Source organism: Chiroxiphia lanceolata, chromosome Z (genome assembly GCF_009829145.1).
Source record: "Chiroxiphia lanceolata isolate bChiLan1 chromosome Z, bChiLan1.pri, whole genome shotgun sequence".
Classification (NCBI taxonomy): Eukaryota; Metazoa; Chordata; class Aves; order Passeriformes; family Pipridae; genus Chiroxiphia; species Chiroxiphia lanceolata.
Window position 1 is genome coordinate 66,603,661 of NC_045671.1, and position 72,089 is coordinate 66,675,749.

The 72,089-nt window shown below is 41.5% G+C and overlaps 2 protein-coding genes and 1 long non-coding RNA gene across 9 annotated transcripts; 2 read left to right on the forward strand and 1 right to left on the reverse strand.

Annotated features, from left to right (window-relative positions):
• The first annotated feature begins 7,745 nt into the window (after positions 1 to 7,745).
• On the forward strand, positions 7,746 to 11,580 carry LOC116780575 (cyclin-dependent kinase 4 inhibitor B-like). The gene is made up of 2 exons (XM_032675759.1): positions 7,746 to 8,020; positions 10,231 to 11,580. Exons 1-2 carry the CDS (start codon positions 7,883 to 7,885, stop codon positions 10,525 to 10,527), a joined length of 435 nt encoding a protein of 144 aa, XP_032531650.1. The 5' UTR covers positions 7,746 to 7,882; the 3' UTR covers positions 10,528 to 11,580.
• An 8,021-nt stretch (positions 11,581 to 19,601) lies between these two features.
• Positions 19,602 to 47,854, reverse strand: MTAP (methylthioadenosine phosphorylase). Of its 7 annotated transcripts, none has more exons than XM_032676376.1 (10): positions 47,798 to 47,846; positions 46,490 to 46,577; positions 42,603 to 42,689; positions 37,111 to 37,169; positions 36,831 to 36,983; positions 34,685 to 34,852; positions 30,382 to 30,484; positions 26,390 to 26,629; positions 25,756 to 25,878; positions 19,602 to 20,574 (listed from the first exon to the last, which is right to left on the reverse strand). In XM_032676376.1, the coding sequence occupies exons 5-10, from the start codon at positions 36,944 to 36,946 to the stop codon at positions 20,536 to 20,538; spliced, it is 789 nt and encodes a 262-aa protein (XP_032532267.1). In that variant the 5' UTR covers positions 36,947 to 36,983; positions 37,111 to 37,169; positions 42,603 to 42,689; positions 46,490 to 46,577; positions 47,798 to 47,846; the 3' UTR covers positions 19,602 to 20,535. The 7 variants fall into 7 exon arrangements, with proteins under 7 accessions (XP_032532267.1, XP_032532265.1, XP_032532266.1 ...); XM_032676374.1 differs by having other exon boundaries at positions 36,831 to 37,037; XM_032676375.1 differs by lacking the exon at positions 47,798 to 47,846 and adding an exon at positions 47,160 to 47,481 and having other exon boundaries at positions 36,831 to 37,037.
• A 91-nt stretch (positions 47,855 to 47,945) lies between these two features.
• LOC116780588 lies at positions 47,946 to 53,806 on the forward strand. The gene is made up of 3 exons (XR_004354524.1): positions 47,946 to 48,205; positions 52,318 to 52,445; positions 53,155 to 53,806. It is a non-coding gene; the product is annotated as an uncharacterized LOC116780588 (long non-coding RNA).
• The last annotated feature ends 18,283 nt before the right edge of the window (positions 53,807 to 72,089 follow it).

Genomic DNA, 72,089 nt, shown 5'->3' on the forward strand with positions numbered 1-72,089 from the left:
GACATAGCTGTAAACAAACCAAGCACAACACTGGGGATGCAGCAGTTAGGTGCCTGTATCCCGTGCCTGTGGGAACCAGAGTGGAGCTGGGACCAGATATAGAGACAGGACAAGGCTAGATCCTGACCATCCTCTTTATAGAACAATAAGGTTCTATTAAACTGCACTTCCAACTTCAATTAGACCAGTATTTCTGTTTTAAATGGTCTTTTTCTCCAATAACCAGATTAATTTAAATTTTTTAGTATTTCCATGAAATTACAGCAGCAACAACTAAACAGTGATATTATATTATTATTGTTACTAATATTGTTCTTTAAGTTGGCAGAAAAATAACAGAATTCTCTAGGCTGACTGCACCAAACGAGCAGAATATGCCCTCAAAAGCCAACAGGGTTAAATACCTGGATGCTATAAATCTACTTCATGCCATAGGTTCGAAGGCTCTGCCCGGGAGAGGCCCACTGTGAGGGATACTCATTCCTTGAAAGGATGGAGGTCCCCGGCATGATCCGACCCGGCTGCGGGAGCTTCCACAGGCACCTTTTCTTCTGGCAGCAGCGCCGGCACCAGGGCTTTTCCTCTCGGAAAATGAGAATAGTAGCTGTTAACAGCAAATAGCAGCAGCAATACACATATCGAGAAAGCCCTCAAAGCACTACGTTTAACGTGGCAGACTAGTGCGTTTTTTATTTTTAATATCGCCGCTGTAATCAAATACGTGTGCGCGCACACTCCCCACCCGCTGCAGCAGGGTTTGTACCCTGTGCACGACGAGATGCTCCCCGGCCCCTGATCGGCCATGCATTCAGCGTTGGTGGGTATTTGGTTTCTATTGCCAAAACCGTAGATTCATCCTCTCGCCGCCGCTCCGGCACCTGCATCACGCAGCCAGGCAGGCAATTTATTTCTCTCAATTTTGCCTTGCCTGTCGGGGAATAGTAGCCGTGGTAGAGAGAAGTGAAGGACGGGGTGGGGGCGGGGTGGGGAGAAGAAAGAAAAGAAGAAAAGTGTCTCGCGAAGAGGTGCTTTCATTTCGAAATGGCTGATTTCACTCACCCACTTCCCAGGCTCGAAATCGGACTCGGTCCAGAAGAAACCATTACCGGATTTTCTTTATTAGCAGTGTTGTTAGCGTTACTCCATGCCGAGGCAGAAGAAGGAAACTTCTGTTGACATCTTATTACTGTTTGTCCGGCCGAGAGAAGGAGGTGTTTGTTGGAGGGGGGGGGGGTGTTGCACACGCCTATGTTCACCATCCCTTCCAGGGACTGCCGCTCTGCCTCCCCTCCCGGCGCCTTCCCCGCGGCTCCCCACAGTCCCGGAGCCGTCCCGAGCCTTCGCCCAGCCGCCTCTAGCCGTGTCCAGCCGAACCGGGCCCGGCCGCCACTGAGAAGGTCGAAGACCACCCAACAGGAGTGACGCTCTCCCTGCCCATCACCGTTCTCCACGCCTGGCACTGAGGTACCCTGCACCCGGGAGGGGGGATGTTCAGGCAGATGGGCTCCCAGGGTGGGGGGCGGGCCAGGCGGGTAGCGATAACTCCCAGAGAGCCTCTGCCGGGCGGCGGAGCTGGCTCGGCACCGGCTGTCGAGGGGCTCGGCAGCCCTCCGGTGTTTCCTGGGAGCTGGCCTGGGAAGGGAGCGCCGGGAGGTTGATCGGGGCTTCTGGGCGAACCCCCTGCTGCTCCCCCGCCTCTCCCCCGCCCCGCTCCAGAACTTCGCCAGTGAAAAGGAAAGCAAGGCGGTCCTACCCCGCGGAGCACGGCCGGGGAGAAAGTCTAGGGGCTGGCGGGGCAATCGTTCATTACCCGTTTCGTTGACCGGCGGGGGGAAAGCGAGATTTTATTTTTTTTCCCAGTTATTTTTCCTTCCCCTCGCTCCGCTACGCAACGGTCCCGCGTCGCGTTCAAATGGCCATGTGACAAGGAAATAGCTGCTCGCCCGGGCCAATACTGGCCCGCGCATTTAAAGCGGCAGGGATCCGCTAGCCGGCCCCCGGGGGCCTGGCTCGGCGCTCCGAGCCGCCGCTGGCCCCCTTCCCGTCGGGCTTTTTCCGAGGCGAGAGGGATCCGAAAGCAATCAAACAGCATGAAAAAAAACCCAAACAAATAACACCCGTCCCCAAACAGAGAGGGAGGCCGTTTGTTTGGAGGGGCAGACCGGAGGGAGGGCAAGGACATGTCGTCAAGGCTTTATTTGAAAGCAGGCGAGCGCCCTGCGATTGGCCGGTCTCCACGCCCGTTTGGTGGCGGTGCTCCCCGGGGCCAGGCAGTGGGAGGGGAGACGAGGCAGCGGTCTCCCCCGTCCCCATCCCCCGCCGCCACTCTTCCTTCGCCCGCTTTCGAGGCGGGAGCCATCATCATGGGAGGAGTTTAAGAGCGGGGTGTAGGGGAGGGGTGGGAAGGGGAGGGAGGTAAAGCGAAATGGGGACTCGAAATTAGGCAAACGGAAGAGACAAAAAAAAAAAACGAAAAAAGAGAAAGAAAAAAAAAAAAAAAAAGAAATAAAGTCCTCTCCAATGAATGGAGGGTGAGAGGGCCGATTCACCGGTGGGGCCCCGCCGGGGAGGTATTTGTTATGTGAGGCGCAGGCGGCTTCCCCGCATCCATGACTCCCCGGATAAGGTGCACCATCCACTTTCGGCGCGCTCGCAGCCGGCCCCGGGCCCGGGCTCTGGGCCGGTTCATCCTCCGCCGCATTTTCGGAGCGCTGGGGCGGCGTTGGCCGCCACGCCTCGCCCTGTTGCTGGTCCTGCGGCGGAGGCGCCGCGGGAGCCCCCGGCCCAGGTAGGACCCGGGAGCGCGGCTGTTCGGGGGGCGGCGGGTGGTCCCCGGTGGGCGCGGGCGGCCCGACGGGGCGACAGGAGCAGGAGGCGGCAGCCCGGCCCCGGTGGCAGTGCCGCGGAGCCCCCTCCGTGCCATATGCTCAGATTCCACGGTGATCACGTTAGTTTTGTACAGGCGGGGGTTTTCTGTCCGTGTATTATTATTTTTAACTTTTCCCTTCCCCCCCCCCCCCCCAACGCAGTTGAAAATGTCAGGTTCTTGAAAAGTTACTGTAACTTATTTCTGCCTTTTCCCTCACTTCCTGAGAAGTTTTCTCTATAGGTAATTAAGAAAATATAAACCCACCATCCCTTATCAACTTTTGTAGACAGTTCCTTGCAAATAAGGAACATAGCTACTGCTCTGAAGAGAGAAAATGGCCACTGTTTTCCGAGCGTGCATTACTTTCCACTCTTACAAATGACAGTGAAATACAGTGGCCTACTTTGCCTTCCCTTGCTGTTACAAAAATATGGGAAATAAGGGTCAGAGCGGCCAAGCAGCATCAGAAAAATTAACTAAAATACTCACATATTGAGACCTTGAGAGACATCCGAGGCTCAGGCATTTTTAGAGACTTTTTCCCTATTGTAGAATGCAAAATCGGATTGTTGTGGACCTACAGGGTGTACTTTAAGCGTTAGTCATCACACATAATTAGACATACAATGAAACTAAAGTAAATATTAATTTTGATGTGTATTTGGGGATTGTTCTGCAAAGTCATCACTGAGGCTTGTTGGAGAGCCCACAACCTCCTCTAACCCAGAGCACAGACTAGAGAAGAACAAAGGTAGAAGAGAAGAATAATAGAAATATTTTCTGCAAAATATCTACAAAAATAGAGATAATTTATTTTATATATATGTAAATAAATGTATAAAAAAATTAAACCTTTCAAACTATAGGACTCAGGTTGTGGAGATAAAATAATTAAGTTTCCCAGCTTCAAACTCTAGTTAGATCTCTCCCAGTGCTTTTCAGATAGCAAGTGTGGGTACATACACAGACACACAAACAGACACACACATACAAAATATATATACACGTATTTATATATATATAAATCAGAAACTATATCCAGTTTTTCTTGTTGCTTTCAAAAGCCTCATTTCTTGCTTTTGTAGTAGGCCTCATTTCTTCTTCTTACACTAAATGGGTGAAAAAGAAACTATAAACTCTGGCTGACATGAAATGCACGAATCTCAAATAAAAACATAAGTATGAAGGTGCTGATTATTTCAAAGTAAATTTGCTGTAGCAAGGACAGAATTCTCTCATGGATCCAGAAGTGTGACTATTACTTTTTCTCTCTATTTCCATGCTTGCTGTAAATACAGCTACTTTATTTTCCCCTTCCCCCAAGCTTCTAATCAGGGAGATCGAGTTTGTCTAAAATGATACTTAGATCTAGACTACAAATCTTATTTTGAAGGGCCTGGGACGGGGTAAGACAAATACATGTGCTTAATCTAAAAAAAAAAAAAAAAAGCTACGAAAAATACAATACTTGGGGATATTTTGACAGCTATTTAGGGCAGCACATAACGAAGTTGTGGCTGCCCCATCTCTGGAAGTGTCCGAGGTTAGACTGGATGGGTCGTTGAAAAATCTGATGTAGAGGAAGGGAGGGGGTGTGAGGGGAGCTGTAGGGGGAAAGTGTGTGTGTGGGTGGAATTAGATTCTCTCTCCCTCCCAAGCCTAACCATTCCATGACTATGATATTGACTCTGTGAACTATCTATTATTGGAGGTTGTTTGAGTTTGGGGGGGGGGGGCGGGCTGTTTTTGGCTTTGTTTTTTGGGGTTATTTTTTGATCATTTTCGATGATCTCCATGTTCGATGGAAACCCTCATAGCACGACTTCTGAAGGACTAAAATTAAAGTGATAGATATTCCTGTTTTTACCCAATGTGTGTAATCAGGATAATTATCTTCACAAATACACTGACATTTTAAGATGAAGAGTAAATCAATAGTGTTAAACTATTTCTGTGCATCGGTATTACTTCATTTTTAGCATAACTCCAAATAACTCTTTCCCTTACCTTCCTTTAAGTATAAAACAGATTATTTTCATGCAACCTCTCCATTTTAACACCTACTCCAGCCTCTCCTGAACATTTTTTACCTATTTACAAGCTAGGAAATTGCAATTTAATGTTCTTTACAGTTTGACTCTTTGTAGTATTTAATTAACCACTGAACTTATTACCAAAATGTTTGTTAGATGATAACTCATGTACATGTTTTTAATTACTTTTTATTTCTGTTAAAAGCCTTAAACAGGGCATAAGATGGCTGCCTATGTTAACTGAAAACTACCTTTTCCGTCCTGCATGCTATTAGTAAAACACCTCAGAACAATTTGCAAGATTGGTGTACTATAGTATTAAAATGGATCTCTTGTCAGTGAAAAGATCTGTGTGGCTGAACAGTGATTCTAAAAATAAATAAGAGCAGAAATGTAGGACAGGGACTCCGCTTAATGTGATTTTTTTTTTTCTCCCCATGAAAATATCTTTGCAGTAAGGGTTGTTGGGGAGAGAAGTTGGATTTTTCTCCCTTCTCCCAAGATGCAAGTGAAATACAGTGGTCTTTTTCAAAACTCACTAGCTCAGGCTCTGTTATTATTTCCCTAATTTCAGATATGACCATGTGTTGTTATGTTTTGATTAATTTGAGGTTCTTTGTTGGTACTAGAATTGTGAGAAAATATAAGATTTGCTTTTTGGAGGGGAAAAATCGCATGACTTCAATCATGTAATTTAAAATGTTCTAGTAGTTTGTTAAGTGACTTGAAGAGTCAGTAATGTTAGCACGGGACAGTGTTTTGGGGTTTTTTATGCCATGCTTCAATTTCGTAGCTTTTAGCATTACCTGGGGGGGGCAGATGGGGATACAGACAGGCCTCTGACTCCTCTAATAACGTCTTCACTTGCAAAATAAGCGTGTGTGTATTTTTTCCTATCCTTATCTATTCGCAAAAAACAGGTATTCATATATTTATACACACAGATGCATAAAATCCAGTATCGATACTGTTTCACAGAAAGCAAGATTAGCCAGTGATAACCTGCAATCCTGCCACACTTCAATATTGTTTTGAAATTTTAAGACACCATACAGACATAACCAACGAGGTTTTCTCCTTGGATTTATCTCTACATGGCTATCATTCATGTCGGAGAGGGCAAGAAGGACCAGAGGGGACTTTGCCTGTTGGGTGGGGAATCCTCTTTTTTTCTTAGACTTTACAGACTTTTAAAAAAATCCACTTTTAAATTTTTTTGTTGATTTTTTTTTTAATTATTATTTGGATTTAATCGCCTGCGTGTCCCGGGGGTCACTCCGCACTGTGCACTGAAGAGAAACCACGGTGTGGGGGAGCGTGCCCCAGTGACTGCCCAGCAAGGGTCTCACCCCACACAAGTCCCCTTGAAATACTGCAGCCTCATCTTGCAATGCCACTTGCCCCAGAAACTTTGTGACAGAGGCTTAGAAGGCCGCCAAAAATGAAGAAATTTCAGTGAACGTCTGACTTATCAATTCAGGGCTAAATTTTTGTTTATTTCTCCTCATCCAAGGATGTCTCTGCCTTTCGGCTACCGGTACATCTAGACATAAAATCGCCGGGTTTCCTCTTCAGCTACGCAGGGCTGTTTGTGTGCCCGAGCGGTGGCGGGGGGGGGGGGGTTAACGCCGAAGGGCACAGAGATGTATCTGCACGGCAGACACTGATTCTGTGGCATCACACTGGTCTTCAGCAATTAAAAAAAGATTAGGGAACTGACATTGGAAGGGGCGGGGCGGGGGAGGGGAAGGGGGGAAAAAAAGAAAAAAAAAACCTAAAAGACGTCCTTATTCCCCTTGCCTTTTACCCACGTCTCTCCGGAACTTCGAGGTAACAGAATAAAAGCTTCACACCGCGGATCGTGGGCGCCGATCCCCCGCTCCCCTCCGACGCGGGACAGGAGGGGTTGCTTGGAGCGGGGGTATGTGTCACGGACGTCCTCAGGGCCTGCAACGGGGAGATGGAAAGGCAAGGGGAGGGACCAGGTGCTTGGATTTTGAGGACTCTCATAGCGGAAAGGCCAGGCTCTGCCTAGCCTCCGTCTGTCTAGAGCCGCACCTTACCCCGGAGGGCTACCGCTGCGGTTTTCCTGCCCGCGGGAGTCTTCGGCAGGGCCGAGCTTAAGCGGTCCTCTTCTGCCCGGTGCCATGAGGTGGATCGCAGACTTCCTGCCGGCACGGCTCCCTTCCTCATTCGGTCCGCCTGCTCCCGGCCGGCGCGGGTAGCAGGGAGGGACCCCCGACCCACTTCTCGGAGGGGCTCGGGCAGGGCAGGGCAGGGCCCCCTTTCGGACGCACAACCCAAATCCATCCCTAGTACAAAAGCCCCTTTCTGTCCCGGAAAGGCTCTGGTCCGTCGTTCCCTCTTCGTGTCGTCGTACCCCCGAGTTAGATATTCGTGGGGCGCGTCCCACCTGCCCGCGTCGAGGCAGTGCCACCATCCCGGCCAGCCGGGAGAAGCCATTTGCCCCCCTCGCCTCCCTTCGCAACCGACTCCATTATGGGGAGGGTGTGGGGCCGCAGTCCCATCCCCTTCTTTCTCCTGTACGGACGGAATCCCCCGCGGGAGCCGCCCCGCACTCCAGGTGCGGGTGAAACCGGGCTCCCCTGCCGACGTGCTGTACTGGCCCCGGCTCTCGGCTTTGCGGACCAGGCTGCCGGTATCCCGCGGTCCTTCGCCACACGCCTCCCCGTGCCCCCCCCCCACACGGGCGAGGTTGGTGGATTTCAGGGCAGCCGGCAGGAGCGCTGGGAAGCGGGAGCGAGCGGACGCCGCAGCGGAGGCCCGGTCGTGGGTGTGCACGGCGCGGGAGGCGGGCCCGGAGCCGCGCCCGCGGCCCGGGGGCCCCTGCCTGGGAGTGCGAGGGGGGCAGTCGCTGCTCTTGGGAAAGGAGGAGCTGCGTCGTCGCCACGGGCGAGGTCGCAGCCAGCAGAGCCAGAAAGCCAGGGGCGGCCGTGCGGCTCGGGTCGGCGGGGGGGCGATGGAGGGGTCCCCCCGGGGAGACGGCGACCGGCTGTGCACCGCCGCCGCCCGCGGGGACCGCGAGGAGGTGCGGAGGCTGCTGGACGCAGGCGTGGATCCCAACGCGACCAACTGCTTTGGGAGAACCCCGCTCCAGGTATGGAGCATGGGGGGAGGGGGGGGGACGGACAGGGGAGCAGCCAGATTGCGGGGGTAAGCTGTGCTCCCCCACGCCAGCGAGGAGGGGCGGATATTTTGGATTTCGAATGAATTTTTATTGTTATGATCGGAACCGTACTCCAGACGCAGCTGGGTACAAACGGGTGCTTTTCTTAACCCCTGCCATCCTGAAAATACAAGATGGATTTTAGAGGGGAACCGCTGGCAGTAAAACGAATTATGCGAGGGGGTACTTAAAAGGAGAAGTGAGACTGCAAAATCCTCTTCCAGTTGGGTTTGGGGAGCTGACTGCACTTTGAGCAACTTTTCTTGGTTTTTTGAAATATAGCCTGAATGGGTCTTTTTTTCCCCAAGGAAATCGAAGTCCCTTACTAATATATTCATGAGCAGCATCAGCAGAGAAGGCTCTGTATCAATTGTACTGATAGAAATTTTAACTTGAAACTAGATATATATTAGTAGTCGCCACTTTTTTTTTTTTTAGCAGTAGTAATTTTAATATTCTCTATTCATCAATAGTGGTAGTATTCACTGATAGATATTGAAAGTACCCGTGTGTAGAGTTGCTTTCCAGGCATTTTAAGAGCTAAAATGTGTTCTATTAATCGACATACTTAAGTTAAAAGTTTTTACTGTTTATTGAACGATTAATGTACTGTGATTTAAGATAGAGTTGTATATCTCATGAAAAGAATTCTCGAGTTGTCATTTGAAGCGATATATTTAATGATTCATCAGCTAAGCTGAACAGCCATTTTGGTCTTTGCACTTTACATGGAAAAGGAAATGTTTTTCTAAAGCAAGTTACTGAGAAAGGCTCTGAGAAAATTATTCGTTTTATTTCTGTTGTATGTTCAAATTCCTGAGGGAAAGAATCTCCAAATTCTTAAAAATTTTCTCTTTCTTTCCCTCATTTCAGAGTGAGACTGGGTTCTGTTTCCCTTTTCAACACTTGCAAAATGTCTGACACTCTGATATGTGGACACTCTTTTTCTTTCTGAAAAAAATTAAATCAGAAATTTATAAATGATGACATTTATAAGCATTTTCAGACTTTGATTATAAATAAACACAATTATTTGAAGTGCATAAACAAAGTATTGAGAAAGAAAATAATGTGAAAAACCTTTTGTATTAAGATCTTTTCCATAATGTTAAGTTGCAATTTATGGAGTTTAAAATTCCACTGAAAATGACCAGGACAATGATGGAAGTAAACACCCAAATGCAAATTTATTTTATTTGTTGGTTGATTGTTTGATTTTGTTCAATCGTGAATGATCAGAACTTGCAAAAAGTTTTTGCTAATGGCCGAAAAGCAAGATGTCTTTAGGAACTTGCCATCAGGAAAGTTTTGTGCATTATTTATGAGCACTTAGCAACTTCCCTCACATTTCTGAAAAGAAGCCAAAACTGAGAGAGAGAATGAAAAACAAAGAAAAACCATTTCGATCCAAACCTCAGGAGGAGAAAAATTGGAAAATTCCACACTGGATGCCGAAAGGAACCACACACAGCTGCCTAGCCTGGCTTGCTGCGCTGGTCGTTGATAAATCAATAAGGCATTCTAAGTGGCAGAAGCCTTAATGCAGGGCTGCTCAGGGCTGTCACAAAATACAGGGTGTGTATACATAATATAGAAATATATACATATATATACACACATATATACAGACTATTTATGTGTATAAATATATTTAATGAATTTTTAATATATGCATATGTATAAATTTACTTGTAGTACCTATATATACACTATTTGTTATATAATAGGTGGCACATAGACGATACATATATTCGTGTGTATATATATGTGCACACATACATAGCCGAGTCTGCATGTACGTATATATAATTTTACACACACCACAAGTACTATTTATACCATGGTATATATAAATGGCATAATATGTGAAAAAGAACATACACATATGCAGAACCTAGTCTGGAAACCACACGCATCGTAGCTAGTATTTTTATTTTTATTTATATAATCACAGATTGTCTCGAGTTCAAGGGACCCGTATGGATCATCGCATACGGCTGTCAGTATTTATGCAGGTCACGACTACAAGTAGCCGACATAGGAGAACTATGCCCAAAAGAGACGCCAGTCCCGCCGCCGCCCAACCGCCGGCTCGACGCTGCGCCGGCGTCCACAGGCGCTGACACTGTCTCTCCCCGCAGGTGATGATGCTGGGCAGCCCGCGGGTGGCCGAGCTGCTGCTGCAGCGCGGAGCAGACCCCAACCGCCCCGACCCGAGCACCGGCTGCCTCCCGGCGCACGACGCGGCCCGTGCCGGCTTCCTGGAGACGCTGGCGGCGCTGCACCGGGCCGGGGCGCGCCTCGACCAGCCCGACGGCCGCGGCCGCCTCCCGCTCGACGTGGCGGCGGGGGGCCCGCACGGAGCGGTGGGCCGCTATCTGCGCCACCCGCCGCCCCTCCCGGGAGCCGGGAGGTCCGCCGAGGGGGCTGCGCGCTGACCCGCCCTCGGCCGCCCCCGCCGGCGCCCTGTCCCCTCGCCGCCTGCGCCCATCTCCGCCGCGAGTATCCCCGCCGTCGAGTCACCCAGAGAGCGATCGCGGTTGGAGGCGCTGCCGGTGTCCGACTGCTGGGAAGACTCTTCCTCTGTCCCGCTGCCCAGGGCTCCTCCCGCACGCCCCGGGCACCCCGTGTCCTGCTTCTGCGAGAAGACACGTGCTGCTCAATTTCCTGAGAAAAAAAGGAAAGAACCAAAACACTGCCAAGGCTAGCGCTCCCGCTCTCCCTCTCAGGCTCCCCGACGGGCAGAGCACAAGCAGCAAACGATCCTCCTATGCTTCCGGGGAGTGAGGGGGCGATGGAAAAATCCGCCGTTTCCCCTCTCCATTTTTTTGTTACGATGAAGCTGCTTGGAGAAGTGAGAATGCTATGTTTCCCTTACCGGCTTGCTCACCGCCCTGCAAGGCTTTGCATTGTAGAGATACCTTGAAGTTCTTTTATGTTGTAGTGCTCTGAAATAGCGAACACTTCAGCCATCTCGTTTACAAATGTTTTCAATCTGTAAATCTTCTCCCCTCATCAGCCCACTTAACTTAGAATTTTAATATTAGTGTATAACATTGATTGAATGTTAAAGTATTTAACACTGATAGACGTCACAATTTGAGAGCTACTACAAATATTTTGTACAGTTGCATTTGGGGAAGCCATCCATGTGAAAAAACAATTAGTGATCGCTTCGTTACTGTGTGTTTTTGCATTTGGAGGTACCCCATTCATTCAGAAGATTTGGGCAACGAGCTCCTTAATTTGAAGACAGCTTTCTGGGTCTCTAAACTAGATATTTGGAAAAAACAACAAATGACCGAGTTTGGTTATAAATCTGGATCTTTTCACGCTTTTCGTTTTCTGTTTTTCCTACGGAATTTCCACTGCCTACCCAATGTTTGTACCACTTGTGTGCAACAAAATACCTGTTATTATTCAATATCAAAACATGAGATTGGCTTCAAAAACTTTATTCATAGTGTTCAGCTATTAAATGGTTCTGCATGCAGCACTACTCAGTGTCGGGCGGTGTTTTTTATTTCGACTTCGTTCATTGCTTTCTTTTTTGGGGGGGTCTGTGCATAAATACGCATGGATACACACAGCACACTCATGCAGGTCAAATACACAGGGCTTTTCGCAGATGTGTATTACTTAAGCACATACACATGCAAGTTAAAACCATCAAAATCGTTTGTTTCCTTATTTAAAACGACACTTAGAAAGCAAAAGGAAAGTTCAACTGAACTTTGTACCTTTGCGTGGCTTACTCTATTTTTAAGAGTAGGAGGTTTTTTTCTTTTCCTGCCAAAAGAAGAATTGGCAGGTGCTTACTGTGGAATGCACTGTTGGTGCATACTATGTCCAAGAGCTTTTTTTCAATCCCTGCAGGAAAGTTGGTGTCGGCATGCCGGTGTCTTGGAGCCTCCACTTTGTTCAGGGCACAGGTCCAGAATAAGAACTAGACTCATTTCTTTAAAATAACAGCAGGGGTGGGGAGCCACTCTCCTCTCAAAAAGCAGGTTGTTTCCTAGCTCTTTGGGGGCCAAATGGAGAGTGAGCCCTGTCCCAGAGGGTGTTTGACGACCAGGAAAGGCGTCAGCAAACCGGTTTGGGGCAGGGCAGGTGGGAAAAACTGGACTCAATGATTCTTGTGGGTCCCTTCCAACTCAGAATATTCTGTGATTCTGTGAATGTTTTTCATTTTCCGCCCTGATGCTCCAGGCTTTCATGTGGGCAAAGTGGACCGGAAAAATTGGACTAAATGATCCTTGTGGATCCCTTCCAACTCAGAATATTCTGTGATTCTGTGAATGTTTTTCATTTTCTGCCCTGACACTCCAGGCTCTCATGTGGGCAGGAGCCCAGCTCAGCCTTTCGAGATGGGGCCTGAGGGCAGGTGACTGTCCTCCCTGCCAAGCTGTTGGCAGAGCATAGGTAGAGCATCCATCCATCCATCCATCATCCATCCCCACCTCTGGGCTCCCTGCCCACTCCCTGCCTCCCTGCCCACTCCCTGCTGCCTGCTCTCCTGCCCGCAGGCTGTCCATCCCGTAGGAGGGAGGGCCAGAGCCCTAGGGAGTCCCTTCAGAAACATGACAGGGAGAGAGCCATTCACACTGGGATGTCCAACAGGGTTTCCACGCAGCCTCTCCCCACTTGGGAAAGCCATGCCGAAAGAGTGCAACCTCCCCAGGTGTTTTGGCTTCAGAGCTGCCAAAGCCCAAAACCTCCTTGGGAAGTCACCTGAAGAGAAGAGAACCGAAAGCTCTTGGTATGGAGTTATGTATGCATGGTGATTTCAGATGTGGTGGCGTCACTTTTTGGGCAAGGAGCCAGCAGCACTATGTTTCATAAAAAGCACATTCCAATTGTCTGTGAATGCCAGCATCTAAATAATTTGACAGGATATTGTCCAGTTGCTGTCCTCTGTCAAATTTTTTATATTCAATAAAAATACCTTCAGGTGTAATGACACAAAGAGTTTACTATTACACATTATGAAAAACTACTCTTTGAGAACATGACTCCAAAGGTTTACAACAGGCAACATCCCCTTTGAATTCACCTAAGTTTATTGTGTCTAAAGGCCCACAGGCTTTATATATTGTGATCAAAGTTTTTGAAAGCTTCAGAGAAGAGAAAAACAAAAACTATTTTAGAAAGGAAAGTCATCACCCAACCTTGCCTGGAATACAGGTGTGGAAATACATTAATTTCACTGCCTACTTGCATAGGAAACAAGCCTCACATATTGTGAGTCTCAGGAGGAAAATGGAAATGCTCAGAGCTCTTACAGGAAAAAGTGAGGAATTTGAAGATGTAACAGGCAAGGCACAGTACTAGGTGCTGGAGAGAGAACCTCTGAAGACATCTGTGTCTTAGAAGAGCCCTGGTGGGGCATCACTCACAGCAGCAGAGATAATACACCTAGTGGTTCTACCTTTTTTTTTTTTTTTTCTTAATCAGGTGTCAGTCAATCCTAAACTGACAGCCACTGAAGTAACTCAACACTTTTCTCCCCCAAAAACTCACAGGAAAAAAGGTAAGAATACTTTGAGATACTGTATGAACAGAAGTTATGACGGAACACTTCTTTTCTTTGTGAAAATGTTCCCAGAGGACAAATTTCTCTACATTCCTGTTTCTTAATAAGTATCTTCATGCTTTTGGTAGAAATACTTGATAACAAAGTGTTTCTGTGCTGGAGAGAGCCCAAGAAGGCATAGTGAAATGAGAGGCAGTCCTAAGGAGTTGAAAACCAAGAATCTTGCAACTAGAGGCTTCAGGATGCCTCACAGAAAGGTACATGGATGACTGCCACTAGACCCATCATTACTCTTGTTATCAAGTGTAAGCTCAGGGTTGATGGTGGGCTCTGAGAAGCCCTGTTTGCACCTACTGCTTCAGGCACAAATGACCAGGGGGACAAGACATTTAGAGTTCAGCTCACACCACCAGCAGAGGTCATGGTATTAGAAATAACCTACTTCCTACCACTGAACTGGGCAGCTCATGTAGTCACTCCTTTCACGAAGCAGCCTCCTACATGAGATTTCTCAACAAAGACATTCCTACTTGAGGACATGAGAGCAGTAATTTAGAACATCAGAGTTTGATCACCCAGGTGGGGAAAGTCCCAGGATCAGCATTTTTTTCTCTCCAAAGTGCTGGTTGTTGACAGCATGGGGTGGGTAAAAAGGTACGAAAACAGGCATGCTGAGAGCTTGGAGCATGGGGAAGACGCACAGGGTGTCCAGAACAAGAGCAAAAAGAGGCAGGTTCAGCTGAGCGAAGAGGTGTCTGGAGAAAGAGGAGACAAAGCCTTGGGAAGGGTGCCTACACCTGAAAGGATATGCCATGGATATTTACCCCTACCCCACTCCATGCTGACCTGGGTCAATGCTTTTATTTGGCTTCTTAAACAAAGCTCATCACTGCAGACATCCAATCCACATGGCTGACGAGCAGTGGCACTTACAATCAGACATGGACCCTGCTTGGTGGAAATCATGGAGAGAGGGTATTCCTTGCCTAGTGAGAACAAGCACTTGAACACTGCTGGCTTTACATTTTTTTTCTTACATCTGTTTTCTTCTTAGATGCCGAGCAGCCTAAGGGCCAAAGAAGGAACTGAGAGTCAACCTAAGGCACTAATAACATCATGAAGTGGAGAGTTTGTATCACATACGGATCTGGTCCAAGGACAGAGCTAATTCCACTGTCCTCCTCATATGCAATTAAGGGGGAAGCAACTCCTACCATTACCTTCCTCCTACTGGTTTATCTTGCTGGCTTACCTTCAGGCAGATGCAAAAGAATGATTGTGTTTGATCACAGTATTGTAGGAAATAAATAAGACAGTTTTATTACAAGCAGGGGTTTCCATGGCTGCCTCGTGCCAGGGCACTTGGGAGCCATTTCTTTATAGGACTGGGGAACTATTTTGTGGTCAGGGACTAGTGGACTGCTTGTGGTTCTGCTTGAAGTTGCTTATTGCTGCTGCCTACTTGCTGCTCCGTACAGCTCTGCTTGGGGTTGCCTATTGCTCTGCTTATAGTTCTGCCTGCTTACTGATACTTACTGTTACTTATTGTTCTGTTTGCTTACTGTTACAGTGCAAAGGCGTAGGTCTTCGCAGCACCACAAATTGCCTGAGCCAATACATAGTAAAGCTGGAACTTGACAATTATCTAAACAAACAGTGGCAAACTTTTGCAAAAGCGTGATTAAAAGTTAATTTCAATTCTTTTGAACTGACCTGCTTCAGCCAGCACTGAAATGATAGTGGGGAGAGGAAGCAGTCGTTAAAACAGTTAGGCCAGAATTTCCGTCTTAGAGGGCTGGTCCCACCCAGTGCTGAGCACCTTCTGAATTAATTTCTCCTCTTACTGATACTCAGCTGGTTTCGATAAACAAAACACTCTTACTGGTTACAGTTCTGGGAACTCCAACTGCTCTCAGATCTGTTTTGAATACTAATATAAAAACTCAATTCTGATGTCACATGCCACCTGTGATGCTGAGAGATGCTTTGGATGTTGTTAGCATGAAACAGCGGGAAGTGTTAGCTAAGTGAAAATGAGATATGAGTGGGCAATCTCATGTTAGCAAGATAGATCAATGTCAGGCTGCAAAGAATGATTTAGAGAAAACAGAAAAAGGAGCAAAAGAGTAAATGTAATGGCCTGCCCCACATTCTAGTTTGTGCCATATTTGAACCCGCATTGGCATCAGATTACGCTGCTGACATGCACACTGGAGGATGCTGTGAGCAAAATAAATTGCAATCTCCTCCAAGACAAAAGGATTTCAAAAGCCATGGATAGTTGGGTAAAGCAAAATACAACATGCAAACAATCAGTGAGAAGTGGGGTAGGACTGCACACTCAGAGAGAGCAAGTGCTCGTGACACAAGCAAGCGAGGGCTGCTGGCTTGGAACATGGACAAGGGCTGTTTGGGTCTGAATGCTACCAAGTCCAAACCCAGAAGTCTCTTCAATCAAAGCAGAAGGAGATATCTTGCCTGTGATATCTTGACGTGTGCCAAGACGAAGCAGAGCTCCTAATGAACTCCACCGGAGGGACAGTTGGACAAAAGTTCCTGTGAGTGGGTATATGTCTCCTTTTGCATTTGTTATTTGCATGTTGAACTTACCCTGCAGTGACACTCTGCTTGTAGTCTGTGTGGGTCTGGACATTTTATGAAGTTCCAACACCTGGCCTTTCCTTTGGAGGCCAGCTGAAAATTTTGTGAGGAATCAGTTGGTTACAGATTCTGTGTTTCCTGGTCCTTGCTTAATACTGGTGTGCCTCCTGCTTTGTGCATCTGCGCTATTTGCAAGAGCTCAGTTCCACCCAATCTCTCCTCTGTGTGAGAAATAAAATTAGGCTTTCAGCATTTATTTCTAACTCTTCCCTAGCTGCACTTCTCTATATTCCTAAGGCAAATCCTGCACAGGAGCAACAGAGACCGACCTGTTCTTCAACAATTACTGCTAGCTCTAGGGGTGCGTTCTCTCTCTCCAAAGTCCTGAAAGCATTCAGGCCATGAGTTAGTTTAGGGCAATTTCACCGGAGAAAGAGAAGCAGACTTGGAAAACTTAAGGTTAAATTTCACTAGCTAATACTTTATTAGGCTTTCCATGGTTCTAATCTGTTTTGTATGAGATATGAGCAATTTACCCACAGAGAAGCTGCTTCGTTTGCTTCAGCAATCATTATTTAGGTACCTGTGTTGAAGTAGGCAACGTTTAAAGAAGACTTTAAATGGTCTATGAAACATACACACAGAAACCAGACAGGTCCTGAAGGTCCTGCTGAAAGTTTTGTTAGTTTTTCTAACAAAGGAGACAGTATTTACTATAAAAGATGTTAGTGTAAAACCAGAAACAAGCATGCAACAGCTTATGTTTAAAAAACAGAAGACACGAAGTTTACGTAAGATGAGCAATGGCATCAGTTAAGCTAGAGAGGCACACATTTTGCAATCTGTGATGTTTGAAAACTAGGCAACAGCCACAATTGAGTATCGTATATCCTGGTAAGCTGTTTACCAGGTCAAGATGCAATTTTCCAGTAGGTTCAAGCTAGCACTTCTTAAAACTGCTTCTCACGTTATGATACAGGAGCAGTGCCAATAGCATGGTTGCAAAAAAAAAAAAATTGCCATGGATACACTCAAACTGAAGTGAGGCAATTTTCATCAGTGAAATCCTCTGCCTGTCACTGTCTCATTCTTGTTAAACCAGATACATTCTGAGTCTGAGAATGACCATGGTTCTCTGCTAGAATGTTTACTTGGTTTTAGTAATGCAGTACATTGAATTTGTATCTTCTTGCTCTCTATCACACCTGCAGTTCTTCCTACAATACCCTTCTTAAGACTGTTTAGAAAGACAATTAAACCCACTTTTATTTGGCCCTATCTTTATATAGTTAAACACTTACCTACGCTTTTCTTGCCAATTACTATCTCTGTTGTATAGCCTGCTGGATAAATAACTCCCAACATATTTCAGAGTATAAAATGTATGCTGAACTTTGCAAAAAAACCCTAAACACTAGCATTGTTTTACTGACTTTATATACAAATTCTGCATGAGACACCTTCAGGTATCATGCCTATGTTGACACAGCAAGTATCAGAGAAGACGCTGGAAGGCATCTTCAAAGACCATATAGCCCAGTCCTTCTACCACAGGCAGGCACACCTTCCACTAGACCAGGTTGATCAAAGCTCTGTCCCACCTGACTTTGAACACTTGCAAAGATATTTACAACTTCTCTGAGCAGCCTGTTCCAGAGTCTCACCACCTCCATCATGAAAAAATTATTACATCCAATATAAATATACCCCCCTTCAGTTTAAAACTGTTGCCCCTTGTCCTGTCACTACAGGATGTGGTGAAATATCTCCCTCCATCTTTCTTATAAGCTCCCTTTAAGTCCTGAAAGGCCACTGTAAGGTCTCCCCAGAGCCTTCTCCTCTCCAGGCTGAACAACCTCAGTACTCTCAGCCTGTCCTCATCAGAAGTGCTCCAGTCCTCTGATTATCTTAGTGGCCCTCACTGGACTTGCTCCAACAGCTTTCTTATAGGGAGGACACCAGAACTGTTTGCAGCACTCCAGGTGGGAGTGCTCACCAGAGGGGAGTAGAGGGGCAGAATCACCTCCCTTGACCTGCTGGCCATGCTGCTTTTGATGCAGCCCAGGATGTAGTTGGACTTCTGGGCTGTGAGTGCACACTGCTGGCCCATGTTCAATATTTTCATCCACCAGCACCCCCAAGTCCATCTCCACAGGGCTAGTCTCAATCCCCTTTGCCCCATCTCAAACGCAGCACCTTCCACGTGGCCCTGTTGACCTTCATGAAACTTGCACTGGGGCCCACTCCTCAAGCCTGTCAAGGTCCCTCTGGATGGTATCCCTTCCCTATGGTGAATCAATTGCATCACTCAGCTTGGTGTCTTCCACACACTCAATCCCACTATCTTTCACTGATAAAGATACTACACAGTATTGGTCCCATACCTTTGAGGGACATCACTTGTTACTGGTTTCCACTTGGACATGGAGCTATTGACTGTAACTCTTTGGACACAGTCATCCTTACCTAGTGTTGTTATCTAGCCTTGCATAGGAAGAATTTATAACAGAAATGTGTAACAAAACTCACTACCTATGGACCTGCTCTGTGCCACTGTCCAGTGACAGTAAGTACCCAATATATATATAAAAAAAATCAACACAACAATTATCTTTATATGTCACTACCAAACGTAAAAAGAGAAACCCAAGGGGGACTGAAAATGGACACCAATAAAAACTTTCTCTTGGAACAACCAAACATGAACTTCCTGGCTCCAATTTATTTCACTGCAAGTGCCTAGGGGACAAAGATAAAAATGGAAATAATTTTTAAGGCCAGACACCTGATTTGGCTTAGTGAAAGGCAGTGAAATGTATGTTCAAGCTCTGTCTCCTGCAACCCAAGTTCTTAACACCAGGAAATACAGAAAATTGGTTAAGCCACTGTCGCCAGTATCTGAAAAGCACTTGTACTGGTTTTGCTAGGCAAAGTATGTCCAAATCTAAAGGCTTTCACAGCAGGAGACTGGGTGTCTAACAGAACAAGACTATCAAGGTAAAATGCTTATGTACCTTCTTTCTTCTGTTTTCCTTTGGATTACTTTGGGGTTTTTTTACATTACCGTGAGAATCCTTACCTTTCACGTTTCTGATATCTTCCTTGCTTGCCTTGCATTCTAATCCACTTCTGTCTCATGAATCCCTGTTGTTCAGGAACTTAGAACCTAAAGTTCTGAGCAGCACAGTGTTTCTAAAAAGTGGTCTTTCTAAAAGCAGTGCTTATAAGGTATCACCACCAACCTGTTCCATGAATGGCAAAAGTCACTGTGAGATAAACAAAATTCATGGACTAACGACTAGAAGTAAATAAACAAACCCCAATTTGCACACAGCTTGGAGAAGCATTTAATTTATTTACTAGACAAGAAGCAGCAGGTTATTTTATTAAAGTAAAATTATATTTAAAAAATTGAAATGCATACATTCAAAGCACTGGAGCACATTAATCACTTAATACAGAAACTAAATTTGGAGTTGTTCAGTGAAGCAGAAAATGGCCAGCACAGTGGGACACTGGCACCAAAGTACTTTTATGTACAGTTCTGTAAGTCACATAAGTACATCTTTAGGCACAAATCTGGCTTAGGCATCGCCTCAATTTTTTCAACGAGAACATTAATTAATTACACAACTGCTGCTGTGACAGAACCACCACAATTATTAAATCATATCTTCTAGCACACAAACAAATACACTTCTTTAAAAAGAAATAAACAGAATTAAAAATAAGGATAATGTATAAAAATAGCATAATTTTTATTTGATATGGTTTGCTCAGTTTTTCTGCTGTGTTTCAGAAGTGAATTATAATCACTTGCCGTATTTAAGGAAAAGATGGGAGGTAGAAACAGCAACACAAATAGCCTATCTGTGAATCTGCTTTATTTTTTTACCTTATTTTATGAAACTGCAACAAGAGTATTACCTAGACTTTAATTTCTACCACCAATTAAAAGGTACCACTGAATAGAGCATACTGACTTTTGTTCTTCAACCACTGTCTGATCCAGCTTGACAGTAAAGCTATTTCTAGTTGAAAACATCATCATGGCTAGGCTTCGTGAACGAAGATTTAGGAAGGCTCTATCCACGTTTGTTACAAGAGTTGAAAACATACTCAATAGCTAATTTTAACCATCTTATACATTATCAAACTGATAAAGATTTTAACAGTGGCCTTACATATTATCACTGGTTAACATCTAGCCCGTTCTTTTATGCTCGTAACAATTTTTGGAGATATTATAACCTCTGGAAGTTCACAAGTGATCCATTCTTCCTTGTAAGCACTCCAAGATTCATCCAGGTTGTTACTGCTTTGGCAGGATGACCGAACACTGCACTGTTGTCTGAAATACAAAGTCACAGTAGATGAATGCTGCTTCTGCCAGTGCAGGGAGAATTACTTTTCAATTTAAAGGTAGACTACATAGTTTCCATTTGGATTACAAACAGGTGTAACTCCTTACCTGTGCATAGTTATCTCCAACTTCTTCTAAACCACAGAATTTAAAAGAATGACAAGATGGGCATACCCACACATGGAGCTGTCACTACAACTTTTGGAAACCTCTGTGACACGCTGATTGGTATTGAGAAAAACCACCATACTGCAGAAACACTAAATTATGGACTTTGGGCTCACACGATACAAATGAAAAATTGTGCAGCTTGCTTTTCTTCACTTCTATGTGATTTTTCATCAGTTTGAAAGTACAGCCATTCAGAAAAGAAATCTTTCTCTAAAGGTGCACTCACTGGGAGTGAATGCAATCAACACTCATGTTATATAGGGAGAGGCAACTTTGTCATTAGCCACATTCAATGGCAGGACCTGAGAAACACTTCAATCTCAGCTTTTGTGAGAGGTCCTTATCCTGCAAGTATCACTGCATGTGCAGACCAGTGCAACTACAGTTGAAGAGAAGCCTTGATGAATTTTTCCCCTCTGCCTTATTCACCTGAGCCAGTTTACTCTGGTCACATAAGTACATTCACTGATTTCACTGAGATATTTTTTGAGGAAGAAAATTATTCAAAAATATTTACAAGATTACAGTTCTACATGACTACCTTAGGAACATCAGATTCAGCTTGTGACAGAGCAGAAAAAATGACTGGAAAATATTAAGCTTTATGCCCTTCAACCTACCAAACATAAATGCCCAAGTGAGTCAATGATGAAGTATATCGAAACACATACATACGGTATCTACAGATACCTTACCCTATCTAAACTATTCCACAGTATTGACCTACCACAGCTCTCAAAATACAGCATTATGCCTTGTATCAAAGGTCTGCCAAATACCATTTCACAAAGGCTAGTACAGAAGTTCAAAAAAAGGCAGGTAGCATCAGCAGGTTTCCTCACAGAGAAGAAATTTACCTGAGGAGCACTCACAAAAGCTCTGACACCTTACCACAAGCTGATTTGCTTGCAACCACACTGTAAGAAAAATCAGTTTCCACAGGACATCCCTTTTATCATTTTAATTCAGATTCTCTCCTGATCCTTATGGTGTTGAACGTTATTGTAAGAAAGGTACAGAGCTCAATTCCCAGTGATTATGAGCTAAAATTCTTTTCAACAGGACAATTTTTTCCTCTCTAACCAATACTTTTCCTAGCAAAGACAAAAAGGAATCTACTATATCAGTTCCCATTTGAAATTGTCTGCTGTCACTAATTAATTTACTGTCTTCAGCAATGAGATCATGTTTTACATGATAAGCTTTTGGTATCAATGCAGTGGGTTAAGTTCTTGTTGCCTTTGGTATCTCTTCCAAGTGTCATCTATAGACAAACTTTGGTTTTATTGAAAGAATTCCTAACATGCCTGCTCTTGCTTTTCTATTCCTTCTTTGTAGCTTGTCCCTGCTTCCAACCCTTGAATGTTGCGTTTTCACATAGAGCTCTGTTTCCTGTTCAGTCAATTCAGTTTCCTGACTGATCTTTCTTTGGATCAGTCCCGTACTTGGAGAATGTTGCCCTTAAGGACCTGCCTAATTTCTGGAGCTCCTTGTCTCTTCAGAGCTGCCTTCCATGAGACGATACCTACAACTTCATTGGTTAAAACCAAGTACACTTAACTGAACTCCAGCACCTGTACTCTGCTAACTGCCTTTCTTGCTCCCCATAGGATGTCCAACGCCACTATTTCATGAGCATTACAGCAACAACTGCCAGTAATTATCACCTCACTACACAACTCTTCTCTGTGAGCAGCATATCAAGCTGTATATCACCCATGACTGACACATCCGATCCAGAAATTTCCCTGACACCAGCCAGAAATCACTTGGACCACTGTGATCACCAGCATGATCTGTGTTTCTTCATCCATGACATAAATGTCATGTGGTAGTACCCTGTTCTGAAAGAGTAAGGGCTTTAACCTGAGACTGGAGAATGACCTCTTTACAGCAAGAGCCAGGAAATATTGTTCTAAAGACATCTTAAGCAGTAAGAAAATTAGTAACTTTCAAATTATGCCTAAACTCACTGGCATATCACAGATGAAAAGACACACGAAAGAGAAGGGACCTTTAGCAGAAAAACAGCCCTTGGAGATTTTGCTTCAACACTGCAGTCTTTCCTAAAGACTACTGTGAGATTCAGAGGTCACACCAATGCATGTGTGTACAGGTGGGATGCATACCTCCACATAAGGAGACAGAGAAATGCAGGTGGGTAAAGAGACTGGTAGCATAATTTCTCCTGTCTGGTGAAGTTCCTTCAGTCATAGCAGCCAGATTACAGAGCTTGGAAAGGAAAAGCTCTTGTGTCCATGCAGAGCTTTATCATTTTACATGCTTCCCCAACACTAGAAACAGACATTGGCAAATGCCCACTTGAGATACCCAGCTGCATCTTGGATATAAGGCTGTCAGTGACAGTAGTGTGCCAGCTGCAGTCTTATTCAGCTTGCCCCTTGTCTGTGTTCCTTAACACATTACCACAGGGCATGCAAGACGTGCTGCCTTCAAGCTCTAGGAAAAGTTACCTCTGGAGCAGATCAGTTAAAAAAACCTCACCATGTGACCTTCAAAACTCCCAGTGTAAAATATACAGAAGTACACTACAAGAAAATAGTTTTTTAAACTCTTCATGGTTCACTATACATTTGTACAGAACCACATACGTATATTTCTCTCTTTGCTGCATTGCAAAATTGCCTCTCTAATTCATTAACCCAGAAGCCTAGGATCAATCCATCATCTACTTTACCATCATTTCATTCCCCCAAAAAAGAAAGATTTTTAGCCTTTTCTGATTTTCCTATATAAAATCAGAATAAACCTCCAAAGCCTCTGGAGCTTTAGAATTTTGTCACTTTTCCAGACTACTTGGTTGTGTTAAATCATAAACAGTCGCGACTCCTACTCTCTTGACAGAAAATTTCAATCCCCACTGCCAGTACCTACTTTCTGTTTCCAGTTCTTCAAATGCCTTCAGATCAACTCCCTTTCTCAGTATACTATCACTCAAACCAAGCCACTATCTGCAAAGAGCAAAAAAAACCATAAGAATTGTCAATCTCAAGTGAAACTACCTCATTATTCATCATTGATAACGAGGCAGCACTAGATATTTAAGAGAAAAAAGGTTTAAGAAGCTACATTAGGATGGAGTGACCCTTCCTCTGGTGCTTCATATTTTCTTCCCTCGGCAAATAGTACTTCAGGGACTGAGCTGGAAGAAACACTTTACAATGAACTGAAAGAAGGGCTGGTGTTCATTAAAGGGGAATCCCACACACGTAGTGACAGCTCTCTTTCACTTCTGATGAAGATTCAAGACAATCATGCAAAGGAATGCAAGAGGACACTGCTCACTGAAGTACATCTGCCAGAAATGGAGGCAGATCCCTCAGCACTTTCACAGCATTATATAACTGGGAACCATTTCCTTGCATGTCAGTATGAAAAAGTAGCTAAGGAATACCTAGCATATGTTTTAGACTATTTGTTCAAACTCTGAGTTTTGCTGTATAGCTAGGCATCTCTATTAAAAAGAGCAGCCCCGTCCTCTGAAAATGTTTTCTGTGGATCAGAGAGGAGAAGCAATACTGATTCTGTTGCTTCCCTTATCCATACACAACACAACTTTCTAAAGAGTGCAGAGAGGAAAGGGAAAAAGTCAGTCACCTCTCCCAAATATATAGAGGGGACATTAATATAACTGGTTCAGATAACGAGGTGAGGAAGAATCATAATTCAGGCACTCCCAACAAAAAGTAGGTTTTTCAGTGAAGAATCAACAAAAGACTAATTTCAAGGATTTGGGCTGGACTTCCATGAACCTGACCTGGTCATGTATGCTCAAAAGTGTCTGAGGTGAATTTTGCTTCATATGTCTTTCCTTTAGGACACTGACTAAATTAGAGATGAGAGTCAGTGACAAGAGAACCATACTGTAAACAAACCCCAAAATTTGATTCCTATCAGAAATCATGGAAGATTTTTACAGCACATGCAGTTCTGCTGACTATTGAATTTCAGGGACACACTTTCAGGTATGTGAAGACATGACTTATGCCTGTGTTCATCTTTCTTACCCATTCAGATTTCAGTCAACACAGTGATTTTTGGAAAAGAGGAAGAAAGAACCTAACAGAGGGAAGCGTTATCAGACTGGATTCTCTCAGAAGTTTCCTCAATAGGCTTCCTCCTTTACAGACAGCTGCCACTTCCACCAAGAGAGATCCTTGTGGCCCACTTCTATCTGCTCTCTTTCACATTCCAATTACCTTTCCCTACCTCCCGCACCACCTCAATATAATCCTCAGTTATGCTCACACTACAAGCTCTTGTACTCTTGGAAGTAGCCATTCATCAAAAAACGCTTGTTGAGAAGTTGAATAGACATCCAAACCATTTAAACATTGTTTTTTCCCTCTTTGCTACAGCCACAAATGAATCTCAAGCATGCTTGTGAAACAGAGGAAGTACAGAATACATAAGTAAACCTTGTCTAAGAAAAATTCTGCCTAAAAATTCCCTTGCCAATATGTTTTGAAATGTTTTTCTTTGTCTTTTTTTTTTTTCATGCACTGTGGATTTGAAACCTGTGGGAGAACACACTTCCAAATAATTTCAAACTGGTTATTACCCATATCTTGTAACAGACTCTTCTTCTACATATTAAAGTGAGCACAATGCTTTTGGTTTGGTTCAGTCTTTTCCACTTGACTCTCCATTGTGCTAAGATCAGGTTTTTCATTTGGATACTCACATATATCTGTATCTTACTTGTGCTATGAAGGATAACACTTCATCAGCCATATACAGCTAACCAATTTTTTTAACCTTTTGTAAAACTTCTTGTAAAACTGAAGCTAGATCTTTGCAATAAAGCTTGCAAGAATCTTGTAAAATGTTTGTCCATCTTGGATGGATTTGGTTTCTTGAAGCATCTACTCTGAAACACTGTGATTTAAGCAGAAACACTCTATACCATACACCTGTGTTATGTATTTACACACATACACTGTTTCCTGTACTCATCAGCCTCATGAGTGTACTTACTTTCAGGGTGTGCAGGGTGTTGGTCCATTCCATCGAACCTATCTGAGGTATAGCAGTAAGGAGTATGCTAGTAGCCTTATTTGCATTCCCTTTCAGCGTCTTTAAAACTTTATCCACTGAAACCTAGAAATACAATAAAACTGAATGATGTCTCTCAATTTTGATGGCACACGTTTTTAACAACCAAATAAATTTAACTCATAAGTATAAAGGTGAAGCCTTGCAATGTCTTTTTAGACAGTAAGAACACCTTTCCTCTGTGTGTGTGCATGGTGTATATTTGTGTATTGTACACAAACAGGAGAACTAAGGCATATGTGCTGTTTTGCACAGAGCTGCAAAAGAAAAAACACCAGATCAAATACAAGAAGACAGAGCTCATGAGCTTCATACTCAAAGACCACCTGATTCAGACAAGAGGAATCAAAATGTTTGCTAGTATCGAGGCAAGTTTGTGAAAACGAAAGAGAGCAACGACTGACTCTGTTCTTACTTTCACAATCATACATCACGAATACCTCAGGGATACTGATGCAGGCAAGAACAGATTTAGCTCAATATGTCATCTCTTACCAAAACCACATTCTCATTCAAATCCCTGATGACAAGACCAGAGGAAAGAAGTTTCACTCACTGCTTCTTCGTGTTCCTTCCAGCAGTCATAATCTGTTGCCATGGCAATACTAGCATAACTCATTCCAGCTTCCTTCGCAAGAATCACTTCAGGCACTGTGGTCATGTTGATAACATCAGCTCCCCAGCTGCGAAACATACAGCTTTCTGCTCGAGAACTGAAACGTGGGCCTTCGATTGTGACCACTGTCCCCTTGGAATGACACTGGAGCCCCAGCTTCTTGGCAGTCTCAATAAGAACCTGCAAAACATGCCAACATCACGAAAAGGAAATAATTCCCTTCCTGCAGTGCTTTTGCATCCCCTCAAAAAGCTTATATACAAAAGAAGTTAGCTTTATGCAAAGCAGTAAAAATTTCATATGGCTACAGCTGTCAAAAACTAAGGATCAGTTTAATTTTCCCCACCCAACAAGAGAAGTTAACAGTCCGACCAACAGAAACGAACTTGAACTCATTTGATTTTGTTGGTATCAGCTGGATTACTGCTTTCAGTGCAGACTAAGAAGACTGGAAAACAGGATTTTTTTGCATATTTAGACTGTGCTTACTCTGCAAATAGAATGGTGGAAGTGGTCCACTGAGCACTACATTATCACATGGTAGAGTTGAGCTACTGAGAACAGTAACAGAAAATTTATGTTTTGAAGAGTTGTGGTCAATGGGTCATTGTGCACGTGGAGACCAGTGATGAGTTGTGTCCCTCAGGGGTCGGTACTGGAGCTGATACAGTTCAGCATCTTTGTCAGTGACACAGACAGTGGGATTGAGGGCACCCTCAGCAAGTTCACTGACACACCAAGCTGTGAGGTGCAGTTGACAAAGTGGAGGGAAGGGATGCCATCCAGAGGGACTTTGACACACTTGAGAGGTGGGCAGATGCAAACCTGAAGTTCAACAAGACTGAGTGCAAGGTGCTGCACCTGCGTTCGGGCAGTCCCAGACACAGCTACAGGTTGGACAGAGAAGTGACTGAGAGCAGCCCTGTGAGAAGGACTTGGGGGTGATGGCTGATGAAAAACTCAACATGACCCAGAGATGTGCACTGGCAGGCCAGAAAGTCAGTGGAATCCTGGGCTGCAACAAAAGGAGCGTGGCCAGCTGGTCGAGGGAGAGGATTCTACCCCTCCACTCAGCTCTTGTGAGACCCCACCTGGAGTACTGCAAACAGTTCTGGGTGTCCCCAAGACAAGAAGGACATGGAACTGTTGGAGCAAGTCCAAAGAAGTGCCACGAAGTTGATAAGAGGACTGGAGGACCTCCCCTATGAAGACAGGCTGAGAAAGTTGAGGCTGTTCAGCCTGGAGAAGAGAAGGTTGCATGGAGACCTAACAGCAACCTTCCAGTATCTGAAGGGGCCTACAGGGAAGTCAGAGAGGGACCCTTTGTCAGGAACTGTAGTGATAGGACATTTCTTGCATTTTTTTGCAAGAAAAATGCGAAGTGTATAATCTGCAGCTCAATAGAAGAAGGTCAAACGCATGCATATGTTTAATATGCACAATTGTAATGGGCACAAATTGAAAGAGGGGAAATTTAGGTTACATATTAAGAAGAAACCTTTTACTATGAGGGTGGTGAGACACTGAACAGGTTACCCAGGGAGGTTGTGGATGTCCCAACCCTGGCACTATTCAAAGCCAGGTTGGAAAAGGCCTTGAGCAACCTGGTCTAGTGGGAGATATCACTGCCCATGGGAGGGGAGATGGAACTAGATGATGTTTAAGGTGCATTCCAACCTCTTAACATTCTATGATTAACTCTGTGCTGTAAGTTAATCTAATATTAATCACACCTAATATTTTGGTTTATTGCTGATGCTAATTCTGAATTTATGTTTAACTGAATGCCAATTATTACATATTGTTAATAAATCAATAGACAACTTGAATTGTGACTTGACTTAAACCACAATTGAGTAGTACTTTCCCAAAATACTTTACAAAGTTCCAATTTTACTGCCTATAAGATGTTGTACTGAGCCTCAGTTTCTGAAAGCACTAATAACCAAGGCACTCTGTGGTATTCAAAACTTTACAGTCGGAGGAAAAGATAAACTCAGTTCAGATGCTTATTTAATTTACAGTGTATAAACCAACTAAACCAGAGTATTTTAATGTATTTGCAAAAATGTAATATAATATAAAGTTTTCAGATGTTTTGATGTAAAATTCCTTAAACAGACTGTTACATTCACAGTTCGGACTTTATTATTATTATTTCATTTATCTACGAAATTCCCCTGCATTGGGCTGAAATTATTCCAACTATTTTCAGGGATAGTTTCATGGAAAAAGTTTAAGTCACTTTCATCTGGTATTTCAAATGAAGTAAAAATATTCCTTCTCAGCCTCACAAAAGAGTTCAAAACCACATGTCCTTTAAAAGATCTGTTAGACTGATTAGAATGCACAGGCTAATGAGATTATGATCACATGTGAGACTGGGAAGTACCTAAGTGTTTTTTCTCTGTTTGAAAAGGTGCATTTCTCTGCTGGCTTTTCAAAAACTGTAATACCTAAATAACATTGTCTCTAGCTATTTAACAGCTGAAAGAAAACAAGTTTAGGTGTATGTCTCCTGCAAGCCCAAGAAATGCCTTATGCATGAGTACTTACTTTTTTTTTAAAGTGAGAGACAGTGTGAAGTGCTGCCAATCACTTCAGAAATAACACTGTTTTCAATCAATTTCTTAATAAACTCCTTGTATCTGTTGTGACATGACACCATGCTCACAGTTAGAAAGCAACTCTATGCCAACAAAGCTTTGGTAAGAGTACGTGACTAGATTCCTTTTTGCAAGAAAAATGCGAAGTGTATAATTTGCAGCTCAATAGAAGAAGGTCAAACGCATGCATATGTTTAATATGCAGTGGTTTGTTTCCTCATGAGACTTGAAATATCTTTAGTTCATTGTAAAACATCTCAATTCCCAGTGTGGACTTGCTGGTGGCTATTTCTAAACCACAGTGTGGCCAATTAACAAAAATAGCCCATAAGGACATTGAAGTGAATTGGTGACAAAAGCAGAATAGATCAGTGGTACAGACGTTTGTATGTTCTCTGGGTATAGATTGTGCCACCTGCTTCACAACTGAGCTTTGTCTTGCTTGCAGAGAGCAAGTCTGTTAGATCGATATGACTGATTTTGTAAGTGCTCCTGTTCCCCTGAAGAACACACCTCCTTGCAGCTTCTGATCAGAGCATTCAACAATAGCACAAAATATGAAGTTCAACCTTCACCTTCCTTTTCCCTCAACTCTAAGAATACACTAAGGTGACATATTTAATTACAGATACAGCCCTCCCAGAAGCTTATAAAGGCACTGAAAAACAGAGAAGTGTTTCATACTCCCAAGTCTAAGTGGTTATGAACCCTGAAAATCCCAAGTCTAAGTGGTTATGAACCCTGAAAATCCTGAAGTGACAAAACTGAAAGCAAAAGTTAAGAATAAAAGGCTACTGCAATTTGGTTTGTTTTCACGTTTAACATCCTAAGCCTTCATTCTCCACCATCACCCAGCTCTACAACACACAAACCTACAAATGCTATACTGTAATTTCTGTGAATGCTAAAGTACTATTTATTTAAATATTTGTATTAAGTATGTGGAGTGCCTCTACCATAGGTGTAGCTTTATTCAGAACAAAATGGAACCAATTCCTAATCCTAACTGCTTTGTTTACTTCATTGCTCTCTTGGCCGGTTACCTGATAAATAAAGATCTTTTGTCCATTTATTAAGACTCTGGGGAAATCTAGGTTGCCAACTGACATCTTCTGGATACTTCCCTTAGAAAGACAGATACAAGATCTTTTACTTCCCATGCCTTCCAAATGTTACATTTGTCCTTAATACCATGACATATCGGAGAAACAGGACAAAAAGGTGCATATTGTGACTATATTCTAAGAACACACAATTAGACTAATATATCACAAAAAAAGTGCCATAAAAATAACATTTCTAAATACTATTACAAAATTCACTAACCTCTCTGGTTTTGGTGCAGAATGGCTCTGCCATCGGAATGTGACATACTCCTGGAAGACTGGAATGTTGCCCATCGTATAAAGTACAATGTCTTTGAGTTGTCCTAGAAAAGCAGTAACATGCTTAGAGAGAAGAATGGAAATAAAACAAAAGAGAAAGCAAGAAATTTCTACAAATCAAAAACCACAGCATCCCTGGGAGGCGGGTGGAAAAATCAGTATGATCTTAATGACCACCTGTAATCCTGTTTTGCCTCTGTTCAAACCCTCAGAATTGAGGACTATAAAAGTGTTACTCCAGGAGTGCATTATCAAATAATTACAGAAAATCTTTTGTTAACAGGACGCTGAAATGCTTATTTGTTCCTCAGCATTTTCACAATGTTCCTCAGCTATGTTCACCACATTATGTTGCAATTCTACCCAAAAACAGTCAGCTAATTTAATAGTGAGGCATGTAACCTCCAAAAAAAAGAGCACAGTAAGCTTTCAAGAAGGCAAGAAATAAAGTCTGAATTACCACAAGGCTAGTCAAAATAGAACTCGTTCATATCATTGCATTCTTACATTGAAAGGATGGGAATTTATAGGAACAGCTTCCTGCACAAAAGAGGTCTGAATTCAACTAGAAAAATTTGGCAACAGGTTGTCTTCTTGTTCTCAGAAAGATTATGCCCATCCAGCACTGGCAGCTTCCCAGCAGGAGAATCCTTTTTCTCTTTTCTTTCAATTGAGAAATTGTTTCCTTGCATGCAAATGGCCAAACATGCTGCAGAAATTACCATCCAGCATGCCACTTTGGAACACATGGAACTGTTGCCCAGTATCACTTTACCTTCAAATGCACCACCTCAAGCTAACTCAGTCAATTGGATGGCACAAACCCTCTGGAACAAAACTCTTTGAGACATTCCCTTCTTCCTTGCAGTGTGTTACATATTGTACTTTACAGGAGAAAATTAAGACAACAGCCAAATTCAACCCACAGTTAAAATACAAAACATCTACTGCTAATACTGTTTACAACAGCCCCCCATACAAGTTAGCAAACATTTTTAAAAAAAGGTTTAGAACACAAGTTATATGTTAAAGTAGGTTTGGGAAAAAAAAAAAAACCAAACAAACAATAGGGTAGCCTTAAAAATGAGATTATAAAATAGCAAAGAGATCAACAAATTAAAAACATATGTAAAATGGGATACACTGTTAAAATCAGTGAAAACATTGATATTGTTTTTTTCTTTACAGGATACTGAAAAGGTGCAAATAGAATGTATCTGATTTTTCACACTTTTCTGTAGTGTCTGTTAATAAACTACTTAGAGCTGGAGGAAATGGTGAAAGCCATAATCCATCTCCTGCATTATGGTATTTCAGACATTGTAAATATTAATATCGGACTTTCAGATACCCTGTTCTTTGAAGAGAATGGTCACATCTCTACTATGTTTAGCACCATACATACAAACTGCATGGGAATGAGTAACAACAGTAAGACCTATAATTGCTCTGAGCAATGGACCACATCTGTTTGCACTTAAGAGTGTGACTGTTCCTCCTCTGCGTTGAAGGCTGCAACTCTGCAAAGGCCACAGCTATTTCATATGGGCCAGCTGATGTGTCTGCAAGTTGCTAAGCTATGGTAAGAATAAAGGTGGATTTGATCCTATTTCTGACTCTTGCTATATATGAAATAAGGGCTGGCAGAGAGGAAAGCCTTTTAGCTTCTCATCCTTTGCCCAGCCCTCCTACTCAAGTCAAGGCTTGACCATCTTGATCTGTCCAACTCATCTGTCTGCAAGGTACAGGACAGCAGCACATAATTTTAACTGCTGGAATACCATTCCCCTGTATCTCTTGCAGAAAAAATGAAGGTCACAGAATCACAGATCCTTTCCTTGCCTACTCTCACAGAGAGACCAAGAGCCAGAAACAAACGATAGTACTTGCCTCTCCTTATAGGTGTTTGAAGACATCCCCATGTACCCTGAGTGACTCCTTATGGAGCCAGCAGGAAACAAGAAATAAGGAACTCAACAGCCAGTCTTCAAAGACAATCTGCTCCTTAGATCTCACAGTTTTAACTATGGAAAAGTTTGCATGCCCTCTGTCAGAAAAAGGGCTACTTAACAACAAAGCACAATTGAATATTATACAACTGCCTGATTACTCACAATTAAACAGGAATAAGTCACCACGTGCCTGCCTATTAGCCATGATACTCATAGTAGAAGTGCACAATCCAGAAGGATCAAGTGTAGCACAAAGGGAGAGTACAGAGATACCCCAGTGGGGGAAATCAGAAGCAGCACCAGAAGACACTGGATTGATAACCTCAAACAAGCTGCTAAGAGATGGTGCTGCATTGCTTCTGCTGATCATCTGACCTGTGCATAGGGCTCTGCAGAGAATGCCTACTGGAGCCTCATGCCGCCTCTGTGCCAAACAGGCCTGGGAGGAGAAAAGGGAATTCTTTCCCTGGGAAAGGGGCACCTATGTTTTTAAGCAAAATTGTTTGAGTACCAAGCTCAAGGAAACACTGGTACTCTTAGTGCAAGCAAACCCTTGCACTGTTACAGTTTTGCCATGCCTTCCTCACCCTTACTGCTTTTAGAAATTCAAAGCTGCACATACTGCAATTTTGAAGATGTTCTCAGTTTCTATTCCCCACTCTGCAGCAACAGTCACACCTTTAATAAGACAGTAAGGTAGCTTTTGCTCCTTCATTTTGGTTTTGTAACAGTAACACAAGATTTTCTGGCAATTCTTACTATGACTGATTCTAGAAAGCAAATCCAACTCAAACAAATGAACAAACTAGTCATTTCCATCTGTGACAAACAGCCCTCTATCACTTGTATCATCACCCTCCTCCTTCTTCCAGTAGTGTTGAATTATCAAACTATTAGTAACTAAAGAACACAATGTAAACTCCCACCAGCATTGACAGTATAAAAATTAGTCTCAGTATGCTCTGTATCTTCAGGGACACTGGAAGAAAACTCTCCCTCAAAAAAATTTAGAGTGTAACAATACTGAATAATTGCAATTGTGTATGTGACACAGAGAATTGAAACAATGAAATTGGCAGCTGTTACGGAATTTCTTTTACAAAGCTATTTTCTGCATCTCCCCAACTGAGTTCAGTCATTCAAGTTAGTCTTACTCTTCTTTGCCTCGCAAATATCAGCAGCAAATCAAATAAAGAATTCAAAAGCTCCTAATCAGTCTGATGTAGTCAGTTGACTAACAGTGTGGTAATTAACTAAGCGGAGCCAAAGGTATAAAAAATTATTTTCTAAATACTTTTTAGTATTTAGAATTTATTATTAATTTAGTATTTATTATTATTTTTATTATTATTATTATTATTATTATTTCTAAATACCTGTTACAAAAAGAAAACAACTGTTGAAGTTCATAGTATCACCTGTGGTTATTTTTGGATTTGGAAGTAGGCAGAACACAAAGCATTTTTGTATTTATTTAACAAAAGGGATCTTTCATTGTTTAAATACACACAATTATAAGCACAAAGAAAGCAGAGATGGAATATCTAGTGTGCCCATGCTCCTCTTGCAGAGCCTAAGACTGGATACGATACTCCAGGTGTGGCTCACCAAAGTGGAGTAGAAGGGAAGAAGGATCAACTCCCCCAACTTGTTGGCAACACCCCAACTATTTGCCTCTTTTGAAATATTGGTGGTGCTGGTGATCTTTAACTTTATTTTCCCCCCAGCTTCACTTGAATTTTTTTAAACATCAGATTATCACAGAGGGTTAGACTGTCTGGAGTACACAGACTTTAGAAAAAAGTGTCTTGCTTATGATTCTTAGCAAATAAAACATGCAAGCATCTATCCTCCTTTTAAAACAACCTCCTCTCTTTTGTTACTGTGTTGCATCTACCTCTCTTCTGCAAACTGCAAATATTTTCCTACTATGCTTTTTTATCCCTCTCGATCTCACTTCAGATTCTTCATAAAATTTGAATGGCCTGTGCTCTTATCCATGTATCTTCCACACATCTAAGAACAGGAGATTTCTTCTGAAGAACAGTCTTCCCATGGAGCTATACTTTAGTTCATTCATGGCCATTCTTGAAAGCCCGGTACTTCTATGCCTGTTAGAATTGAACGTTTTGTAATCTCATTCCTACTTCCTATCATATCTTCTAGCATGAATCTCATTCTTTGACAGAAGAACTGAGGCTATCACCTCATTTCACAAAAACTCGAGTTAACACGGACACGTTATTTCGTGGCCTAACCCCACTTGCCCACATTTACGTCCCTGTTACTCACCTGTCTATGAACTGGTCAATTATGACAAGATCACCAGGTTGTATTTCCTCTCGTAAGGAACCACAGGCAGTAGTCACTAATACGTGGGAACAATTTTCTTCTTTCAAAGCCCAGATATTGGCACGGTAGTTGACGTTCGATGGCATAACTGTATGATGCCTTCCATGTCTGCAAAGGTACATGTTGCAAGAGGGTAAAATAAGTCAGACCGAAACTGCCTTCCTTCTGCAGGATAAAGAGAATTCCAGGAAACATATTTTCCCTAACAATATTGGAAGTGGAATTGATCATTTCACCTACTTCCAGTGTAGCTTGTTTTCCTAAACACACTAAGGTCTTCTCAGCATTCGATTTAGAAACAGCGCTGTAATTTTCTTCTTAAATGCAAAAATTTTTAAGTTCAAGACTGTAACGAAAAGGATCTTAAAAATACAATCCAAATATATTTCAGCAGATTCAAGAGTAAAATAAGCATTTTCCTCTGAATTTTCTAAGTCAGTTCCATAGATTCCGAAACTCTTTCCATACACTACAAGAAATTTCTAAGATTTATACACACCTCTAGGAATTTTCTGCCCAGAAGTGCTGCTTGTATTCCCCCACATAGAAGAGAGTAGCACATCACAGAACACTGTGTTCTAACCTGTCATCTTTCCAAAGAAAACAGTAGAATCATCACATTTTTCTCTTTGCTTTTGCAGTGATCTGACAGCTTTCATAAATTAAAAGAATGACTTCACACTGTTGCAGTATTCTTCTTCTCCAAGACAGGAAATACTTAGTCTTGTAAGCACAAGCTTTTGTGCTACCTCTGTCTTTGGTAAAGAAGTATATCACTCATATAATGATTAAACACATTTGAAAATTATTTTCAACCATGTAAGAGAAAAGAAGGAACTTTATTTCCCAACTGATTTTTTCAGAGATCAAAAAGTCCTAAGAATTTGATCATTTTGGAACTGAGAGTTGTACACAACATGGCCAAGCGCTGTCAGGGAGGATTCCCACGTTGTCATTACCATTTCTGATAAGCTATTAGGAATGCATATTTATTGCTTAATGTTGCAGTTGCTGTCATAATCCTCTTCCAGAATACATGTGCCTTTTTTTAATTTGAAATTTGACATTCAGAAACCAAAACACAAAATGAAGTTTTCAGGTACCTTAGCCCTAAAAGTAAACTCACAAAGGTCATATGTGAATGGTCATAAATTCCAGTGAGGAGGTAAACCACTATCTGTGGCCCAAGGTCTAGTTTGACACAGCACAGCTATGATATCTTGACTTAGCATTTCATTTGAGAAAATGAGAAAAATGTTGGCCAGCTGTAAAAAAAATACATGAGCAAAGTCCACGAAAGATAAGAAAAGTAAAACCACAGACAGAAGTGTAGTTGCAGAGATGGTTACCAGTCAGCATCTTTAATGGAAAAACACTGGCATGAACAGAATCAGGGCCCTGAGTGCACCACTGGGTCCTAACTGCCCTGGCCAGTCTCACCCTGGGCTTCCACCCAAACTTGAGGTGCTCCTGCCCCCAAGCTCAGACTCCAGCCTTCACTCCTGGCCCAAGCCATGTCACAGGTGTGCCTGTCCCCAGCCCTGTCTCCCACACCGTACTTTGTCTGCAGTCCGAGGTGGGCTTTACATACACGCTATAGCCTTGTCTCCCATTTCCTACAGCTCCTGCCTGAACTCCCTGGATGGATCCTGGAAGATCCCAGAAAACTTTAGTTGTCTGGGCCTGCTGTTGTTATTAGCACCTGGCTCTGCCCATGCTGTCCAGACGCAGAAAACTGTGTTAGTATTCTTATGTTTAATCTAGTAGCACATTGGTCCCAGACATCCGTGGTTGTATTAGTGAGAAATTGCCATGCATTCATCTGCAGATCCTGCTTCCAGAGTCTCTTCTGAGTATAGTAAGAGATGTCTGAATCATTTAGGGAAAACTGCAGGGGATGCAGCCCCCTAAGCAATAACTGTAACAGCCAGAGGACTCAATAATCAAAGGAAATGATTTGGAAGAGTCTACAGTGGTATTAGAGACACAATTCATCTGGAAACAGGCATTTTTTCCAATTCACAAAGGAAATCTGCAAACACAGTGAGCAGATGAATTAATTAGTAAAGTTATCAGCACCACCTACCTACCAACAGAACAGGTGGCCTTGCAGGCTGCCATTCGCACTAGGGCAGAGCCTCCCACTGGTTTTCTCTTTCCTAACCTAGACAGTATTTTTAATATTCTCAGTCCCTGCAGCATCAAATTTGCTCAGGAAGCAACAGAGACTTCTGCTTGACTTTGCTGGCAACCACACAGAGCAAGATGAAGTCACAGCAGAAATTCAGTTTACCTAATGTAAAGAAAAAAATTCCTGAGAAAATTTTAAGACACATAATATAAAACCCCTTAAAATGCTCATTTACCTTGCTAAGAGCACACAGTCCACATTTTTGATCTTTCCCAAAATCAAAGCATCTGATGGCTGCAAAACAAGCAAATAAGAATGAGTTACAGCCTGACAATCATATTAGAAACCTTTACTACTACCCAAGTATAAGCACAATAGTTACGAAAGGAAGTACTGGCTACCACTGTAGTCTCACATTTTCTTGAGCTCAGCTCTGTAATTTGATATGGCAGATTAGTAAAACAGTCTGGTACAGGAAGATCAAATTTCAGACCAAAAGGATTATCACAGTGTTCCTGTGTTCGTACTAACATTAACACTGCAACCCTTTACTTTGGGGTTTGAAACCATAATACTTTCAAACATATCAAAAGAGCATTTCAAACAGTGCTTAATAAAAAAGCAGCATGAACATGTTAGATCAATTAGCATGCCTCACTCCTTCCTGTAAACTTGGGTTGCTTTTTGCTAAACAAGTGCCACTTTCTACTAAAGTCCCCTCCCAACGTAAATTACATTTAATCTGTCCCTTCCCATAACACTCACCATTCTCTTCTCAGTCTTTCTACCATGGGCCCCTATCTCAAAATATGGGTGTGCAGAGTTCTGGATTCCTCCAACTCACCCCCAGCTTCCTGGAAAAAATCACTCTTCCCTGCTGCTGGAAGTCCTGCTTTTGGGAAGTGAACTGTGATATGACAGAGAAATTCTGGTACATCAGTGGCAGAAGCAGTGTTGCATTTGCTCAGCCCTGGGACTTCTCTCACAGCTACACAACAGGAAAATACATTCCTCCTGACTACCAACCAGCCAGGATGACAGAGTATTTTCATTTTAGCTGTCTAGCTGGCACATGTACCCTGCCTTGGAGACGGGACATAATGCCCACACGGGGCAGCTCCCAAGTCATCAACCACCATTACAATAAATTAACTGTGCTGTGGGCTGTATTCTCCTCCTGGGCATTAGGGATTTGAAATACAAAATACATCTAGCTTCCCTTTTTGTTAAACAGCTACTAACAAAATTATCATTTATTTACTGATCACAAGTTTGCAAGTGCCTTGAAGGACTCACACATTTACATCTAGAAATGATCTGTTGCAGGTTACTTCATAAAATAGAAACAAAATTATAATGCTAGCTGCAAGATTTCAATCAGAACTTAGTTTTACAGCTGTCAATTCTATTACTCACTAGAAAATTTGCAGAGTTCTAGAATAAAGTGATATGTGAGTCCCATGTAGCTGCATTTTGAAGATATCAATTTCTAATAAAACCATCACCTTCTACTTCCTATTCCACAGATCTTTTTGGCAAATATTATGTGAAAGCTCTCAAAAGCACCACCAACACCTAAATTCTGTCAGACACACATTTACTACTTTTTTTTAAAAGAGAATGTGCCAGAACATTTATTTTTAGAACTGCAGTGTGTATTTTCATTTCCTTTTACAAGTCTCCATTTAATATTAAACTATTGATATTTAAATGTTTAATCTTTACTGCACCTTACATATACTCTTCTGAAGCAAATATTCCTTTAGGAGTGAAATTTCAAACAGGGCAAAAGCCTTGCTGTCTAGTTGCTAGCTGTGATGTTACAACATTCCATAACAAGGAAGGTTCACGACAATTCGCAACTGGGGTTTTGTTTTGTTTACACACATTTGCTGTGTGAAGTAATAAGCACTTAGTTCACAGCAGGATTACAAAAGTACTCCTATAAACTAAAGAGGATGTCCAGCAGAAGTCCTTGCCTCCTATCAAAATCAAAAGTAAAGATTAGTAAGTTGAAGACTGGACCCTTTGTTTTAGAAGTGACAGATTTAAATTTATTGCGGGTGGTAGATTTAAGTTTATATCCAAGGAAAACAAAAATCAAGGAACACTGGAGATCAAAAGTATCCAGAGGTTCCCCAAGCCTTCATTTAACCTGTGAGCTCGTTTACAAACCAAATTATGCCCCTTGTTTTTGGGAGGCAGAAGAGGTGTGTAAGTGTTACATTACATGGTCTGATTTTTCCTGATGCAAGCACACAAAGATCAATTGCAAGGCCAAATTCCCTCCTGCTTTGTTTGCCAGACACACCTATGACCAGAAAAAGAGGGGGAGCCCCTAGAATAGTTTTCTAGAACAGGAAGATATTTTGCCCAACTGGGAAAAGGTGATTCGGAACCAAGATCTGTCATCCAGAAAGTAAAACAATCTAACTGAAAGTATATTCTGAACAAAGCTTTGTAGTAGCTTCAAAATTTAATCATGAAGATAAAATTGCTTGGAACAGCATCTGTTATCCTGTAGGAGAACACTATTTTCCATATATAGAATCCCCAATGGTGTCAGGGTGTTTTCAATAGAACACCAAATTTTTTATGCACTGAAAGTGGACAAAGGAGAAAGACAGATGGAATATTAAGAGCTGTAAGCTTATTTATTTTTTTAAACTAATGTAGTGCATTTTCATTATCATTAATGTAACTTGAAAGATCATAGGAGGACCAATGTCAACCCAGAGAACCACAAAAACTACCATACTAGTTTCCTGTAACCTTTTCCATATTTCACCTGAAAAAAATATCTCCACATTCCTTAATATTAAGTTTTGTTATCAAATGATTCTTATGATTTGAGACAGCCAAGCAGAAGACAATTCAAGGACTCTATATGGACAAAATGTAAGCTATTATTCATCTTCTAAAAGAAAAGAAACAGCATTAAAAACACACCACAAAGGTTTTCAGCCAAAAATCTCTTGGCTATGTTCTTGCCAAGAAACTTAAGAATTAAACTCCAAAATTTATATAAAGTAGAATTGTACAGTTTGCTTTTTTACATAATAGAAGGAAATGGACATACTTTTTTAACTATGCCTTGCATTTTCCTTTTGACATCCATTCACTTTCACTCTTCCTACTTTTGCTTGAACTAAATAGGCTGATGTTGCATCTCCCATTTCTCTCAGAAAATAAAGACCAAAAAGTTCTGAAGTTTATTTAGATTAAGTCCTTTACTTCTTAAAATTTCAGGCAGATTCTCTCTCCACTGATGTCACAGCTCTATGACAAAGTATCTTTACAGCACAAAAATCCCCATTTGGTTTTCTTTCAAGTAACAATCGAGAACAAGACACATCTTCAGAAAAAATACTAACAAACCACAAACTTCTAAACTTTTCAAAGCATACTTAAAAAAAACTACAATTGCTCTCTTGCAATAGTTGCTTGTCTCAACTCTGTAGTCCTAAAATGAGAGGCAGGTTGTGTAACCCTCCTTCCTGAATACTAAAAAGTCTCAGCAGCAAAATAAGTGAATTTCGATCCACCTAATGATACCGGTTGAATCTGTGAGGTTTGTTTCTGCTTCAGTGGAAGTCCATCAACTTGACCCAGTTCAATGCACTTTATGTGACTGTAACTCATTCACCAAGCTCTACACATCTCACACTAAGGCTGATCCATCAGTTGCTCCAGGAGGATGCAAACTGCATTGAACCACTGAAGTTGATGTGACCTTATATCTACATGAAACAAGCATCAGGTCAATGGCCTCATTTCTTAGAAGTTCAGATCTAAGAGAAGGAAGACAGGCCATCAGGGTTAAGGATAAAAGTTTGCTGTTTGGCCGTGTTCTCTTTCACAGTCCATCCAGGTCAGCTTCACAGTCCCAGTTTAACTCACCACACTATCTGGAATTCATGCTTGGATTCTTACTATGACATCTCAGTTATACCCCGACCCCCCCTTAGACAGAGAAAAAACTTTAATGAGCTTTTAAGTTGAGTCTATGCTAAGTGCATAATACACAGGCTCAGACAAAGCCAGTCTGTTGATCAAGGTTTCTCACAAATCACAACAGGTACCAAGATTTATTTTCTACTATTCATATTGCATTCTGTGAAGAACACAGAAAAAAAGACACCAGCTAATCTGCTTACTAAATGAAACTTAAAAAGCCTTCCATATAGACTGAAGATACAGGATTGAGGAAGCTTTTTCTACTCCCTTGTGCAGGACCTATCCTGCAAGTACTCCCACTCCTCTCAGTAACAGTAAACCCTGCTGCACTGCAGAATTTGTGTCACCCAAATCCTGTTGCATCTCAGTGCCATGACAGAACAGACCTTCAAATGCTGTGCTGCCACTATGCCCTTAAATCTGATCTGAACAGAACCCTCTGAGGGAGAACCTGTTTCATCCTTCCTAGATAGTAAGGGTTCAGTTAACACCTGCTAAAAGCATAGTGTTACGTTTGCTTTGTCAGCAGTCTCCAAACACATCCATGCTGTGAACATTCATGACTCTTGAAAACCAGGGAATGAACGGCAACTGGTTTGGTTTAGCCAGTGGATTCTCCTTCAGAACAACGCTGGATACGTTTGGAAAGTACAGTATAGAAAAACACAGAAGGCCAGTTCCCTTCATTCTAATACAGTTTGTTGACTCATTTTGAAAGACGGTAGAAAAGTCAAATGTGCTTTTTCTGATTATGTTTTCCCCTCCCTTAATCTTGATCTCCTTCCCCTTCCTGAATGGTGTGCACACAAACTCCTCTTGCTTTTTACATTCTTACTTCCACCTTAAACCATTTTTGAGGGGGGATACAGATTTAGATGTTCAATCACACACCATACCACTGAGCTTTCTAGCAAGCTTTTACTCATAAAATAGCACTTGCTACCACATACCAGATGTTTTATTGTTATGTGTGCTAGCTTACACTGCTAGACTTCATAAGATATAATCCCAGTGGCAATCATAAAGCACTCAGACTCCCCATGTCTTATGACATTACAGAATATCTAAGATCCAATTCTTCTATGAACTTCCTGTGTCAACCAGAACCTCTCTCACTCTTGATTTTCCTCATCCTTTGTCTTGCCTGTTTCTAGTATAAATGCTTTGTGACAGGACCAATCCTTCACAACACCGCCAACGCTGTGCACAGAGCAACAGCCTCAGCCTCCACTTCCTTTTACTGAGAGAAGGGACTGAATCAATGTGAAGGAGAATTGTTCAAGAACATCTGTGTCACAAAAACAGTCTCAGAGCTTCATTTTCAAATTATGTGGTTATAAGCACGACCTTACATTAGCATGTAAAGTATAACTCAGTAGTTACAGGGAAAATGGTGGCCCATATACTTCAAACGACAGTTTTCTGCAATTTGGAAAGGTTCCTGGACGGATCTGACAGATAATACAGGTCATATAACAGCATAAACTTGAAAGAGAGGGTTTATCTCTTGATTGCAAATTCAGGACTGAGTTTGTAAATTCATCAAATCTACAAATGAGAAGAAGTGTAGTCTCCTTTGCACATCATCTTTACAATACTTCATTTCTACAAATTAAGAATTACACAATACATAACAAATAAAAAGAATAGTCTTGTGCCGGGACCTCCCTTATACATTCATTTAACAGTTTGAAAATTCTTAAACCACACACACACGCATCTTGAAGAATGGCAGAAAGTTTCATTAATAAATAAAAAGGTTATACAGACCTTGCCATAAGGAGTGTCAACATATTTTTCTGTTCTTCCTTCTAAGATATCCGGGTCATCCAGGCCAGTTCCACCGATAATTCCGATCTTACACAGAAAGTACACATCAGTCTTCTTGCAATTTACATTTAATGGCATGCTGAAAAACTAACCAGGCAGCTACAAAATGCATCTTTTGCTCAAGATGGGACTAGACTACAGAACAACAAAACATAATACGCCCAACACAGCTTCCCAGAATGGAAATTTCAAATAACTGATTTCAAACAATTGTATTTAACTTGCCAATGCCTTACCCTAGGATTTTCTCTTTGAAATACCAAATAAAAAAAAAAAAAAGCTATGGAAAAGTGCACAAAGATATGCCAACTCAAAATTTATTTCCAATATAAAAATGAAGAGTGTTATTTGGGAATGCCTCTGATGAGTGTGAAATGCATGTAGAAATCATATTACAACAAAGGCTTCTTGTTTACATGGAGAAAAACAGTCTTATGCATAACCACCATACAGAATAGCAGGCTATCGTGGTTTAACCCCAGCTGGAAACTGAGCAGCTGCTCACTCAAGCTCCTCCTCTCTCCCCCCTTAACCCAGTGGAAAGGGGAGGAGAATCAGAGTAAAACTTTTATGTTGAGATAAGAACAGTTTAATAATTGAAAATAAATAAAACACACTAATAATGGCATATTGTAATAATGGTAAATTATAATAATAATGAAAACGAAAAGGGAAAAACAAGTAATGCACAGCACAACTGCTCACCATTCTGATGCCAGACCCCCCTTCCCGAGCCCAGATCGGATCCCCTTCTGGGTAACTCTCTCAGTTTATATACTGGGCATGATGTTCTATTGTATGGAATATCCCTTTGGTCAGTTTGGATCACCTGTCCTGCCTACGCTCTCTCCCAGTTTCTTTTGTGCACCTCCTCACTGGCAGAGCATGAGACAAGAAAAAAATAAAATTCCTTAACTCAGGATAAACATGACTTAGCAAAAAACTAAAACATCAGTGTGTAATGAACACTATTCTCACTCTAGATCAAAAACACAGCACTGTACCAGCTACTGAGAAGAAATTACTCCAGGACACAGGCATTACTATATAGCATTGTACATCCAAAATAACAAAAACATTATTGCAAAATATTTTGACTTGACAAAATCTAAGAAGTTCCCCAACTAAAATCCCCATTGTGTCTTGATACAATTTATAGTGAAAAAGCATGAAGTGACTCACAATTACCACCTATCTGACATCCTTTGGTAATCACCAATTTCTTGTTCTCACTCATCTGATCTACTTCTTTTGTAAAAAGGGAGAAAGAAAAAAAAAAAGGATAAATTGAAACATATATTCTTATTGAGACTAAATTTGCCTGTGATTTCATATTCCAGCTTAAGAAAAATGCATCTGAATTTTCTTGTTTCTAGTTCATAATTGGAAAGTAACTTGGTTTTGTCACTCTTTAGACAATTCAATTTTCAGTCAAGTCAGATTTTCTCTTAAGTTAAGAACACTTGCAGCTCTTTGGATGGAATGGGTACTGTCAAGCTTTTCACAACTGAAAGCTTAGTAATGGTATTTAAAAATGATGTCACTATCACCACCGAGAAAATGCTCTTTTTTTTTTCCTTCATTTGTTGTTGCAAAGTTTGTATCACTTTCATATTGAAGAATTCATAACTGATTTGTTTATCACGGTAAAAAAAAAAATCTGAACCGTTCTGACATAACTTGTTACCACAAAGACTGAAGATTTCCCAAGTAAAACCTCCAGACTTCAACATACAACACCCCCGCTTCCACAACACACACAGAACTGCCTCTTTCTGTAGCTTTTTCTTACTTTCACATTCATAGAGACCCCATTTGTTCAACCACTGTATTAGCTGGCTATCATGCATTTCTTTTCAACAAGCAGACGCTCTGTGGTCTTCAGTACACACCCAATACTTCTCTAAGAAAGCTTTCCACACCAGATGCTGTAAACCCTGATACGATGAGGTAGTTTTAACCGATCTCCTACTTCCTTTTGCTACCCCCCTGTGGAGCAGGAGGAGCAGTGCAAAGGAAAAGAGCAGTGAAAACCTACGACTCCAATCCTGAACACACACAAGTAATATTGATGTTCGCAGCAATATTCCCACGTTACTCGTGTTGCTTAGTTATCACGAACGTTCAGACTGTTCGATTTCTCATGAAAATCCAGAAAACTATATACAATTTAGGATGAATAAAATACAGCCTTAAGAATTGTGGAAGGTGTGCAACAGGAGCAGTCGTACAACACAGAATGAACAAAAGACCATATTTAACATTGTTCTTGCATGCATTCAGTAAACAGTGATACTGCCACATTAACAGAAGACATTACAAAAACGGTGCTTGTTTTTTTCCTTTGTTTTTTTTTTTTTTGTTTGTTTGTTCGTTTGATGGTTGGGGTTTCTTTTGTTTGGTTGGGTTTTTGTGTTTGTTTGGTGTTTTTTAAATCTAGGAGAAAAAATGGTCCCTTCAGTAATCGAACTAGCTTCCTATAACACTTGTTATGGCTTAAGTATATGCAAAAGGGAATGTTTACCTTCCTGAACTTTCACATCTGGCAAAGTGAAAGTTGTTGGGACTGAGGAAAACAGTGCAGTGCTGGAGATATCAGCTACAGATACATGATACAGAAGTTATTTTGGAACTGCAATGCTTTAAGGTCCTTATGAAAACACACATCCATCACTATAACAGACTCTCCCTGTACCAGAAAGCAGCACACCTGACCTGGGGCAGCATAGGCCTGGTGTGGTTGCTTTCAAATCAGCTCTCAGGCTTCCTACTCCTGCTGCTGCAGCTTCATCATTACGTGCTTGTGCTGCACTGCTGAGTTCCTGAGAAGGCTTTAACACCAACGGCCATGCTGTCAGAAATGGCAGCAGTGCAATGAGCTTGCAAAATATTCACAGCTCCCAGGGTGGAGAACACAGAGCACAGAAGAAGAGCTGGACTATGTTGATTTTGCTTCTGCCTTCTTCCCCACTGCAAAACACCTCAGTGGCAGTCTGGTCAACCCTCAGGCCACCAAAGCAACATTGGCTAGAGAAATGCTGGGATGACTTATAATTTGCTGGAGCACTATTCTAGTGGAAGGAAAGTTAGGTCAGCAGAGATTTTTGAAGCAGCTGCTTCTTCAACCACGTAATCTCAACTTGGAGCTGGCAGCTCTAACCCTAAATTTAAATTTATCTCTCTGACAATTATTTTTCCTCCAGTATATATAATCTCCAGAAATATTATCTGCATCTGAGAGCTAGGCAAACTGATTCTATATTCAATTCTGCTTTCCAAACCTTCTACTGAATTACCAAAAGGGATGTAGATGCTCTAGGCTCAGTGGGGGAGACACCCTGTGTCCTGGTGTCCTGGCTCAGGCCAGGACAGGATTAATTTTTGCAGTAGTCAGGAGGGAGCATGGCCAGGACACAGAGGTTATTCTATATCACCTCACATCATTTTCTGGGAACGGGGAAGACCCTTCCCGATTGGGGTAGTGTGAAGGTGCAGTGGTGAAGGTGCACTTTCCTTACTGATATTGTTGCTGTTAATGTTTCATTGTTTTCTTACTGCTGTTTCCAGTAAATTGTTCTTATCTCAACCCGTGGTCTTTACCTTTTGTGCCTCCAATTCTCCTCTCCATCCTATCACAGAGGAGGAGGAGGGGCGAGTGAACCAGTGGCATGGTTTGGAGTGCTTTCAACGGGAACACTAAATTGAAGAATATCATTCCTGAACCACGACATCCTGTCAAGGGAGCTGAGTTCTATCCCCACCTACGAGCCCAAGCACGGCAGGTATGGAATGGTAGCGAGAACTTCACCCGGGGAGAACCGTCTCACCTTTCCTCAAAAGCCAGAGACAGTCACATCTAGGAGTGACCTCAAGAATGGAAAGATTGTATGCTCCATTCCAGACATTGATTGCATCCTACAAAGGGATACAAAGGACATAACTTGTAAAAATTAATGGAGACTGTATCTAAGGATATCTGGAATTAAATCTAAAGTAAAATGGCATTGCAGTGGAGTGAAACATGAATCATTTTATTATTGCCCATCTCAAACATTGGGATGAAGAGCAGCAAAAGTGAAACCTAACAAAAAGTTATCACACCAGTAACTAAAAAATCAAAAGCATTTCTCTGTGGAAGTCCAAGCAACAATCACACTGAAGCATATGCCATTCTTAACCTGGTGTTTGGTGAAATTCCCCAAGTAGGTTTAAGCACAAGCATGGAAGTATCAGTGCAGTAACAGATTACACTTGTCCGTCTGAGGGTCCTAAACATTGTCATGATCACCTACGAGTCTCTGTGACAACTAACGACCAACGAATCCCTCTGTATCCCTCTCTTCTGTTTTGGGGATATGGAGAGGAGGGAGAGGATGGCACTACAAAGACTTTTACTTAAAGAAGAACATCAAACTGCATTAAGAGAATAAACCTGTAAATTGAAGACAGCTTGCAACCGTTCTCTACACACCGAAACAATCGGGCGAGTTACTTCACCTCAGAAAAAGAATCTGTAGTTTATTAAAACGCAGTCGCGGGGTTTCAGCCTGCCCACAGGCCAGCTCAGCGCTGGTACCACCGCCGCTCTGAGCCGCTTTTCCAGCACACGCGGCGGACGGACAGGTCTGAGCGGGGAACTCTCGCACCGCTCGCTCCCGCGGCAGCTTCGGGCTCCGCGCACATTCACAGACACAGTGCACAGTGCCACGGTCCCTCTCACTGACAAACCCGACACACCACCGTCGGGTCGGATACCCGGAAATTTCAGCAAAGGCCTCCGGATTTCATTAAAAAAAAAAAATTTTAGACGATCGTCTCTGCCGAGACGGCCGCGGGAGCCCCCGAACGGCCCCGGCCGCGGGAGCGCTCGGCCGGGTGCCGCCCGCCACCGCGGCCACTCTCCCTCCCGGCACCGCCGGGCTGCCGGGCCCGCTCCCGGCGCGAAGGCGGGAAGGGCGGCCGGGAGCGGGGAAGGGAGGGAGGCAGCGCTTCCGGCCACGCGCTCGGCAACGCCGGGAGGGCGGCGGCGGGGCCCGCGCCATTCCGCTCCCGGGCGGGGGGGTGGAGGCGACAGGCAGGGAAGGATTGCGGGCGGCGGCGGCCGCTGCCCCGCGGCAGAGCAGAGGCGCGCTTACCTTCACGAGTCCCGGGGCGGCGGCGGCGCTGGCGGCGGCCATGTTGGCGGGAGGGCGGGGCGGCGCCGCGGGCGGCGGGGCACGGCCCTGAGGGGGGGGGAAAGGCGCGCTTCCCGCCGCTGGGGGGCAGCACCCGCCCGCGCTGAGGGCCCGGCCCGCGGGAGCGACGTGTCCCCCCTGCTCCCCCACAGAGCTCTCGCCTCGGGAGCGCTTTTGCTGTTCAGTCAGTGAGAATGCTGCCGTGTTTAAGTGCCTCTTGAATTCGCAACCTGAGCACACGTCCTGCTCTCTTCTTAATCGTTCCGGCCTGCGCGTTTACCTGTGACTCTCCGGGAGCCTCCGCTGCTTGGGACCGGAGCGGTGCTGCGGTTGGTGTGATCGCAATGGTTTGTCTACTTAAAGGTGCAGGTATGTTCTCAAGACGCTAAGCATTGGCTCGGTCTCTCTGGAAACTTAACTTTCAGACGGTTCATATTCCGGTCAGACCTCCCTCCCATGTTTCTGGAGACACAGCAGTTTACTTGACTCCCCGCCCCAAGTTCATCAGTTTGTCAACAGAAGTGGAATTGAGTGTGATCTTTTCAATACCCTAAAATGATTCTGAGAACAAACTGAAGCATGTTTGGGGGGGGAAGGGGAAATCCTTTCTGAAGTACACATATATAAAAAGTATATATGTTTAGGTCTCCAAGCTAAATAGAGCTTCAAGTGATAGAATAAGTTAAAAACTATTTTATTATAATTACAATTTTCCTACCTGTGGTATTTTTCTTAATTTAAGTGGAACATTTGTTTTGCCATAACACGATCCTGCATTTCAAGAAACATCAGTATGTTTATGTATTTTGCTTCTATAGGTAGGTATAAATATCAGATGTAGAGCTTTCAAGAATAGCTGTTACCTTGTTAATTGGAAGTACATAAAAATGTTTCACATATTTTCTTTAAAGCTACATTATCTGTTGGAGACACCTCGGGCACCCAAACATGCCATTCTCACATGCCCTCAGTGCTACCTGTCTGTTAAAGAAATGTCACATATCTGCTGGTAAATGAAGACTCGGACTCATCACTGAACATATGTCCTAGATTTTAGCTGCTAAGATCTTGAGGCAGTTCTTTGTATACCAAGAGGAAAAGAATATTCCTGATAATCTGAGGCAGTAGCAGCTAATGCTGAACTTGTGCTTCAGCTGGAATGTGCTATCTGTGCAGCTTTAAACACTTTATCCTCTCGTCTTCAGTGTGTGTTAGAGATCTTCATGCACTGCTGAGATGTTTGTCACCAGGGCTGAAGCCTTCTTACTGCAGTTCGAAATGTAGACTGTACTGATGAGAAATATACTTTTGGAAAATTGTAATTTAATAAAGAGAGAAAGAAGGATCTGGGTCAAATTACATGTTAACTTCTTCAGTGCGAAATTACAGTTTGTCGGGTGAAGTTACAGATAAGTTCTTCAGTGTGTAGCCATAATACCACACTAAGTCTGAAACTTACTGCATTTTTCTCATTGCATTGAAGTTATATGTTCTACTCTTAGTGTACAGAATCTCTTAGTGAATAATTCTTGGCAATTCCTTCTGTTTAATTCTACTACAATGTTCATCCACTGATTACAAGAAGCCGTGTCAGTTGTGTTGCAGTACTCCTCTTTTACCACAACTATGTGCAATCTATTTGCTTTTTGAATATGAGAGCTCACTTTGCTTAAATAGCGTGGAAGTATTCACTATTTAAACTCTCAGAGACAATTGGCTCTTACTTCTGTTTAAAACATGCTGGCTGTTCCTACACAGGCGGTTAGTGGGAGCTTGATACTGTAGCTGACCAGAGAGGAATCGGCTTTCCAACTTCACGCCTGTGGATTCTCTGTTACTGTGTGTGTTTTGTAGGAGTATTTCTCTGCACAAAGCTTTCCATATATCCATATTACATGTGAGCAGCAAGCAGAAAAGCCTACTCATGTTGAATTCTTAATGACAGAAATAGTTCAAGAAAGGTTGAGATGGAAGCTCAAAAGGAGCTTCATTAGATGGAGTTTCTGAGGATGGCTGATCTGAGCCGCTGTTTTGGTGCAGTCCAGACAATGGATGAATAGCCTAGACTCAGAATCAGAAAAGGAGCTGAAAAACTGCAGTCTTGCAGACAAACTAAGTACCTTTTCACATTTAATGCCGTGTGAGTTTCAATTTAGCAGTTTGCTAGAAGAAAAACCTGTATCAATATGAAATTTTACACTTCTTCAAGTGAGCTGTTTATCAACAGTTAGTGAGTTCCCATTAATTATATCATTTTATAACCTGGATTAAGGAATACATGTATTTAAGCCTTCTGAACGATTTAACCAATCAATAACAGGTAAGAAACGGTGCTCTATGAAATTAACATTTTTAAATATTTTCATTTCTATGGACCATATGTTTTTTTATTTCTCAGTTTTGAATATCTTAAAATTAAAATCCCATGATAGGAATTGAGAGGTGGAATCCAGTACAGTGACTGTTCACCAGTAAGATATAATCTAGAATTTTTTAACACAGCATTTATCATTGTGAGAAGTCAGTTTTCTGCAGCAGCCATTTGGATTTGGAAGCAGGTAATCAAACACCACCCCAACAATACCACGATGCTCAGGAAAACATGACGAACGTACTCTCTTAAAAAGACACAGGTTAGAGAGTTCCTGTAGAAATTGCAGTTTCAGTTCACAATTCCACTTATGACATTATAGAAAACCTTGAAATAAAGTGATAGCTTTGTATTTTCCTAGAGGTTGAGCTTTGTACTTCATGTTCTAAGTGATGGAATGTAAATCCAGTTACCTGAATAAAAAACAGTAGTTTACTGACGTTTCGCCTTTTCAAAGATAAAATAAATGCACAATTACTTGAAATCTGTTTGCTTTGATTTCTCACTATTTCAGTTGTCTGTGTTTCATGAACAGTGTTTTCTTAAGTTAAAATAATGTGTAAAAACTAAGTTTCATTTACACGTTACACCATTCGTAAAATACAAAAGAACCCTTAGATGAAAATAAGTAGTTTATATATCAGATGAAGGCCTTTTGAACTTAAAGTCATTTTTTGTGAAAATTTTGGTGAAAATCCACATGTAGTCAGTGCCTGAAAACCCTGTCCTTAGAGGTCTGGGAAGACCTGACAATTTGTTTCCTGCAACTATGTTAATAGTTTGGGTCATATACCTCACAGAGCTTAGAAATCTTGGTCAAATAAACTGAAACATTCTTATTAGTGTAAGAAGCACTTTAATACACAAGTAATATAATATTTAGGTAAATATAGAAAACAGTCTATTTATAAGAAGATAATTCTTTACAGTGGAAACCAAAGTTGAGAGAGGATCTAGTGTAAGCAGACAATTAGGACTTAGTGACCCTTGAGTTTTAATACCTCTTCTGACATCAAATACTTTTACACATTTAAGTAATTTAAACTCTGTCCCTCCTGTAAAGTCATAATCATGGTGATAATCAACCTTAACTGCATTAAAGGAGTGTTTAGATTAGCTAGAATGTATTTGTGAAAATGCTTTGAAGATGAAAAGAACTGTTTCAAGGTAAAAGGTCCTACTTTTTTTTTTATTACAACAAAAGTTGCTGCAAAGAAATACCAGTGCTGTGTACACTGTAGCTGAGCTTTGAATTGCTTTTGCCAGTGTTACTTCAAAGAAACAATATTTGCATGAAAGAAGGGAAAATAAAGCCTCAGTCAAGTCCAGTTTATCTTCTACATTCATTTGTGCCAATCTCAGTGTCATGAGTTCCCATTATGCTGTACTGCTTGTAAGCTTTCCTGTTTCTGCCCTACAAATTCACAGAATTTCTTTCAGTAGTGATGAAGTATTACAAACATCTTAAAAGAAGAGCATCTTCCTTGTCCTTCTGCCTCAGCCAAGACTTGACCCATATTTACTTCCAAAAGGAAGCCCATATTAACCATATGCTCTTACTGTGAAACTAGCTTTCTCTTGAATATTCAATGTTAATTTTATCTTTTCTCCTGCATACTGGAAACAATTTGTTGGGCCCTGTCCCCAGAGTAATGATTTAAGATTTCAGTTGACTCCAAAGAAAAATTAGTGTGTGTTTCATGTTAGGACAAATAATTTTAAAGCGTAAATAAGCTTCAAGGCTACTACCCAAGGGTCACGTTCAGGAATAATTAAAAAAACTAACTTTCCAATTTTTTATTGTGATCCACTACCTAGATTTTATTGTTTCTATAGATCTCTTATGGAGCAGAGAGGTCTGTGAACCCTCAAAAGCATGTCAGCAAAAGGCTGATGGAAGTTCAAAAAACCTTTATAAGAGCTGAAGTGAAGTTGTCTGTCTTTACATTGACTCTTCTGTGGGACTGTAACATTTTACATTGGTCCATTCCTTTGCAAAATGAACAAGTTTTTTCCCCCAATTTGAAACAAGTGGAAGTATCTCGAAGGGACCATTTTAGAAAAACGAGCACCAGAAAATTCCTTCCCTAGCATATTTTTTTTCCCTCAGGGAGGAACCATCAAGAAAATTACCTCATCAGCTTCAAAACTGTTACCTTGAGCACGTAATAACCTTAATGCAGTGAAGATTGCACAGTCCACAGACAGAGCAACTCCACCAATTTCAGGTGAAAGAAGGTGAATTTTTAAGCTTACAGATAATTTACTGATATAATAATTTGAAAAGCTGCCGTGCAAACAAGCATGCACTATGAGATCAGATATATAAAATCTGCAAGATAAGGCAGTGAGGTCAAGGAACTTGACATTTGACATTACTGACATTAGTTCATAAAATAAAATCCATACTTCAGTTACCCAGGTGTACTTTTCTTCCTAATTGTAATGTACAGACTCAAAGTCCCCGTTATCTTCAGGGATGCCACAGAGAAAAGGGAACAGTAGATCATGTAGGAATGGTTACAGAATATGAGCATTATTTTAATTAATAGCTGCATTGGTCTGCTGGTGTTAAGACATGTGGACTTCTCCCTAATATTGCCCTCATACCAGTTAATTAGTTTTTGTGCATGAAGTACATGAGTGCATCCGTATCACCTGTGCATACAAGTGCTTATAAAATTAATCTAGGTAGCTAGACTAAAAGTTGCTTCTCCATGTGGCTCTGCTGAAACTTGCTCATCTACCACATATTTCTACTTCCAGCATTTTTTTCTAATGTGCGTATCAGCTTAGCACTACATCCACCACACAATTATTGAAAGGGGAAGAATGAAAAAAAAGATTGGCATAAAATTTTCATTGGTTTATGTTGAAGTGTAGTTTTTCAAACCCCATCTGGGTTTTGTTTACCCTTAACTCCTCTTTGATTGCATTCTGACTTCAGGTGCCTTCCTTGGATCTGCTCAGGCATCACTTCTTTATGACTTTGATGACTAAAAGTTAGGTCCTGCTGATTGTAAACTGCATCCCAGGGTACTGGCCCAGAAGGCACAGTGACTCAGAGGCATGTGACGCAGAGTGCCTCCCCCTCTTCCTCCTGGCCATGGGCATGCAGGTACACACTGCTGGCCTAATGCATCCTTCAGTTACTACATGTTCTTGCAGCTATCTCACACAGCCTTGCTCTGAATGGTAAGTAGCAGGAGCGGGACCATATCTTCACCTTGTTCATGCCTCTGCCTGCTCCCACTTAGTGGGCTCGAAGTACCATTTCTCTGTGGTTAGATCACCGGTCCAGCAGGTCCTGTGTGTAGGTGACTGCTCACTTAGTGAGCATTTAATCCTTTGTTTTGAGGTTTGCTGGTGCTTCTAGCCAACATCTGGCTATGGTGTGCCAAATAAAACCCACATCAGTGTTTCATGTGAATCCATTGCAAGTACAATTTATGTCCTTCAGCAGTGTGATTTACCTCTACCTTTTTGTTGTGTGGGTGGCTTGTTTGTTAATGTAACCTGTGTGGCAATCCTGTTTAAACCTTGGTGTGTATGTCATCTTCTAGCTCATCATCCCGCTTTAAATTGCAATTAAAAATTAATTCCATGGATGTTAAATGAAAAAGAGTTTGACACATCTTTATTTTGCCATCCTCCAAAATATTAAAGGAGTCTTGAGACAATAAGGTGACAACTTAAAAAGAATTTAATTCAGTAACTTGTAAAATATTTGGAGTGAATCTGAAGAGGTATTTAAAAGTTTATACCTGATATTTTAGTTGATCTAATTTAGGGTGACTAACACAGTGGCATAAGAGTAGTAAAATAAACCCCTTAAATCAGAGGACATGTTACTTTCCAGCTTAGTAAAGGGACGATGCTTTGAACAAAGACTTCATATCTGCTGGTATCCATTATTTGTATGGCATTTATCCTATTGTAGTTGAGAAACATGCAACATTTTTAAAATGCTTCCCCAAACAACACCCAAATGAGATGGTAAAACTGCTTACAGATGACAAGACTAAAAGTGTGATAAAAAAGATGTCAGGATGTCAAAATACTGAACATCTCAGCTGGTTCTTAACTCTCTAAATAGGTGATGAGTTAATGCACACCTTGTAATGAGATTGAAGTATCCCAAATGTCAAGAGAGACATCAGGAGTAACTTTTATGTTGTCTCTGCTGCAGTGTGAATCATTTGGCAGTCAGTCACCTGAGCAGGAGAGCTGTGCTATTGAAGCAAGTAGTTCTGCCATGGTCGCATCTGCAAAGAGAAAGAAAAGAATTTCCTAAAAGTCCTTTTTTGGGAGAATTCTCTGGGTCTCAATCAAACACAGAGGTGCATCTTGAGGCATCACTGCCCAAGTGTCTGAGTCTCATCCAACGCAAGGCACAAGGAAAACAACCCTTGGATTGTAACAGGTAATCTCCATGTTAGGGAAACTTCCCTGTCTGATTGTTGAAGAGCAGCTCTGGCAGTCACTCTTGCAGCACCTGAGTTGGGACTAAAGACCCTTCACAGCTACACACCCCACATTCATAAACCAGACCAGGTTTCCTAACCGGCTCAAGTCCAGGTTTCCCATAGCAGAGTCTCAGACATCCAGATTTTTTAAATAATTTAATCATGGTGCAACAACTAAATAACAAAGTAACAGCCTGAGCTGGAGCCTCTAATGAGGGACCCCGAACAAAGCAACCCCTGGGCTTTTATACCCTCACAGTCTAAGCACGCATAAGTCTGGGGGTCATTGGCTCCTGCTGTGTCTCAGTGTCTGGTCACCTGGCTGGGTCACAGGTCCCCGTGGGCTTTGTTGTGCAAAGGGTCGGCATTTCATGGCCTCTTGCCTCGGGATCCCACCGTCTCACAGGGCTCAACCTGCAGCTCCCACTGCAGCTGCACACAGAGCTACCTGCACTGCATGTGTTCCTTAGCATCCTTCAAATGCTTATGTGACAGAAAGAGTTTTCAGCAGCTGAAATTTCATCTATGAAGAAAAGTCTATCTAATTTCCACTATTTGCCTTTGAGCAAGATTTAAGAGACAGCTGTAAGGTAAAAAAATCACAGTTCTTTGGATCAACATCCTTTGCTGCTGTTTTTTAGCTGCTGAAGTAAGTCGAACATGATTAACAAGAGTATTACTGTACAGGGTATCTCTCTTCTGAAACTATGCCATGCTGTAGCCATCAGTATATCTTTGAAAGAAAAAGTCTTTAGTGTAGACAGCAGAAGTGCTGTTAATTTTTAGAAAGAAAATTTTTTCATATTCTATATTTTGCAACAATTGGACAGGATCCTGTTTCACAACCTCCTTCTCATTCCCTGTAACTCTCTGGGCAAATTGGTAACTATTTGTGATTCTTGAGATGTCAGCATCATTAGGATGGTCTTCAGACAGCTTGCTGTTTATGCATATCCTAACAGGAAGAGAGGACAGACAGAATCAGAAGCAACTGAAGATACTTGAGCAGTGAAAATACAAAAACAGAATCCAGGTTGTCTGAATCCCAATCCCGTTCTTCTACTGAGCCAGACTAAGTTACAGCCACCGAGCTTCCTCAAACAGTGACAAGTTGTAGTGGTCCAAATCCTAGGTTTGAACTAATTTTTTTGTTAAGAATTCATACTAATGCTGCTGTGCTCTCATTGTCCCTCCACCCTATAAGAGCTCAACCATCAGCACCCCTCCCTGCTTAAAAAGAGAGCTTCGCCAAACCTTCCCCAACTGTCCTCAGGACAATTCGTAAGACAGGTTTAAATTTCAATGGCTTCAGAGAATTCTCAAACAATTGTAGAAAGCAGAAGGAAAACACCAGAAGACTATGATTATCTCTAGATTTAATCTGCTCGAATTGAATGAACTAGGAGCCTAAAAAAACCTCCATGGATAGCACAAATTGTTTGACAGATTTCTGAACACTGTGCTTCTAAAAATGTCTTTTTTTCCTGTTTTCTTGTTTAATAAAAGTAGATTTATTTAACAAGATCATCTTCTTCTAAGCATTTAATGTAAGTCTTTAGGTAAAGAAAGGGGCAGGATTATGCTGTGGTGACTGATTTATCTTGTTACTATTATAGTAATATAGTAATATAGCATTACCAAAACCATTCAAGTTTAAAAAGTTTCAGCAAACTGTGAAAAACTGTTAGCACTGTAAAACCCTGCATCGATGAAAGGTTTGCATGTTGATAGTTCTACCATGAGGAAAAAGCAGAGGTCTAAAAGGAAACAATGCACAGATGTATTGTGGTCCCCTGTAGGGATGTTCACAGAAGGCCTGTGATTGGGATTTGTGCAAAATTAGGAGTTTGTGGTGGGTTGACCCTGGTTGTGTTGCAAAATGTGGAACATATAAAAAAATTCATAAGAAAGGATGTTTTTTGATGTTTGATTTTTGTGTAGTTTCAAGCCTAATCAACAATAAGGGAGATTTAATGCATTAAACAGCAGCTAACAAGCTCTAAGTGATGTCCATGTGTTAGAAAAGCAAATGGCTTGTCAGTAAAATTGCCTTGTAAGATTTAGGGCTGGACATGCTTCAGTGATCTCAGACCTAAATGGAAGTTAATAAAGCCTGGGAAGAGGGATGTCCACTGATAGTGGACACAAAGAATGCAGAATTTATGGGCCACAAGGACATTTGGCAGAACTCCCAAAATAAGGAAGAAACTAATAAAGCCAGCTCAGCAATTGTGCTGAAATCAGCTCCATCTGGGTAAAAGGTAATTCCAGCAGGGGAATCCATGACCACCGACGCAGGGACCACCAACCCAAGAAACCCCTCAACTCTAAAGAAGAGACAGAGCATGCAGACTACTTAGCATGAGGAGGGAGAGAATAATTAATCAACAGAAGACAGAATACTAATTAATAAGAGAACTATGTAATTTATAGCCGATGTACGGTAAGTTCTTTTTTTGCTAAAATGTATAAATTAGTAAAAAGTTTTGATAGTTGCTGTGGTTGATTTGTGGAATACCAGCGAGCACCCAGGCTTGCACAACTCTGAAATAAACAATCAACTTCTCTCTCAAATGTGTAATTATTGGCTTGTTGCACACCGGGGAACAAATCCGATTTTCACGAACAACAGTTGGAAACCAGGTGCCCACCAAGCGACTCTGTCACTCTCTTCCTTTGCAGGTCTGGAAGAAAATAAGATGGACGAAAGCTCAAGGGTCAAGAAAAAGGCAGTTTAATAAAGCAAAAACAAGGTCTGCACATGGAAGCAGAGGAAAACAAAAAACTTATCCTCTACCTCCCGTCAGCAGGTAATGGGCAACCATTTCCTGGGAAGCAGAGCTTCTGTACATATGATTGCTCTAGAAGAGGAACATCATAAGAACAAACACCTTCCCCCCCACCTCCTTCTCCTTTCCCTGAGCTTTTATTAGTGACCAGATATCACATGATATGAAATATCCTTTTGGCCAGTTTGAGTCAGCTGTCGTGGCTCTGTCCCCACACAAAATCTTGCCCACCTCCAGCCTACTAGTGGGGTTGGCATGTTGGAGAGAGAGGCTGGTGCTGAGTGAGCACTGCGCAGCAGTGGCCACAGCACTGGTGTGTTGTCAACACCTTTCTGACCACCAGAGCTCACCACAGCCCTGTAAGGGCTGCTGTGGTGAAAATTAACTCCCTCTCATCCAGATCAAAGACAAGAGTTGAACAGTCTGAGAGACAACACCATTGAAGAGCATTTCTCAGCAGTTTCGAAAGAGGATAGGCCACATTTTACTGATTTAGGGAGAAGCTAAAAGACAAAAATATTTTTGGAGGAGGCATTATGAAACTGGGGTACTTCAGCTGCTAAATAAAGTCACATCTACAGAAATAATTCTCAGTGCCCTATTTAGAAAGTACTTGAAGTCACTGCCTGTAGCGGGGCTCTCAGGAAACCATTTTCAACAGGTGTGTAGGAAAACTTCTTATATTACAGCAGATTGCAGGATCCCATGACTCATTTGAATTGTGGAAAGGAAGGATGACTGGGAGAATAAAGAAAGATTGGCAGAATAACAAAGTAGATGTAAATTGATGTGTGAGCAGGCAGGACATGGTACTGTCCTGGGTGGGTGAACATACTGAGGGTTTGAATGTGCTGCTTACTACTGTTGTGAAAAAGGCACGAGTTTAAATGGTAGAAGTGGGGGATTTCAAAAGCTCTTGGCAAAGAGCTACTGACTCACTGGGAACAGTATGACTTAAAACCCATCTGAAAGACAGCAGATAAAGTGCTCCTTTATCTCTGCTATTATTAATAGCTGAGTCATAGACTTTTGAGTGAAATTATCCCAATAATAATAGCTTGTTACATAATACAAAAGATAATGGCTATGGAAGGGAAGAAAAATAAGCAACAAATTAGAATACACGACTAATATGTGAGCTTCTTTGACTTGATTATCTAAATTATTTTTCAGCTGATATTCTTGTTAGGGGAAATTTCTATTTAGTTATATCTCTAAGTCACTAAGAAATTGAAAAGAAAGCAAAATATTCTTGCTATTAGTTGATGCTCTGCATTATATGTGCTCTGATGTTTTGGACCACAGCAGAAGAGGACAAGACCTATGGAAACAGACATGGGTGTAAACAACATGTTACTTTGTGCATGAGCAGAAACAGTCCTTGAGGAAAACTTTTTTGAGGAAAACTGTTCCTTAAAGGGAAATTGGATCAAATACTGCATTTCGTTATTCAGGGTTGGGGTTTTTTTGTGGTTTGGGGGGGGGATGTTGTGGGTTTTTTTCTGTTTGTTTATTTGTTTGGATTTTTGTCTGTTTGGTTTTTGTTTTGTTTTTTTTTTTTTACTTTCACCCAAGACGGTACTTATCAGGCTCTAAAAAACAACAACAACAAAAAAGATCTAAGGATAAGGTCTTTGCATAACACTTAAAAATGAGGCTTTCTCTAGTCAGGGTATTGGTTGTAGGAGTAGTTAAAAACAGTGTCAAATCCCTCTCGTATGGCAAATAAACACAATCATTTTTATTTTGTTATGCTAGAACAACTGTTCTAGAGAAGGGCTCATGTTAGTCATGGAAGATGATAACATTCCATGCAAATTCAATGGCAATTGTTGGGCAAAATACTTGATTATAACATTTAACCTTTTGCTGTTAACCTAAGCAGTTAATTGGCTCACAACTTACACGTTGACTAAACCTAAGATTTTTTAAAGTTTGGATAGGAGTGCGTAACACCCATATCTAGCTTGTGGATAGTTGTAGGGAAGTTAGTTATATTTGATGTTTTGCAAAATAACACATACAACCATTCAGTAACAGCAGACCTTAAAAGAATGTCGCAGTTAAATACAGCTTAGCAACGCCAACCTGACAGTATTTCTTATGCTAGAATGACAGTTATTTAAACAGACACAAAATCAAATCATCCCAAGAAGTGTAAATATTTTCTTATCTACTCAAACAAATATGGCACGTAACAGTCACTAATTTAAGAAGCATGATTAGACTATGAACGTTTCTACAGCTCAGTTAATTCTTAATAATAGACCAGATTTGTGTGGGCAAAGAGCAACAATATTTTTTAAAGCTTTCTGAACAGTCCATCAGGTGCTTGTAGAAGGGAAAGCTGATGTAGAAGAGAACCACATTCTTTCATGAACTGAAGATATCTAACATTTAAGTAAAACTTATTACAAGAGGAATGATTGGCAAACTCATTCAGAATCTGCTTCTCTAAATCCTCATAATTGCTGTAAGTTGGAAGTACTTTATTCCAAGGAATCTACCATGTCCAAAGTAGAAAAGAGAGTTGTCTCATATTTTATTACAAAAAAAAAAAAAAGACAAAATATTTCACCTTCCCAATCTTTTGACACTGAGCTCAACCCACCACTTTTGCTAAGCACCCATTAGTAGTATCAGTTTTGTAATGTATTGCTGAAAGGAAACTAGCACTATTTGTGAATTCTTTTCATTTCGTATCACAAGCAGGGTATGAGAATGTTATTACTTCAAATTAGAAGGTGAACATTTTTTGCTTGACCTTGTGCAGCTTAAATTGCACACTTATGCCTTACATTACTCTTCTTCAAGCCCAGTCACTGTAAAAATAATTATTTCTGTGAAATTTCTGAAATTACAAACGCCTACAAGATTCAGATTAGATGTGGTATTTTTTTCTGAAATATTAGGCACTTTTCAAGGATTTTTAAATAAACCTAACATGAGAAATAACAAGTTATTTTTTGCTTGTTTGTTGGGATGATTGTTCTGTATGACTGAGTAAACACAAGTATTAAATTCCCATTGACCTTTAAGCATGGAAGCAGTCACGCTACTTTCAGCGCTTGAAAGTTATCGTAGAATCAAACAACCCCTGTTCAAACAATATATATTAATGAAAAATTGAAGAAAAACAGCTGTGTAACCATTCCCCCTTTCGAAGAGTGGACTAAGTCTTGAAAGTCCAAATAGTTGGACTTAGAATATACTCTGGTGACTCTGATGAAAAGCACTCACAGCTATTTGAGAACCAAGCATCCAGTGACTCCCCATCAACTGTATTAAGGATTTGATGTCCACGCTAAAGTGTGATAATCAGCAAACAAAACCAATGGGGGAGAGGCACCACCCATGGCCAAACCTGAACTATATCTGCCTCAGGAAATGGGGATGTTCCTACTCCTGTTCATTTAGCTGCTTTGCTATGAAGTCCATTTGTTTTTATATTGGGCTTATCACCGTGGCAGCATGAGTGGGCCAAGGATGAAGGCATCTGAAAGGTCCTCTCTCAAAAAAGTTACAGTGTTTCTTGCTGAAGTATAATCCTGGACAGGCTGGCAGAAGGACCCTTTTACCTCTTAATGTTGGTGTTTGGGTCCCACTGGGTTAGTGGAAAAATATGGTGATGCTCATATGAAATGGTTTGGCAGCCAGCAGTTCATTGCCAAGCACACAGGGACCCCATTACAAAGTCACCTCTCCTTTATCAACTGCTACTTCTAGCAAAGAGGTAAATAATTTCATATCCAGTATAAGCTTTCCCAAAACAGGATGATGATATACTGTCACAGCAATAGGCTGCTGACTCTGTTGGGTTTGCCCTGTATGTTGATAGGACTTTAAATGTCTTAGGCCCATTGATACACCCATTGATTTCACAGGGCGGAAAAATCTCTCTAAAATAAAACATATTAAATGATTCAGTTATAACTGTTCTTGTGCTTTGAAATGTTTAAATTAACTTCCTTGAAAACAACATACTGTTCTGAACATGGAGAGGTATAACTTGCTGTACTAATGCATGCTATGATGTGTTTTTATTCCTCTAAGTATTTGCATTGATTGCCAAAGCACATACTGAAAAGTACCAACCACTCACGTCTTACAGTATGTGCTTGTTTCCTCTCCTTTCAGGGTGATCACAAAAAGATTAATATTGATTGCACAATTTTGCAAATTTTTTCATTGGATTTCACTGGGAAACTCCTGGTGAAATGGATTTGGCTGATGTGGAGCAGGAAGTTTGGCAAGCACTGCACGTGTAGTTAGTACTTTTATGCACTGGTGGGAAATCAGTAATTGGCAGCATGCTTTACAATTGCAAAATTTGCCTTTAAGGAACTAGAACAAGGCCGGTGGTATTAGAGTCATTTGCTGCCTTATCTTGAGTTTCCTTGAGGAAACTGGCCTGTACTTTTTGATTTTTTTTGCAGGATACACTTGCATTCTTCTAACAGCCCTAAAGAATCAGTGTTGTGTTGTATAATACAAACCTGTAGAAAAAGCATGGGAATGTGGGATCACCTGTTGGAATGCTGCTTACATACAGAAAGAATGTAATTGTTTCACAGGCCTAAAGAGCACATCACGTTATTTATAAATACAACTTATGACTTATGGATTAACTACCCACCATGAAAAAGAACTATTATTTTACACTTCACATCAGTTAATGTATGATCTTATGTTTCTGAAAAAAGATTACTTAAAACGTTCATCTAAAAATCACCAAATGGTACTCTGATGACTTTTGTGTCCAAATCTGGAATGGCTTTTCCAGGAAGAAAATATTTCATTGCGTTGATGGAACTTGAGATCTGTGAAGGAAGAAAAAGAACATAATCATAACTGAATGGCAAAACTATTACAAGAAAAATGTGTGATTAATATGTTACGACTGAATTAATGCATAAATCTTAAGAAAATGTGGAGGATTTGGACATCCTCCTACATGACACAGTTTTATGGTTGTTGCTACTGAGCTTTGTTAGTAGGACTTAAATGGCTGAAGTGTTGAAATTATTGGCGGAGACATATTTACAAATTGGTGAAAGGGGAACCATAGTGGTATAACGTTGATTTTATCCAGTTTATTGACACTTTAAGGGTCAGGTTATTTAAGTGTCTGGTGAATGAATGGATAAAGTACTGGTAGAAAACCTTTTTTTAAAAAAAAACAAGTCAATTCAGATTTAAGAACCAGTACATTAGAGGGTCTGGAGCACAAGGCTTATGAGAAGCAGCTGAGGGAGGTGGATTTGTTTAGTCTGATGAAAAGGAAACTGAGAGGAGACTTTATCTCTCTCCACAACAACCTGAAAGGGGACTGTAGGGAAGTGGGAATCGTTCTCTTTCCCCAGGTAAGAAGTGACAGGATGAGAGGAGATGGCCTTAAGTTTTACCTGGGGATGTTTAGATTGGATATTAGGAAAAAACTCTCCACTGAAAGGGTGGTCAGGCATTTGAACAGGCTAGAACAGGGAAAGTAGTTGAGTCATCATCCCTGGAGCTATTTAAAAGATATGTAAACCTGCCACCACCACTAATATAGCTTTGGATAGTTCCCAGAAGTTCTACTTCCTCTGCCACCAATGTAATGCAAAAAAGTGACTAATGCTGTGTAACAGCTCATTCTGGTGAGGCTGGCATAAATTTAATCACTAAATTAACAGTAAGTGTCCTCAAATGATTAATGTCTTCTGTGCAAATTTGGCACATATTTATCTATTAATGTATGTACTTAACACTATGAAAATGCCAATGTTCCCAAGAAGAAATTATTATTTTAGGGAGATATTTCTACAAAAGTTTAAATAAAACATAGTTACGGTACAATGTAACTGAAAAAAAAAAGCAGCTCAAATTCCTAATGTTGAAAAAAATGGCTACTATGTTGAAAAAATGACTGTTCAAATGTACCTCAAAATAATTCTTAACATTTGGGAAAATGGGGGAAGTAATGGAACAAAAATACATTGTGATGAAGAAATTAGTATCGACTACAAAATCCCATGGCCACCACTTAGGGAGGACCAGAATTATTATCAATACTTAGTAAAGAAAGAATAAACTCAGCCCACTTTAAATGGTCCTTACTGTGTCACATAGCCCATAATTTGATATGTACTTTATAAATTGCAAATGATACAGAAGAATCAAAGCAAAGGGAAAATATTTATATAAATTTGGAAGAAGAAACTCAGTGGCTGTAGGGGTCTCTGTTCAAAGCAGGGGAGAGGGGACCGCTGAGCCATAATAAAACCTTTATGTAACTTTGTTAATATTAGCATAACAAATAGGTTTAGCATTATCTGTGATGAAAGACTAATATACTAATGTACCACTGTCCCAGCTTAACTATAAAGCCTTAGTATATCTGTAAGACCACAATTAAATTGCTGATGTTGTTGTGAAGAGATTTACTGTCCTACTCATTTAACATGATCTGTAGAACTTAGGACAAAAAGTGCAATAATGGCTTGGTTAGGATGCCTTGAGCAACTATGAAAGCAGAGGCCACCTCTGACCTCTGAGAGTTTTCAGGGAATGGTCTTGCTTGGGGAGGAGCTGCTTGATGAATACGCAGCAATAAGAAGATACTGTGACTCCTCACTTTTGGATCAGCTCAGCAAGTGACTCAGTAGTGATGAATTTGTCCAGAAAATGGAGGAAATGAAGCCCAGAAAGCCATAGGTCATGATGCTTAACAGCTAAATGGACAACCCAAGTTGTCAAAGGTGGGGGAAGGGTGGGGTCAGCAGAAGAAGGTTGGCATTTTTCCACCAGGTTGTGAACATCAGCTCCTATGGTGGCTGTGCCCTTTTCCAGATCACCTGGGCCACATGCAACATCCTGACATTTTGAGCCATCACCAGGGATGCTCATGGATGAAAGCAGGATTTTGCAGATCTTGTGACATCAGGAGAATCCAGGGATTTGGAAGCAGCCATCATAGCCGTAGTAGTGTGCTGCTAACTCTTCCATGACTGCATGCTGCTAAGACTGTTGTAGCTATCCACTGCCATCATCAAGGTTATTTTATAGTTATCTTGCAGCTTAATAGTGTTCAACCATAACTGTAACCACTGTTGTCATGCTGGCATTGTACTTATATATTACAGTTGTATAAACTATCACCCTTCATATGCTATTAAACATTATATAGACCTGACATAGTCATTGTTCTTTTTCTCTGGGTAATACCTCTGCACACTCATTCCTCCCCCCCACCCATAGCTTATCTTTCTACCCCTGCAACATAATTAATTCCCACGACAAACTCTGTAAAAATTTCCACCTGTGCCTCCTCCACCCACCCCTAGAGGCACCTGTCAATTATATCTCTTATACTGTATCGGCACACATAGTGACATTTCAACATACCAGAGTGGACAGATGGTTTGTTAATAAGGTCTGACTTTCTAAAATGCCTCAGGTGGTCTAAAAAAGGAGATGTAAACAAATCAAACAATAAAAAAAATTATGAAGTGAAAAAGCTAATAGAAGATGTGCTGGGGTTAAGAGTGGTGGGTCTACTGTTTTGTTTCATGGCATGTTAAATTTACCAATTAATTCTAAGTAACTAGAGAAACCTGTTTTGATGGAGGACTTGCAAATACTGGCATGAACACGATACTCAAATGCTCTTCTCTGGACAGTTGTGTTATTTGCTCTAATCTATGAAAAAAGCCTCTTGATGCCCAAAGATAATAAAAATTTGTAATAATATGGAAAATTTTCTCTGGGCTAGGTAGAAATTTAACAGTCCAAGCAGTCTGACTAAATGACTCTTAGCCCAACTATTTTCTGGGATAGCTATTTGAAGGCTAATACATTGGCCTGGTAGCACATCTCACTGAGTAGCAGACTGAGACTTTTTTATGCCAATGTGTAGTCCCAAGTCTAGCAACAAAGTGGTCGTTGATGAGTTTCCTCTTGCCTGAGGGAGACTAAAACCCAAGAACATGTGGATGAAACCATTTCCATACTAGTACTGGCACAGATCAAAGGGAAGGGATGAGGAAAGCTAATCATGGACTGTTTCATAAGGTAATGCCAACATCTGAATTGTTCCACAACCAAATCTCTGACACTTGGCATTAAATTTTTACTTCATCGTGATAATGGAGTGGTAAGGTGCTGATAATATGAGAAACCCCACATTCACTGCCTTCCATGGGCAAGAAACAAGTTGACATTTGGGGATGCTCTCTTCTCCTCTTGAATGATGAAAAGAAGAAAGCAAAATTTCCTGACAGTTTTGAGTGCTTGAGAAAAGTTCATGTCATTGCAAACATGGAAAACTCTTGATATAACGAGCGTTCCTTTGCAATTCTCCTGTTCATAGACAGTGTCTTATTAACAGTTAAGTAGTCTCTCCATCTCCTCAGAGAACACCGAAGGGTTTAGTTATATTTCATATAGGATTTCCTGCATTCTTGTGGCTTTTACTCTTCTTGTAAAGAGTAAAAAAATTAAGACAAAAATAATAATGCACTGGATGTTACAAATGTAGAAATTCCTGTCTGAAGAATTCACATGCAGAGTTAAGGGAGGCTGAAAATAAATACAAAAAAACCTAGAAAATATAAAACAGAGGAGGGCTCTGCCTACAGATGAACAAAAATACAAAGGAAAAAAAAGAGAGAGAGAAAAATTTAGAGCCATCTGGAGCTTGATATTATGACTATTCCTGCAAGAGAGATTAAAAAAGTGAATCCAGCTACAGACATTTTAGGTATAATCGCTGTTTCATCTTGCAAATATGTTTGCATACTCAGAATGCATTTAGTCCTTACCAGGGACCCCAGCACCCGTAAGAAAAGTCCCAGATCCTCATACTTACCCACACTGTGTCTGCTACAGCAAGGGCATTACAAACAGCAGCTGCAAAACAGTGGGTGGTTTCACGTCTGTTACCATCTTTCCAAGGAACATCACGGTCACCAGCCAAGCACTGGCAGGGCGCAGCAATTCAATGGCCATGGCTGTTTCCTCCCAGTAAACCACCAATTTCAGGTGTGCTTGGCACTGCTAGAATGGCAGAAATGGCTAGGGCATACTGTAAAGAGAAGCTAAGTTAAAGTATTTAAAAGCAACAGTAAGAACATTTTTGATTTTTAAAAAGAATACTTTCAGATCAGTATGGTTGAGGGTCTATGAATCAGTAATATTGAGTTTCTCTCTTGTATGTTGAAAGTATTAGGCAGTCTACCCTTACTTCACCAAACATACATCACATAAACTGCAATACATAACTTCACATTTTGCAAATGTCTTGTTCCATTCATGTCTGAATTTTTGTGATGTTTATTTTTACAGCAGTTGAACAGAACTGTATGTCATAAGTTAAAAGCATCTGTAGTTATCTGCAGGATTAGATTTAGTAACGGGAATAAACTTAAATTTTATATCCTTCCTGCCCTGGCAATACCTGTATTTCCGTTTCAGAGAAAGCATTAGAGCTACTTTGGAGCAAATTAATAGCATAATAACTATAGATAAGTAGAATGGGTAACAGCAGCAGAGCCCAAAATATACACCTTCACTTCTTTAGAAAGTTTGGTCCATAGTCCTCTTAAGAGTACCTGATGGCCACATGTAAGCAGTGTACATGTGTGTCTGTGTCAATGCTTACAGACCAAAACAATCATCTGTAAGTGGGGCATTATTTGTATGCATGGGTTCAAAAATCTTGCCATGATCAGTTGATTTGCATGTCACATACATGTCACATCTACAGGTATTTTATTCCTCTAAACCACCTATTCCCCAGTAACCCATGTCTCAGCCACAGCATAGCCTGGGGCATGAGCCAGGAATTGAAGTGCATTGCCTTCCTTTTCTTGTTGCCTAGTGCTAGACCTTCTTGACATTACCTTAACAGAGAGAAAGGGCTAGAAGTGCTTCTTGAAGCTGTACGTGCTACAGAGGTGCAGCTCATGCTGTGGTTTGCTGTCTCCTAAAAGCTCCACAGCCACCAGTCCTCTGACTTCTCCAGCCCGTGACATACTCCCTCCCAGACTTGCTGCCTGACAGTGTTTACAGGCTCTCTTGGGAGAAAGTCCTTCAGGAAGAAGGAAGATGAGTATTAGCTTTTTTTGTTCTAAAGAACAATTACTGCACTTTACTTTCAGAACAAGTTCATGCATGTGCTCAGGTTGGTTTTGCCTCGCTTTGTTTACCTGACTTTCTCATCACCAGTCGTATATTGATATGTGTGTCTGCTGTAAAACAGGTAAAACATCCAGTTTAGTGAGTGTGAAGAGGGCATGGCTTTGAGGAGGGACACTGGACTGACCTTTAGTATCTGTGTGAACTTGATCCATAATTATGTTTAAAACTTAAAATTTTTTAGTTGCTTTTCCATGGCTTTATATCTGGGGGAAAGAGCTGAATTCTCCAAACAGAGGGTGGAGGGAAGAGCAAGAGCCAGCGGCAAACACGACCTCCTGAGCTGGACAAGTGGTGAGCAGCATGGACCTTGGCTCAGACCTCTGAGACCATCCCTCCTGTGTGTCTGGTGCCAATAATCTAGCTATATCGTGTCTTCCAACGACACATGTGTCTGTGAGATGAGCACAGCTGCTGCCTACAGCCAAAATGTGAGGCACTAATGGGCTGAAAAATTCCACTTTTCAAGCATGTGTTTATAAGCCAACTGGATGCATGTCTGACTGCAAAAATTTTTTTTTAAGAGATCTTTGTACATTTCACTAGGTGCCCCTGAGTGTGTGATTTCAATAACATGATGACTGCAGAAGTAAAGCTGATGACAGGAATTAAGTCTGGGACAGAGAACGTGGATCTGTTCAAGAGGAAATACTTGGCAGAACATGAAGGTGTGCAGAGGGAGAGAACAAAATATGGGAAGACTTGAGTCTATATGAAAACTGTTCTTCCTGTTCCAGAAACCCTTGGACACCATACTGCATGGGCTATTTATTTTTCCTGATGGCTAACTGAAGACCCCACACAATCAATACTGTACCATTCGTATCAGCCCTGAAGCAGAGCCCAAGCCCCCTGGAAAGCCTCTCCCTCTGCTGTAAAACTGCGGCTGTGGAGCAGTTGGCCTGTGAGCAGCACAGCTAATAAAGGCCAGTTTTTTTGTGGTGTGATCTGCTACATCCCCTTTGCCCCCTCCTGTCACATCGCATCGCATCGCATCGCATCACATCGCATCGCATCGCATCGCATCGCATCCTCTTCCAGAAGGGGAAAACCCTGATTCTGATGGAGGCCCTGCTCCTACCCTGGGCAGAAGACAGTGTATGACCAGGAGGTCTCTTGAGCATTACATGCACAACTGCAAGTGATGGCTGGTGTCTGTGATCCCCTCTCTGCAATCTCACTGTCAGTGTCTCTCCTCTACCTGTGTGAAACACATCTCTGAACTTTGCTGCATTGATTTAGACTTGGTCAATGGGTTATTAAATAATGGGCAAAGAGAGGAACTAACACAATTGTTATTAAGCAGCACAGTTTCAGCTCAGTTTCCTGAGGGAAATCAGGCTGTGTATACAGCAGCATTACCTGCATAGCTAAAAGAAGTGAGGGTACACAGAGAAAGCTGCATTGTACCTGTGAAGCTATCCATTGCTGTGCATGCATGGCCTCCTGTCAACAACGGCAGAGCCTAATTCTCTATCCCCACTGCCACTTTGACTATGTCTTGTATTAAGCAGTTTTGTTTCCAGTAACATTCAGGTTAATTTTCCCCAGGTTAAAACATCGCTGACCCAGTTGTCATCACTGGGTTCTTGTATTGGGTTACTTCGCCCATGTCCTCAAATGAGTAAAAAGATGCTATGTCTGATTAGGACTACTTGAGCTGATAGTGGCCTGTAGAATTTATTTTTTTAAATATTATATAAGATACTCCTATTTAACCCTCAAGATTACACAAAGACAAGGCTATATGACAGGGACAAAGTAACCACAAACTACTCTTGGCCAGTTTCATTCTCACAAATGTAGTCTTGTCCTGTCTCTCTCACATCTCTCTATGAGGTTTTGAGCCATCCCTCTGCCTTGGTGGACTTTCCCATTTTCCTTTCTTTATGCTTACTTGCCTCCCAGACTCTCAATCTGTGACATTGAATAGACTGTCTTATTGTCTGTTTTCTCCTTCTCAAGGATATGGCTATTCCAAATGGCACATTTCATTTCTTCAGCTCTCAAAATCCCACACTTTCATCACAACATTATCATCCCAGCAAGTAGGAGCTCATATCAACATTTTCCATTCCTTTTTTTGCTGCTGCAAAAAATGGCATTCTTATATTGCAACTTAGATGACTTCACTCTTTTTATGGTGACACTGCTACCCTTTTCTTTCTCACCAAATACAGTTGAATTCTTGTCACTGTCAAGGCTCTTCATGTTCCAGTCTCTACCTCTCTCTTTTTGTATTGATAAGGTGACTGACACTGCAGAATAGTTCACAGCGCCAGAGTTTTCTCCATTTCACTTTTCAGGTGAACATCTTCATATTTTCTCTCTCATTGCCTTTTACTCTCAAAGCAGATCAGTGAATCACATCAGTGAGATTTGCTGTCACCTGGCTCACACCAGTAACATCCGTGTAATTGCCTTGCTTCAAGTACTTTGTCAGGTCTTTAAAAAGCCGTTATTTCATTACGTTTTTGCACAGAGTACAGCATAACTAAGTTTTCTTAGGCTCTCCGACAATACAAATATAACTCAAAACAGAAGGAACTTACATGTCTTGAAACCACTGGTGCCCACAACCAGTGGTGATCCCATGTTTACTGTGGCTAGAATAAAACTGAGCATTTTCACTTCTGGGTGTTAATCACTGTCTTATGAATTCAGGTCTGCACCGAGACGACACATTACTCACATCATTAACCTTGAAGTCCTAAGGCACTTTTTACAAGCTTAAAGATGAAGGTCTTTTCAAAAGGTTTCAGAATGTGCCTATAATCTTTAAAATTGCCACTTCAGTTTAAAGTTGTAGTTCAGTTTCATGAAACCTGTTCACATGGAAAAAAATAAAATCTTGCTTCCTAGATTTAATTCCAACAATAAATGAGGTCTTTTTAAATATTACTGCAAAGGTTAAGGGAGACCTTAGGGCTAGGGCAAATTGAGCCAAGAGAATATGTGATGAGGAAGCAAGTAAATTTTATCAACAAGAGGGGAAAAAAAAAGGTTTTTTTTCCTTCTCGTTGAGCTTTTACATAGATTTGTTTTAATAAAAGCCTTTATGTGTACATGTTGTCTCTTCACTGTGAAAAAAAGGCATGAGGACTCCTTGTGATTAGGAGGAAACTGTGGATAAAAAGACTAGGGCTGTGCTACATGAGTTTGGGCAAGTCATTTTACTTCTCTAGGTGTCAGCCTCTCCCACCAGAAAAAGTCAACATTTCCAAAGCACTATGGTCTAGAGAGAATGAGCTACGTGCTGCAGAGCACCAGTGAGTACTACTAAGTTTCTGACAAATCAGAATGTCTAAGAAGGCAGAGAAAAATGGTGAATATACTGTTTCATCCATGACAAGGCTATAACTTCATGCCCAGTCACAGGAGGAAAGAGATACTACTAAATAACTGACAAAGGGGGCAAAGAAAATGAGGAAAAACAAAGCATGTGTACGTTTCGCATGTGCGGCTGTTGAAACACTAGGGAACAAACTCCAACCAATCTTTCAGACATTTCAAAAACATTATGTCAACCTTTCCATCTCCCCCCACACAGTGCCTCTCGCTCCTATGTGGTTTCTGTCCTATGAGGTCTCTGTCCACCTCCACAATGCATCAGAAATATCTAATCACCATTATTATCGTCTTTTGTCAGCTATAGTATTAGATCAGTTCAATCAGATGCAGGCAGTGAGGTCAGCATAAAGCATTCACATGATGACAGAAGCAGTTTGCTATGCATAAAGGAGTTGGTTATTGTATCACTTTTAAATTTATAGGTTTAGTTCATCTAAGCCAAATATCTAGTTATTTAACAGCTGTTATGAGTCAGCCAGAGAGAGGATTAGTTAAAAAAAGTGTGGTGGTAAGAAGTGCTTTAATCTTGAGCTACAATAGAAGAACAAGTCTGATCAGGCCATATCTAATAAAGGTGGTTCTCCAGTAGTACTTAGGAGTTTATCACTGGTCATACAAAACAGGAGATATTTTGATATCATTAATCCTTCCATTTTCATATTAATCCTAGAAATTTCAGAGATAGGTGGGGGAGGTTTTTTTCAGGGCATGGTGCCATGCTTAAACATTTTCAGATAAGATAATTTTACAAATGGGTACTAAAGTGGTTTGTCCTGTGCAGATCCTGTGTATACTTATCGTCCTGTTCATGACTCAAAGTTCTTGGGATTTTCCATTATGGTAATATTTTAATGACTTCTTGCCAGCATGTCTTCATGTCACCTCCCTTATAAAGGAAATGGAGATATTGAGACATGAAGTCAGTGAGGTTTTGTCTGTGTCTTTACATCTAGTTAAGATGCACAAACCAAATGCAAACTGTAAAGCAGTTAGAATGACTACTGGAAGATAGCCCCGTTTCATAGTTTTCCAGTCTAATGGCTCCACACCATGCTTATTTCAGGTTTAGACTGCCAGGAGAACAGGCATGGAGGAGAGGT

Bases quoted from the DNA above. Each gene is read 5' to 3' on its own strand.
- MTAP (XM_032676373.1), bottom strand. From the start codon at position 47,839: ATGGCCGCCGCCAGCGCCGCCGCCGCCCCGGGACTCGTGAAG. The intron at 37,170-42,602 runs GTCTGTATAACC...CTTGTTTTGCAG, and splicing joins TTGACACTCCTTATGGCAAG to CCATCAGATGCTTTGATTTT. The intron at 20,575-25,755 runs GTAAGTACACTC...TTTGTATTTCAG, and splicing joins ACACCCTGCACACCCTGAAA to ACAACAGTGCAGTGTTCGGT.
- LOC116780575 (XM_032675759.1), top strand. From the start codon at position 7,883: ATGGAGGGGTCCCCCCGGGGAGACGGCGACCGGCTGTGCACCGCCGCC. The intron at 8,021-10,230 runs GTATGGAGCATG...CTCTCCCCGCAG, and splicing joins TTGGGAGAACCCCGCTCCAG to GTGATGATGCTGGGCAGCCC.